Genomic DNA, 58,251 nt, shown 5'->3' with positions numbered 1-58,251 from the left:
TAACTGATCACGTGCAGCAGCCTCATGGCAGTTGCAGATCACACAGAGGCTAAGATGGCAGCTTCCTTGGCTGGAAAGGAGAAGATAGTTTAGTTCCACTTTAACTGAATAAGCTGACGATAGAAGCAGATTGGTTGCCATGCACAACTGCCAGACAAATTACTTGCAAGATTTTACAGAAACAGAAACTAAGAAAAAATGTTTGTTTTTTTCCAAGTCTTTTTTTTTTCTGTTTAGCAAAAAATAAAAACCTAGTGGTAATTAAATACCACCGAAAGAAAGCTCTATCTGTCTCAAAAATGATTAAAATATCTTTTGGATACAGTGTTGCATGACCGAGTAATTTTCATTTAACCACTTGCCGCCCAACCACCGCATATAAACGGCGGCAGGGCGGCACTGGTAGGCAAAAGCACATTTTAAAACGGCTGCCTTCAAAACAGGTAGGGGGCGCGCGCGAGGCGCGCGCCTGCCCTAACTGTCCCGCGGGTGTCAGCAGCGGGTGTCAGCCGACGGGTCACGGACGGTTTTCACTGGCCGTTTTCCCGCAATTGACGGTGATCGCTGACACAGAGCAGGGCTGCATTGTTTACACACAGCCCTGTTCTGTGTCAGTTCTCTGACAGCTTGTGAGAAGCTGCAGAGTTTCTCTCCCTCAATCAGCTCCCCCCTCCCTCCCCCCCCCTCCAGTACACACCCTCGCCCCCTAGTAAAACACTCCCCTTACACAGCAAATTCTAAAAATGTTAACCCCTTCCTCCCCAGTGACATTAGTACAGTTTCAGTGTTTTTTTTTCACTGATCACTGTATTGGTGTCACTGGGGATGTCAGTGACCCCAAGTCAGTTCCCCCCCCCAGTGTCAAAATGTCCGCCGCAGTCCCGCAGTCCTGCCATAAGTCGCTGGTCGCCGCCATATGTCACTGATTGCCGCCATAAGTCGCTGATCGGCGCCATTATTAGTATAAATAAAAATTCCAGTATCTTTCCCGCCATTTGTAAACACTATAACTTTCACGTAAACCAATTAATTTACACGTATTGGGATTTTTTTTAGCAAAGACATGTCGCAGAATGCATTTTGGCAGAAATTTATGACTAAATCTGATTTTTGCATTTTTTTTTACTGGACATGTTTTATAGCAAAAAGTCCAAAATATTGTTTTTTTTTTCCTCAAAATTGTCAGCCTTTTTTTTTATAGCACAAAAAATAAAAACCGCACAAGCGATCAAATACCACCGAAAGAAAGCTCAATTTGTGGGGAAAAAAGGAGGTAAATTTCATTTATGTACCGTATTGCATGACCGCGCAATTGTCTGTTAAACTAGCGCAGCACTGTATAGCAGAAAAATGGCGTAAATTGCAGTATTTATACCATAGTTTGTAGACGCTATAACTTCCACACAAAGCAATCAATATACACTTATTGGGATTTTTTTTACCAAAAACATGTAGCAGAATACATTTTGGCCTAAATTTATAACCAACTTTGAGTTTACTATATATTTTTTATAGCTGAAAGTAAAAAATATTGTTTTTCTTCAAAATTTTTGGCCTTTTTTTGTTTATAGCGTGAAAAATAAAAAGCGCACAGGTGATCAAATTACACCGAAAGAAAGCTCTATTTGTGTGAAAAAAAGGACGTAAATTTTGTTTGGGTGCAGCATTGCATGACCGCGCAATTAGTTGAATTAGTGCAGCACCGAGTAGTAAAAGAGGTCCGGTCATTAAGGGGGGTAAATCCTCAGGAGCTAAAGTGGTTAAACTGCGGCAGTGCTGAAAGCTGAAAATTGGCCTGGGCAGGTAGGGGATGAAATTGTTCACTATTTGAAGTGATTAAAATTAAAAAGAATACAAGTGCCAAAATTTATTTCACTATTCAGGTGACTACACAGAGGTCAGGCACACTCAGCTCTCATTCATTGTATATAACTTTATTGATAAGTAATCTTACATGACAAGACTTGTGTAATGAACTTTGCCTCCACATTAAAACTATTCTTTTCTCTATCTCGCCTCTCCATAAGCTGAGTCTTTTTGCACAATACTTATCAGTTAAAGACCTTCTTGTTTACAAATTAGTTTCTCTGGTGTCCTAAAAAATCCGCCATTTTGGTGAAGATAACCAATAGCCGCAGACAGAGGAGACCGCTTCACCGGAGGAGACAAACTCGATTCGCCCTCTTGTGTCTGCTCTGTGTATCGCAGTTTCTGCCATGCCTAGAGGTTTAACCCCGCCTTATTTTATGACATCATTGAAGTGAAAAGTGAATTTCAAAGGTTATCAGCTAGTGAGGATAACATGATGGATCCATCGGATCACACTGGGGTGTCGTGCAAGGTATACATACTAGTTCTTTTTGTACGGCTGGTATCGGCATTGTGGAACTGCTTGTGATCTGTTCCCAGTGGTTATTCTGAGTGTGATGGCATGATAAGATAGAGATCACTATAGATAACGCAGGCGTCTCTTAATGATGTCTGCTGTTTCCATTAGATAGAGGTCTGGATGCCAGCAAGTTTATCCGTCACATGACCAGTACTGAATGTGCTGTAGATATACACAAAGGGTGTCATCAAATTCTGTTGGGGCACAGCACCAATAGGCTAGGTTTTAGATGTCCGGCTAAACTTGCCACACCTCTGAAAAGTGATCCACATTTTGGATCATAATGCCTCTTTGCCACTCAACTCCATTTTTGTCAAACAAACCCACAACTCAATGCAAGGCACATGGTTATGGGGCAGTCACGGTTCTTCCCAATTCACTTTAATGGGTCTTGTTTGGTGAGCTTGCTGCCCGCCAAGCCCAATATTTTGGATAGGTTTGAAGCATTGCGGCCAGGGCATATGTCTTGTTTGGTGAGCTTGCTGCCCACCAAGCCCAATATTTTGGATAGGTTTGAAGCATTGCGGCTAGTGAATATGAACACCCCTGGCTGCTACCATTGCTGCAGCTCAGCTTCACATTTTTAGCTTCTGCCATCCTGTAGTGTAAATGTGGAAAAAGTGTTGGTGCTTACATCCATTTCATGTAGCTGTCAGAGGCATAATGTCAGTTCCAGGAGGCGTGTCCATACCAGACACTCCTCCCTCAGTGTGCTCCCTCCCTCCTCAGGCACATGGCTGAAGAGGTTTATAGTGGTTGTGAATGGCTGAAGGTTTTTCTATTCATTATTTAAAAAAACCCCTGTGTATTGCTCCCCCCCCCTAATACTCCCCTGAGCCCCCTCTCCATCTAGCGATGTGCGTGGGAGCCTTGGCTCTCCCTGGTCTTTCTCTCCTTATTGGACAGAAGTGTAAACTCTCCAGCACCTTGAGGGAGCCAATGTCAGGAGAAGGCCAGGGGATCAGGTGTATGAATAGCCTATGGATAACGTTCCGGAGATGCAGCCCTCCTCAGATAGTGAGATCAACAAACTGGAAGAAAGCATACAGGTGGCGCAAACACCTACTGCATTATCCAAGGTTTATTAAAAGTATAAAAAGACAAGAAATATACTCACATGCTATGTTTGTGAGTATATTTCTTGTTTTTTTATACTTTTAATAAACCTTGGATAATGCACTAGGTGTTTGCGCCACCTGTATGCTTTCTTCTCTCTCCTCATTAGCTGAGACACAGCAGTGAGAGCCATTGCTGTCAATCACAGCCAGTGAGCCAATGAATAGAGGCCTGGGTCAAAGCTTATGGACTCATAGAGTGGGGCTCGGGAGCGGGCATTCATCAATGCTCCCATAGTAAGTGGCTTGCTCTTGAGGGCACTGGTCAAGGGGGAGGAGCCAGGAGTGCCAGCGGGGGACCCGAGAAGAAAAGGAACAGGGCTGCTCTGTGCAAAACCATTGCACAGAGTACGTAAGTATAACATGTTTGCCTGATTACAACCTTGCTCTTACCCCCCTACACCGGTGCCGGGCACCACGGATCCCCTGGGCCCAGCACTACCCTTGGCCACACCTTATCCTACTGATCTCAATCCATCCTGAACCTAAACACGAGAACTATAGCTGCAGGAAGTTATAACAACGAGATACGCTACTGCATGCTAGACTATCTACAATCAACCAAGCCCCCTGAGAAACTCTCCACCACTCTTGTCCGCCACTCCGCTTACCTTCCTAAAATGCCTCCTTTACTCCTCCTCCTCCTCCTCATACTCCTCTCCTCCGTTCCCAGAAGCTCCTCTCTATATCCCTCTGCTCCTCCCAAACAACTCTACATCTCACCTTCACTGCTTCCATCCCCCTACTACGGCTCTCACCACCTCCTCCTGATACTCCACTCTCCCACTGACCCAAACACCACCACTGGCAGACACACGCGCTCTTGTACATCCCGCTCCCATGCCACCTTTCTCACCCTTCTTCTCCTAACCGCTGGGGACATCTCCACGAACCCTGGTCCTCCATCGCCACGCTCACACACAAGGCACCCACTTCCACGAACTGTCGCAACCCCCACAATCTAATACATGTCCCTTTGCTCCCCAAAACCACCTTCCTGTTTTCATGTGCACTCCTGAACGCCCGATCGGTTTGCAACAAACTCACCGCCATCCACGACCTCTTTGTCTCCCGCTCCCTTCACCTCCTTGTGATCACCGAAACCTGGATCCAAGCCACTGACTCTACCTCCCCTGCGGCTCTCTCCTATGGAGGTCTCATCTGGACCCACTCACCCAGACCCTGCGGTCGAAAAGGTGGTGGGGTTGGTTTGCTCCTACCACTGCAGAGCACCTTCCAAGTCCTCCTAAACCCTCCCTCTCTATCCTTCTCCTCTTTCGAGGCCCACTGCGTCCGGCTATTCTCTCCAATCTCTCTGAGGATTGCAGTAATCTATCGGTCTCCTGGCCCCGTGTCCCGTTTTATCGGCGACTTCTCCGCCTGGCTACCCTTCTTTCTCTCCTCCGAGTTACCCACCATCATCCTCGGAGACTTCAACATCCCTATCAACAACAATAACCCAGCTACTTCCCAGTCCACCACCCACTCCGATGGGAACACCCTGGACCTTGTCTTCTCCCATCTCTGCACTCCCCACAACCTCACTAACACCCCCTTTCCTCTCTCTGATCACAACCTCATTACCTTCTCCGTCTCCTCGTCCTCAAACACCTATCCCTCCAAATGTCATACTATCACCAGCAGAGACCTCCGCAACTTGAACCCTGCCCCTTTCCACTCTGCAGCTGACCAACTTTACGACACTATCCTTCCCTTGTCCTGCCCTGACCTGGCCACTACTGTTTATAACAACTTGCTATCAGCCGTCCTAGACTTGCTAGCACCCCCAACAACACAAAGTATTAGACCCCGACCGCTACAACCCTGGCAGACTGACCATACCAAAAATCTCAAATGACGCAGTGGTGACTATGGCGCAAATCCAGATCCCAACTAGGGTTCATCCGGTATAAATCTGCCTTCCTAGCCTACACTTCCTCCCTTCACACTGCCAAGCAAGCCTACTTTATTACCCTCATTAATACCTTATCCTCCAGTCCTGGCCCGCTCTTCTCTACTTTTAACTCTCTACTTTCTCCGCCCCCATTCCCACCCAGTACCTCACTCACCGCCCACGAGATTGCTAACCACTTCAAAAACAAGATCGACGCAATGCGTAGGGACATCGCCACTACTCAGACTTCCTCCCCACCTAGCATCCCTCACACTAAAACCCCCTCAAACTCAACCCCTCCGACCTCGCCACTGCCCAGACTCCCACCCCACCTAGCATTCCTCACACTAAAACCCCCTCAACACTCCACTCCTTCGACCTCGCCACCACTGAAGAGGTCACTAAGGTCTTCTCGGAAGCCCGCCTCACCACCTGCCCCCTTGACTCTGTCCCCTCACAACTCCTACGATTACCCTCTTCCGCCATCCTATGCTCCCTCACTCACATCTATAATCTTTCCCTCTTTTCTGGCACATTCCCCTCCCCCCTGAAGCACGCATACTTAAAAAACCATCCCTAGATCCCACTGACCTGAACAACTTTAGACCCATCTCCCTGCTGCCTTTTACATCCAAACTCCTTGAGCGCTTGGTCTATAATCGCCTGAGTTCCCACCTCACTGACAACAACCTCCTTGAAACCCTACAGTCTGGCTTCCGCCCCCTACACTCCACCGAAACTGCCCTACTCAAACTCACCAATGACCTGCTAACCACCAAAGCTAATGGCTACTATTCAGTGCTCCTACTCCTCGACCTGTCTGCGGCTTTCGACACGGTTGACCACCCCCTTCTCCTCAAAAAAACTACACTCTCTTGGCGTCGGAGACTCCGCTCTCTCCTGGCTCTCTTCTTATCTATCACAGCGCTCCTTCAGCGTTACCTATAACAATACCACCTCCTCTTCACTCCCCCTCTCTGTCGGGGTCCCTCAAGGCTCTTTCCTCGGGCCCCTTCTCTTCTCCATCTACACCTCCTCCCTTGGCCAATTGATACACTCTCACGGCTTCAACTACCATCTCTACGCCGACGACACGCAAATTTATCTCTCTACTCCTCACCTCACCCCTTCAGTCTCCACCCATATCACAAGCCTACTGAGCGACATATCGGATTGGATGTCACTCCACTTCCTCAAACTAAATCTCTCCAAAACTGAGCTCCTAGTTTTCTCCCCAGCCCGTGCCCCGCCGACTTTTCCATCAAGACCAACAACTCCACCATCAGTCCCTCCCCTCAAGCCAGAGTACTAGGTGTCATCCTAGACTCCAATCTGTCCTTCCAGCCCCAAGTCCAATCGCTGACTAACTCATTTAGACTTCACCTCCGCAACATCTCCAAATTACGTCCGTTCCTAACCCCGGAAACCACTAAGCAACTCATTCACTCCCTTATTATTTCACAGCTTGACTACTGTAACTCCCTCCTCATCGGCTTACCTCACCGCAGGCTATCCCCACTTCAGTCCATCTTGAATGCTGCGGCCAGACTCATCCACCTCACAAACCGCTCCATATCCACCACCCCTCTCTGCCAATCCCTCCACTGGCTTCCGATTACCCAACGGATAAAATTCAAAATGCTAACGTACAAAGCTGTTCATAATACTGCCCCAAACTACATCACCGATCTGGTATCCAAATACCCCCCAAAACGTACTCTCCCCTCCTCAAAAGACCTCCTACTCTCTAGTTCCCTGGTCTCCCCCTCCCATGCCCGTCTCCGGGACTTCTCCAGGGCTTCCCCCATCCTCTGGAACTCCCTACCTCAATCCATCAGACTATCACCTACTCTTCTCACCTTTAGGCGCACCCTGAAAACCTATCTCTTTAGGGAAGCCTACCCCGCCCTCAGCTAATTACTGAACTCCTCCACTCTTCCTACCACTTCATCCCCCTCAGTTGTTTCCTCCTGTACCACTATCCCCTCCCTCCTAGATTGTAAGCTCCAAGGAGCAGGGCCCTTGAACCCCTCGTGTATTGAATCATATTGTTACTGTACTGTATCATGTATTGTCTCCCATTATAATGTAAAGCGCTGAGCAAACTATTGGCGCTATATAAATCCTGTATAATAATAATAATGTTTGTTATTAAAAAAAAAAAACAGAACCTTTAACCACATCCCACCGCCCTATAGAGGAAATATTGTTACAGGGCGGCAGGGGTACGCAAAATCACATTTATATACACAATTTTGTATTTCCGGGTAGGGGGCGCACGCGTCCTACCAGCACCGCCATTCATGGCCGCCAATCACCGGGTCCCGGCCGGTGATTACCAGCCGGCGCCCGGTGATTACCAAGGGTCTCCGATGGGGAGGAGGGCTGCTTTGTTTACTAACAGTCCTTCCTGTTGGTTCGGGAACACTGCTCTTGATGGCTGTGCACAACACTGATCACTGTATTGGTGTCACTGGTAATGTTAGTGACACCAAGTCAGTTCTCCCCAGTGTCAGCCCCCCCGCAGCCCCACTATAAGTCACTGATCGCTGCCATTACTAGTAAAAAAAAAAAATCCAGTATATATACTGCCATTTGTAGACGCTATAACTTTCACGTAAACCAATTAATTTACATGTATTGGGGTTTTTTTAAGCAAAGACATGTAGCAGAATACATTTTGGCCTAAATTTATGACAAAATGTGATTTTTAAAAATGTATTTTAGTGGACATGTTTAATAGCAAAAAGTCAGAAATATTTTTTTTTTCTCAAAATAGTTTTTTATAGCGCAAAAAATAAAAAACTTACAGGCGATAAAATACCAAAGAAAGAAAGCTCTATTTGTGGGGGAAAAAAGGACGTAAATTTAATTTGGGTGCAGCGTTGCATGACTGTGCAATTGTCAGTTAAAGTAACGCAGTGCCGTAACGCAAAAAATGGCCTTGCCAGGAAGGGGGGTTAATCCTCAGGAGGGCAAGTGGATAATATCACTTTAACCTTTTGATGCTAATCATGCGCAAATATGTGTATGTGGCCTCTAGGCGGCTGGCCTTTGACACCGAACAGCTGCAAATTTGTGTACCATTTGTAGCATCTGTGTCGGCATCCCACGGAAAGGTCCCACCCATTCTCTCTTGCAATCGGGAAAGTTCCCAGGGGCCCAAATATATATATATATATATATATATATATATATATATATATATATATATATATATATATATATACAGTCATGGCCGAAATTGTTGGCACCCTTGATATTTCTCCAGGAAATCATGTATTTCTCACGAAACGTATTGCATTAACACATGTTTTGCTATACACATGTTTATTCCCTTTGTGTGTATTGGGACAAAACAAAAAAAGGGAGGAAAGAAAGCAAATTCGACATAATGTCACACAAACCTCCAAAAATGGGCTGGACAAAAGTATTGGCACCCTTTCACAACTGCGGATAAATAAGAATGTTACAAGCATGTGATGCTCCTGTAAACTCACCTGGGGCAAGTAACAGGTGTGGGCAATATAGAAATCACACCTGAAAGCAGATAAAAAGGAGAGACGTTCACTTAACCTTTGCATTGTGTGTCTGTCTGTGCCACACTAAGCATGGACAACAGAAAGAGGAGACGAGAACTGTCTGAGGACCTGAGAACCAAAATTGTGGCAAAATATCAACAATCTCAAGGTTACAAGTCCATCTCCAGAGAACTAGATTTGCCTTTGTCCACAGTGCGCAACATTATCAAGAAGTTTGCAACCCATGGCACTGTAGCTAATCTCCCTGGTCGTGGACGGATGAGGAAAATTGATGAAAGATTGCAACGCAGAATAGTCCGGATGGTGGATAAGCAGCCCCAAACATGTTCCAAAGACATTCAAGCTGTCCTGCAGGCTCAGGGAGCATCAGTGTCAGCGCGAACTATCCGTCGACATTTAAATGAAATGAAACGCTATGGCAGGAGACCCAGGAGGACCCCACTGCTGACACAGAGACATAAAAAAGCAAGACTACAGTTTGCCAAAATGTACTTGAGTAAGCCAAAAGCCTTCTGGGAAAACGTCTTGTGGACAGATGAGACCAAGATAGAGCTTTTCGGTAAAGCACATCATTCTACTGTTTACCGAAAACGGAATGAGGCCTACAAAGAACAAAACACAGTACCTACGGTAAAATATGGTGGAGGTTCAATGATGTTTTGGGGTTGTTTTGCTGCCTCTGGCACTGGGTGCCTTGACTGTGTGCAAGGCATCATGAAATCTGAGGATTACCAAAGGATTTTGGGTCGCACTGTAGGGCCCAGTGTCAGAAAGCTGGGTTTGCGTCCAAGATCCTGGGTCTTCCAGCAGGACAATGACCCCAAACATACGTCAAAAAGCACTCAGAAATGGATGGCAAAGAAGCGCTGGAGAGTTCTGAAGTGGCCAGCAATGAGCCCAGATCTAAATCCCATTGAACACCTGTGGAGAGATCTTAAAATTGCTGTTGGGAAAAGGTGTCCTTCCAATAAGAGAGACCTGGAGCTGTTTGCAAAGGAAGAGTGGTCCAAAATTCCGGGTGAGAGGTGTCAGAAGCTTATTGATGGTTATAGGAAGCGACTGATTTCAGTTATGTTTTCCAAAGGGTGTGCAACCAAATATTAAGTTAAGGGTGCCAATACTTTTGTCCAGCCCATTTTTGGGGTTTTGTGTGACATTATGTCATATTTGCTTTTCTGCCTCTGTTTTATATTTGTTCCAATACATACAAAGGGAATAAACATGTGTATAGCAAAACATGTGTTAATGCAATACCTTTTTTGTGTGAAATACTTGATTTTCAGGAAAAATATCAAGGGTGCCAACAATTTCGGCCATGACTGTATATATATATATATATATATATATATAGTGTGTGTGTGTGTAGGCTTAAAGTGACACTAAAGCTTCCTTGTTTTTTGTTTAGAAAAAAAAAGTTTATACTTACCTGTTCTGTGCAGTGGTTGTGCATAGGGCAGCCCAGGTCCTCTTCTTTCTGGGTCCCTGCCGGTGCTCATGGCTCCTCCCTCTCGAATAGGGCCCCCAGGGAAAGCCATAGACACCACTCACTCTTTCCTCATCGGCTCACTGGCTGTGATTGACTGCTGCTGTCTCTGAGGAGGAAGAGTCCCCAGACAGCAGAGGCTGTCGAGATCATCGCTGGAGGGGGCTCAGGTAAGGATGGAGGAGGGGGGAGGCTTCTGCACGCAAAAGGTGCATAGAATACACAAATGTAAAAAACTTTCAGCCTTTAGACGCTTTAATTCTACTTTAAGTAGAGATTCGATTTTAATTTGTTGATGTCTGTGAGTGCATTTTGTTTGTTTAGTCTCGGTGCTTAGTTCTTGCACTGCACACCACAGTGGTGACACATCTGTTTAGATAGAACTTTCTCATCTATTCATATATATATTTGAGTACAATAATAAAGCTGTCAAAACTTTTTCAATTAATGTATAATTATAATTGTTTTATGGTGTAGACCATGGGTGGGCAATTCATTTTCCCAAGGGGCCACATGAAAAACTGGCCTGCTGTGGACGGCTGAACTTAAAGGATAAATTCACCTTCTTTAAAAAAGAAATAATAAATGCACATGTTTTTGCAGTTAAAAAAAAATGCAGAGCAGTCCACTGAGAACTACGAGCCGTCTGTAGTTTATTCATTCACAGATCTCTGTGAATAAATGACGCAGTGTGAGCAAAGCCCTGTACTACCATGCCGATTTTAAAATGTGACAGCAGCTGCAGGGGAGAAGTTAGACGGATGCTGCATAGTAACATGTTACTCAGGCGGAACTTAGCCTTTACTTCTGCTCAATATTAATTTTGGACCTGGGAAGGTCCATAAGTGTGTAAACATATAGAAAACAAACACCTGGCGCTAAGAATATTTGGTGCAATTACTCATTGCAAGTAGGTATCTTTAACCACTTTCAGTCTGGAGATGTTCACCCCCTTCCTGTCCAGGCCAATTTTCAGCTTTCAGTGCTATCACACTTTGAATGACAATTGCACGGTCATGCAACACTGTACCCATATGAATTTTTTAGCATTTTTTCGAGACAGATAAAACTTTATTTTGGTGGTATTTATTCACCACTGGGATTTTTATTTTTTTTTGCTATATAAATGAAAAAGTCCAAACATTTTGAAAAAAAAGTTTTTCTTATAAAATTTTGCAAATAAATAATATTTCTTCATAAATCTTGGCCAAAATTCAGTATTCAGCTATCTTTTTAGTAAAAAAAAATAGCCCAAATTAGTTTATAACCAAAAATTTTAATTTTTCAAAAAATTGTTTTACATTTTTATTTTTTTATATTATTATTATTATTATGTTTTATTTTTTTACATACCGTCACCCTAGCAGTACAGTGTCAGCATAGTGACACTGACTTTACTACTTGTGGGTAGGGATGAAGATTTTTTTTTTTTTTTTACACTGATTGCTTTTACACCCATTAAGGCTGTAAAAGCAATCATTTCTCCTCTCTGGCTGCATTCTTGCAGCCATTGAGAAATACTGTGAGAGCTGTGATTGGTCACAGCTTGTCACATGGTACAAGGCTGTTGTGAATAGCCTTGTACCATGTGACCTCTGTGATTATTCACAGATTTCACAAGTAGTAAGCAATGATGTCAGGAAGGGACATCTTGTTTACTACTATTCATGTGATCACTGATTGGCCAATCAGGGATAACATGAATCGGGACCTCACAGATCCCGTACAGCTAGCGGTGCCGCACGCTGCCAGGAAGCACGCAAAGGCAGTGAATGCGGTGGCCCTTTATAAACTGCCACCCGCTTTGGCACTGCTCTCACCATTTATGTACATGGGCCCGGATGGAAAGTGGTTAAGATGGACAGTCGGGGGATGGTAAAAACGGGCTGCTGAGTCACAGTTTTACCATCCATCCAAACCACAAAATAAGCGCTGGATGGCTTCATGGCTGCTCTGTTTTTGACTTGGTTGCAGAGTTTGATAAGCAGCACCGCTTGGCAAACTCGCTCTTTGATTTCAGTGGGTCTGCGGTGTAGCCATGTGCAATGCACAGGATTGCAGCGTGGCAGTGCAACATTTGTGGATTAAATCAAGAGGTGAGGAGGCAATATCACACCTCCTCACTGCCTGTCAAACACCCTCTGAAAAGCACTGTGACTGGAAGGCAAGAGCCTGAGATCAGTACAGCGGGGATTTCTGCAGATCCTGACCTAGAGTGAAGAAAAGGTGCAAGGCTCCTCAGGTTTGCAACGTGCAGGCAATAATACAGGAAGAACTTGGCCAGGTAGCAGGGCGGCAAGAGATCAATGGAGTGTCTCCTAGGCAACACTCTGCTACCCGAACCCAGCCAACTCTGTACCGTTCAGCTCCTCTGCCCTCTTATTCCAGGTCTTCCACACGGACATCTGTCAGTGTTCATCTTTGAGCTTGCCAGCTTCCCTCTTGTATTGAACTGTATTGTTGCTGTATTGTCTCCTGTTATATTGTAAAGCGCTGAGCAAACTGTTGGCGCTATATAAATCCTGTATTATAATAATAATAATAATAATCTTCCCTTTGCATGGCTGTGCAGGGAACGGGGGCGGGGGGTGTCAGGAGAAGTCTGATCTCCAATGATCAGACTTGTCCTGACCCCCCCCCCCTTTCCTGCACAGTCATGCAAAGGGAAGATTATTATTGGAGATTATTATTATTATCTAATGGTGAGCACACTAAGTTCCCAGTGTAGCTAGAAAACTGACCACGCTGTGCTCTCCTACCTAGTGTGGTCAGTTTTTAATAGGAAAAATGACTGGCAGGAACAGGGATTTCACACAAAGGAAGCAATACAAAGAGAGCAGGATACTTTTTCAAACAAGCACATGGTACAGTAGGCACATATCGGGAATATGAAATGTTGGGTTTACCTATTCTTTAACTGCTTTATGTTGATTACTTTGTGACAGCTGGAATTTGCCGTTCGGATGACTTGTAGAAAGTGTGTTGATGCAGTGAAGAGTTCTTTACAAAATGTTCAAGGTAAGTTGCAGCAAGCCTATCTTCCTCATAGCTGTGCTGAATGTTGCTGCTAAAAGTAAACCAGTGACAAACCTGGACAATGCAAGCTGAGCATGTGTTGAAAAAATGCTTAAACAGAGGTTACTTTCCATAAAAACCAGGTGTGATTAGTACATCCAGAGAATCATGCTATGATGAAGTTACACACAGAGCCAATGTTTTTGTTTATATCTAGGGATAATGAAAACCATTGTGACCAGACCAAGTTTGAGATTATGCAATGCACCAGTTTGCTCAAAAATAATATATATTTTTTTTTTTAACTTTTGATAGTTTTATTATTTTTTTAATATTCTGACTATATTTTTCACCAATCAGCTTCCAGGAAAGCAAAGAGAAATGATTGCTTCTCTCTCTACAGCAGTGGTTCTCAACCTGTGGGTCGCGACCCTTTTGGGGGTCGAACGACCCTTTCACAGGGGTCCCCTAAGACCATCAGAAAACACATTTCCGATGTGTAAAGAGCAGCTACTGTGTAGAAAGCAGCTGCTGTGTTGAAAGCAGCTACTGTGTTGAAAGCAGCAGTATTGGAGGTAACACGACACTCATGAATTATAATTACTGGGTAAATAATTTTATAGTTGGGGGTCACCACAACATGAGGAACTGTATTAAAGGGTCACAGCATTAGGAAGGTTGAGAACCACTGCTATACAGCAAACAACAGTTTAGATTATGTTTCCTACATTCCGGGAAGCATTGTCACATTTGTTAATTTCCTGATTGGTTGGCTGTTGGGTCAGAGGTCTCCCCCAGCTCTGCAAATTCAGATTCAGCGGGGTTCCTCTCTAGGTCCTGGGTCCTTAGCCTGTCTAGAAGGTTGACTCCCAGAGCTCCCTGGTGGTAATGCCCTGTCTTCCTCCCCTTCCATTTGGAAGGATAGAGTGGTTAGTGCAGCATGGTGTAAAATAAAAATCCCATGCTCGCTCAAATAAAAAAAAATGCTTTCAGCAGTGCTACAAAGTTAAAGAAATCTCTGTCATTTTTTTAGCCATACTTCTTTTCTAAAACACAGGAGTGCATTTAGCTCTGTGGGCTGGCATCACAGAGTCGCTCAAATCTCTAGAAGGATCCTGCCAATAATGTTGGGATCCACCCAGATGCATAATTGGCAGAACTATTTTTTTTCTTTGTTTTGCTAAGTTTTACTCTAAAATTATTGCCTGGAGGGTTCATGTTCCCTTTTATCAAGGTGACATGACATGCTAGCCCTAAGAATGCCTTTGTAAAGGATTAGTAAACAATGAGGGGAGTATATCTGAATACAGAGCAGCTGTGCATGGCAACCAATCAGCTTCTGTCTTTCATTTTCAAAACTTAAAGCTGTTTAAACCCCAAAACAAAAATTGACCAAATTGTATCTTACCAATTCTTAGATGCAGTGGCTACATTGGGTATCATTTTTAGGAGTTTTTTTTTCCTACCTGGTGATCCGAGCAATAAAGCTGGCCAATACACTATTGGTTTTATTTTGTTCAACCAGAGGGCTGAAACAAACAAGGTAGAAGGAGGAACTCCAATGGTTTGTCTAGCATACACAGCTCAGTTTACACTCCGGCAGACTGCCAGTGTGCCTGGATGACTGCACTCCTATGCATGCACAACTGTGACGTCATCCCAGGCAGGCCAATCAAAACGGCCAAAGACTGGCATCCGGAAGAACTCAAAGAGAAGATGCCGGTGAGGAACCTCGCAGGCACTGCACTGTTGAAGCCTAGGTGAATATTTGTCCCTTTAGTTATACTTTAGTCTGTTATTTTTCAACTTCCTTTAAAAGACCAAGCTGTCCAGAGCGTAGTTAGAGGGTTGCCACAAAACATTTAACATTGACAGGGGTGCTTACAATGTTAAAGTGATATTAAAACTTCTTTTTTTCTATTAAAATAATAAATGTCATATTTACCTGCTCTGTTTAATGGTTTTGCACAAAGCAGCTCCGATCCTCCTCTTCTCAGGTCCCCCGCCAGCACTCCTGGTGACTCCTCTTCTGCAAGAGCCCCCATAAAAAGTCACTTCTTGTGAGGGCACTCGTGTGCACTCGTTCCCGAGCCATCCTGTCTGCGTCGTTTGACACAGACAGGATGGCTTGGCCCTCGTGCTCCCTTGCCACAAGATTTGATTGACAGCAGAAGTAGCCATTGGCTCCTGCGGCTATCAATATGCCCAGAGAGGAGGGACAGAGTCGGGCGAGTCTCTGCTCTTTTGCACAGCACTGAATCGGGAATGGGCTCAGGTAAGTATAAGGAAGTAAGGGGCGGGGGTATTCTGTTTCACAGAAGGTTTTTTGCCTTAATGCATAGAATGCATTAAGTTAAAAAATACCTTTTTGGGCTTTAGAACCACTTTAATCTTTTATTCCTTTATGTAAAACCTTTATTATAAAAAATGAACTCCATCTAAATCTAGTATATCTAACACTACCTTCTCCTCAGATTGACAATCCTGCTGCACTAGGGTGGCTCCATTGCTTCACCATCCAGAATGGAGCCACCATAAGGCAGGGGTGTTACTGGCCGGATCACCAATTGAAAATAAATGGGTTAAAAAAAAAACCTTAAAAAAAGAAAATTGATGCAGCCACTACAACTAAGGATTACTAAGCTGCAATATATTACATTTTTGGTTTAACATTGCTTTTACTGAGCATGCTGAAGATGGAAGCTGATTGCTTGCCATGTACGGCTGCTTCAGATTCTGGCTGCTCCAGTTTTGATAAATTCCCCCGTTCAGTGTTTAATTAGTGAATCTTCTAATTTACATTTATCTAGATTATACAAAAGCTGGACTTTATTATTATTATTATACAGGATTTATATAGCGCCAACAGTTTGCTCAGCGCTTTACAATATAACAGGAGACAACACAGCACAATACAGTTCAATACAAGAGGGATAGGAGGGCCCTGCTCCTTGGAGCTTTACAATCTAGGAGGGAGGGGCTAGTGGTACAAAAGGTAGTAACTGTGGGGGATGGACTGGTTGGAAGAGTAGAAGATTCCATTATTAGCTGAGGGCAGGATAGGCTTCCCTGAAGAGAGAGGTTTTGAGAGATCGCCTAAAAGTGAGCAGAGTAGGCGATAGTCTGATAAATTGGGGTAGAGAGTTCCAGAGGATGGGGGAAGCTCTGGTGAAGTCCTGTAGATGAGCATGGGAGGAGGAGACAAGGGAGCTAGAGAGTAGGAGGTCTTGCGAGGAGCGGAGAGTACGGTTTGGGTGATATTTAGAGACAAGATCGGTGATGTTATCTTATTGTTTCGACTTCTTTTAATTTTCATCTATTTATATACCCAGGTGTACAGAACGTCATTGTCAACTTGGATTCTGAATCTGTCCTAGTGGATACATTATTACCAGCACTGGAAGTGCAGAACCTGATTGAGAGCTCAGGAAGGAGGGCAGTGCTGAAAGGAATGGGCAGTGTTAAATCACGTACAGTACCACTGTTTATTTTTCTCATGTTTGAAAAGGATACAAAGTTCATTTTACATGCACAGACCATTTGCACACATGGTACTCACATTATGAATGTAAACAATCACAATTAACAAGGAAGGGTTTGGTTTTTTTTTTTGTTTTTTTTTTTTTTTTTTTTTGCAAAATGTGTGTGTATCTGCTATCATTCCTCTTTAATTACGTAACCACTTGAATACTTGCCTGTATATACCCCTTGATTACTAGGCCATTTTTAAATTTTCATTGCTGTGATTGTTCGATAACAATGACTCCGTCATAAAGATAAATGCAATCAGTGAGCGCTTCAAATGATAGCAGCTATAGCACGCAAGGCAACCAAAAATATATGTGTAAGAAGTGCAGCGCTAAAAAGTGTATGCTCCAATAAAATTTGTTATACTCAGTATGCACGAAACGCATTGCTGCACGCCATGACGTCTATTTTGCACATCGGTCAGTAATTGTTTTTACTTTTTACTGCTTTTATTTACATTTGAGTTATTTTACCACGTGAATTAATAAACGCCAATTTTTTAAACTACTACACTATGGGCTACTTTTTGCTGGCTCCTTGGTGAGCCTTACATCCGTTCCAGAGCCTAAGCATCAGGAGTCTGTGACACATGGTACCACCCTAAAGATGACGCACGCCCTGATGTAGGCTGCCCAGTACCCTGTCCTTTTCCTAGAGGGAGACAACGGTTTGGCTGCTCTACACCCAGAGGAAGGAGAGTCCGCTAAGACGGCCCAGCTCGTCCATCCCATCCCATGAGGGGGACCTCTGGTTTATGTATCACATGCGTATTGAAAATACGCATCTGGTGAGTGTGCATTTTCACTATTTGTCACCAGACCACAGGATCGGGAAGTCACTAGCAACTCCTGTATAGATCACTCATCACGAACTGTCATTATTTTATTTATTTCCATTACTTTTAATATTTTCTTAATGTGGTACTTTTATTATCCATATGATTTGGAGAACATACTGAGCATAACATATTTTATTGGAGTATATACTTTTTAGCGCTGCATTTCTTATACATAATGACTCAGTCATGCAACACTTTACCCAAGTTAATTTAATATGTTTTTTTTTATTTTGAGACAGAGCCATAATAACCACTTTTTAATTTTAACTATAATAAGGAAAAACCGCCAAAACCTTTGAGGAAAAAACTCGTACCAAATTCCTTGAGGCCCTAATATGCCTAATGTTTTGTTTTGTGGCTTTAGGTTCACCTTGTTGCACTTTTGTAATGCACATACTTTGATGCACTTTTATCCTATTGTGACAAGTGGAACCGAAAAGGTGTATGTATATTTTTTTGTGGTGCAGCACATCACAATGCAGTGCATTGCCATATGTTGCATGCACTGCAGCATTTAAAAAAATAAATAAATAAATGAAGGAATATATGTGACTTTTAAGGTGATAGAAATACCCTCAGGAAAAATACTCAGATGCACACATATATAAAAGTTATCAAAATGTTATTACATTATGTAAGATCTAAAAGCACAAATAAGTGAACCCTCCCTTTAAAACCATATGATGATCATGACAGTCCTTCTAGTACAGTGAACCCTAATACACCTTCCTTAAGAGTAAACTTGTATGACAAAAAAAAATTACACAGTTAAACTCAGTAGATTTTTGGGAAGGTGATCCAATGGTAAATTCCAACACGTTTTGCCAGGTAGGCTTCTTCAGGTTTTCAAAAGAAGGGGAAACACCATACTGATTGTCCTAATATCTAGACCAACCCCGAGGAGGAGAAAAAGGAGCACATACAAGCGAGGTGAAAACAAGAAACAGCCGAGCAAGGGCATATGCAGAGATAAAGGAGCAGCCCAACGTATAGGGAGAGAAGTGTGAGGTAAACAATCCTCAATTGCCCATCTCAAATAGACGATAGAAGGTAGAAAGTTCAACAAATATATAGCACGAAAGATGGTTGAAATATAAAGTTGCCCTCCTATGGATCTACCATACAGGTTGAGTAATTGGGTTGTTAGCAGTTTGAACCATAAACATGCATCTCCATATGTCCTTGCTTCCAGCAACTCCCAGGGAGCAAGTGTAACCTTTGGTTACATATCGAGATGCGTGTTTTTGGTCCCAACTGCTGACAGCCCAACCACTCATCCTTGCATCCTTTGTGTTTTTAGATCATACATGATGTACTACAGTTTTGATTGTGTGTGTGTGTGTGTGTGTGTGTGTGTGTGTGTGTGTGTGTGTGTGTGTGTGTGTGTGTGTGTGTGTGTGTGTGTGTGTGTGTGTGTGTTTTTCCTGAGGGTATTTTTATATTTTTAACACTTTAAAAATTCCATATATTCCTTTTTTTTACTTTTTTTTTTTTTTTTTATATTCATCCTTCATTGCACAAAACGTGCATTTTCACACATTGCAGTAACGTTGTTTGCAGTGTATAGATACAGAGTATAGAGTGCAGCAGTGCAGGTGTGAGGATTATGTAATGCACAGAACAGCTTGCAGAATTCATTGGTCAGGAGTACATTTCACTTTAAAGTCATTGTAAAGGCATAAAGTTTTTGACCTTAATGTAGTCTTTGCATTAAGGTAAAAAAAAACTTCTATGTATAGCTTTCCCCGCCAGCCCTCCCTTATACTAACCCGATGTCGATCCAGAGCAGTGACTGTCACTCTCCTCACGGACAGAGAAGCAACAGCAGGAGCCATTGACACCTGTTGTTGTCAGTCAAATCCTGTGATGAGGGAGTGGGGGTAGGTGCCAAGCCTCACTGTCTGTATCTATGGACACAGGCAGCGCGGCTCAGGATTGCTCTTGCAAGCATGCCGCCATAGGAAGCAGCTTCCTATGGTGGCACACCAAATGGAGAAGGAACCCAGTGCGCAGGTGGGGAACCCTAGAAGAGGAGTAACAGTGTTGCTCTGTGCAAAACCAGCAAGTATAACATGTTTATTATTTAAAAGAAAAGAAAAAAAAATGCCCCTTACAATCACTTTAGATGTTGATGGTCAATAGTGTGTGCCCCCCTAAATGTTGGTAATAAGTAGTGTTAGTGGTGGTCAGTTGTCTTTCTTCCCTATAACATTGGTGGTCAATGTGACCCTTCAAGGTCCAGTGGAAGCAGTGTAATGTAGGATCACAGGAGTTTCCTGGTGCAGGAAGAAAGAAGAGGTTCATGGCAGAAGAGGAAGGGGCGAGCCCTTCAATGTAAACAGTAGTACTGTTTCCTCTGTGATCGTGGTGATTGGGCATCACAGCAATCACAAGGCACAGGGCCACAGTTACATCTCAATATCAGATATTTAATGGGCATAGTCAACCGTCTGTTCCTTATTTCTGGCGTGAAGCTTAAAAACAGCACTTCAAAAATCGACATCTACCTTCTTGACAACTTTTTACAATGGTTGGCAAGGAGGTGGTTAGGGTTATTATTATACAGGATTTATATGGCGCCAACAGTTTGCTCAGCGCTTTACAATATAACGGGAGACAGTACAGCAACAATACAGTTCAATACAAGAGGGTTAGGAGGGCCCTGCTCCTTTGAGCTTACAATCTAAGTTAGGATAGCAATACATGGGAAACTTGTAGGTATAAAAAAGGGTTTTGTTAAATACAATAAAAAGACATTTTTAGGCTCGTAGTGAGCAGTAGTTCTTAGAATACCACTTGAGGGTAAAACGGAGGTTGTTCTCTAATTACCAAGAAGTCCTTAAAATTGGTCTCCTATTTTCAAAAACTGCTTGCTCAGTGCTAGGATTGCATAGGCAGTTGTACTTGACACGTGTGTGACATACACCCAGATTGTATTTCCTGGCATTTGTTGTTTTCATGGGAGATGTAGGGCAGTGCTTCTTAGTACCCAACCCTCCATATGTCTTCGCAAAAGCTTACTTACAACCCCAGGTGGTCTTTAGTGTGATTTGTGATGACATCAGATGTCTGCAGTATTTGCCAAATGTCACGTAGTCAGCTAGAGACCCAATAGAAAAAATTTCCAGTGGATAGGTAATTTATTTATTATAGGAAAGCACTTTCAGCAAAACATAATCAGTTCTTTTAAGCACATCTTAGATTTTAACCTCTGTTTGGAATTCCACTGTAACCATTTGGATATCAAACATGTAGGACAAGTCATCTATGATTAAACTTTGACGCTGGGAAAAACATGTCAGGTGGGGATGAGTTTTGAACATTCACTTTAATAAAGCAGATGTTTATAGGATAAGTCCACCTTTCATAACATGTACATGTTTATTCAGGATGCAAGATGTTACTAAATCAGCAGCCCCCTCGAGCATTCGTTGTGACAGTGGGTGGGGGATCTACTTCCCGCACCTGGTGTCACAATTTAAAAAGAGCATAGGCATGCAAGGTTCTGTGAATTAAAGAACTGAAACTACCATCAAATATTGCAGCTGACGACTTATAGTTGTCGATGAACTACGAGGGAGCTGGTGAACGCTCTAATAGTGCATTGATTCTTCCTGCAATTCAGTAACTGCCAGCAGCTACACTGATAGTCTGCATTAGCCTGCCAATGCACCCACGATCTGTTAATCATGGGTGCAATGCTTTACAGGTTCCTAACAAAAACAAATAATAAATGCACAATTTTTTTACCTGCAAAAAGATGTGCATTTATTATTTTGGTGAACTTAGGCTTTTAATGCTGAATTCTGAAAAACCAAGAACAGGAGACAAGTGGAAGAGATGTGCAGGGCATTGCAGAGCATCCGTTATCCCCAGATTCTGGCTTTATGGAGTGCAGCATGTTGATTTTTTTTTTTTCCCCGTTTTTTTAGGTGAGGTGGAGAAAGTGGAGCAGATGCATTCCTTAATAGATCACAACAGTAAAATTGTGTTGTGTAGTTCACGATGGCCTGAGATGATAGTAAAAATATAATCAGTTTTGCCTAAAACGTTCTTATAATGCGTACAGTGGAGTATTCCTATCTAATTATAATCTCAAAATATTCTTTTTGTGCAACTTAAAGTCCAAACTAACTTTTTTTTTTTTTTTTTTTTTTTTTTTTTGGATAGAGGGAATAGTGCCATTAGGGATTCTTTTTAATTTCATTTTGAAGGCCAATCAAGAAATAAGGGTGCTGTTTTCTTTGACAAAGGAAGGCAAAGACTGCATAAAAAATTTCAGGTTTTGTAACCCGTCCTCAGCCCTTGCCGCCCTTCTGAAAAGTAATCCGCACTCTGTGCAGAACAGAATTGTTGCTGCTCAGACCCATTCACCTGAAATTCACTATCCTTTCTTACACTATTGAAAACAAAATATTAACTTCTGGCTGGAGCTGGGATTTATGCTTCTTTGTGTTCAGTGAATGAAGGTAATTTAAAATTCCCTCTTTGTGTGTCTTGTAGAACGTTTATGTGAATTATTTAGTATTTTTTTTATTCAGTCTGCAAAGGAAGATTGAGCTGTGCTGAAGTTATAAAATATTATAATTGCTTTCTTTGCAGAGAATCTAGGGGCAGCTGTGGCAATGATGTCGGGAGAAGGATCTGTACAAGGAGTGGTTCGTTTCCTCCAAGTATCTGAGGACACCTGTGTTATCGATGGGACAGTGGATGGCCTGAGTCCTGGCCTCCATGGACTTCATATTCATGAATTTGGGGATAATTCTGCTGGCTGTGAAAGGTATTTGGGGGAAAGGGGGTGGGTGATCATTAAGACCCAGGAACTTTTTGTCAAAAATGTATTTAAAGCCTCAGGCTGCATTCACACTAGGGCATTTCAAATCGCGGGTGGAATCGCCGCAATTCTGCCCGCAATTTGAAAACGCGTTGTGAGAATGTGAAAACGTATTCTTATGTTCAGGTGCTATTCATTTCAATAGCACCTAAAAATGCACACTGTTTTTGCTGCGATCATGGGGCATGGACATTTTGAGCAGGTTCCCACGAATTTTCTTCTGGCTCATAGCCTTTCCACTTGATGAGGTATTGCGTTTGACCACCCCTTCTTCTGCAGTCAATAATCGCCTCTACCTCTAATTCCTCTTCCCCATCAATGTCCATGGCCTCTGTGGGTCTAGACCTACGATCTGAAAAAGGATCTGGAACTGCGGGTTTCAACAGAGACACGTGGAAAACAGGGTGCATTTTAAAAGATTCGGGAACTGCTAGCTTGTATGCAACTTCATTGATCTTATGTTCTACTTGGAAAGGGCCCACGAATTTGGGTGCCAATTTCCTTGACGGGCATGCCAGTTTCAGATTGGTCGTCGCCAACCAAATGATCCCTGGGGTGTATGTCCAATTCCCCTCTTCTTCTTTTTTTGTCAAAAAATGTCTTGCTATCTCCCTGGGCTCTAGCCATTGTTTCAAGTAATTAATTTATTATTGGTCATGAAGAAATTTACGGTCTCTTGGGCCGCTGGGACTGAGTTCTCCGGGACCAGATCTGGCAGGAAAGTAGGGTGGAACCCATAGTTGGCGAAGAACGGGGATTGATTGGTGGCAGAATGGTTCGCATTATTATAGGCAAATTCTGCTATTGGCAGAAGTGTCAGCCAGTCATCGTGCAGAAATGAAGTGTAAGATGTAAGATATTGTTTGAGCGTTTGATTGGTCCGCTCAGTCTGTCCGTTAGTTTGTGGGTGATGCACCGAAGAAAAAGACAGCTTGATTTCCAAACCCTCGCATAAAGCCTTCCAGAATTTGGACGTAAACTGAACTCCCTGATCCAAAACAATATTCTTTGGCACTCCGTGAAGTCTTACTATCTCCTTAATGAAGACCTGTGCCGTTTCGGAAGCGGATGGTGTCTTTTCTAGTGGGAGGAAGTGGGCCATCTTAGAGAGACGGTCCACTACTACAAAAATCACGGTGTGATCCTGCGATGGTGGCAGTTCCATAAAATCTATGGAGATCATGCTCCAGGGCCAGTCAGGTATTGGCAAGGGTTGCAGCAGGCCCCAAGCCCTGTCTCTGGTGGGTTTATTCCGATTGCAAATAGTGCAAGTTCTAACGTACGTTTCACAATCTTTGGCCATACTTGGCCACCAAAACGTGCGTCGTGCCAATTCTAGGGTCTTGTGTATTCCAAAGTGACCCGCCAATGGATGATCATGACAATAGCCCAAAACCAGGGTCTGAGCTTCCTTGGGTACCAGGATCTGTTCCCCTCTCCACAAGAGACCTTCCCTGCTCTGTATTGAGATTCCAGGTAGATCAGGAACCCTGGTGGACGCAGCCTGTAGTTTGGACAAAAGCTCAGACTGGAGCAGTAAGAAACTATCTGCTGACAAGATGGTATCTGGTTTGGGTGTCTCTTTAGGGTCTTCAAACATCCGGGAGAGAGCATCCAGTTTCGTGTTTCTAGACCCAGGTTGATAGGTTATATGTAGATTGAACCTAGAAAAGAATAATGCCCATCTGGCCTGGCGTGGTCTGAGGTGTTTAGCTGTCTTCAGATATTCTAAATTTTTATGGTCGGTGTAGACCAAAATGGGGTGTAGGGCTCCCTCTTATAGATACCGCCACTCCTCTAATGCTGCCTTTAATTGCTAACAATTCCCGATCCCCGATATCATAATTCCTTTCCGAGGGGGAGAGCTTCCTTGAAAAGCAAGCTAGCGGGTGCATAAGTTCCTTTGCACCTACCCTTTGCGACAATATTGCTCCTACAGCAACTTCTGATGCATCCACCTCTAATGTATATGGTAATGATACTTCAGGGTGGCTCAAGATGGGAGCTGCTGTGAACAGTTTCTTCCAGGCCTCAAAGGCGGCCTGTGCTGCTGGGGTCCACTGAAAACGTACCCCCATCTTTGTGAGTTGGGAGATGGGGGATACCAGGCCTGAGAATTTTTTTTTTATAAATTTCCTATAAATATTGGCAAAACCAATAAATCTCTGAACCCCCTTCTTATCCGTGGGGGCCGGTCATTCTAAAATTGCAGTGATTTTCTGGGGGTCTATAGCGATCCCAGTGGTGGAAATGATTAGACCCAAAAACAAGATACTACGCTGCTCGAAACTGCATTTTTCGGCTTTGGCATAGAGCCCGTGCTGGCGAAGTCGCTCCAGCACGCTCCTGACATGTCCCCGATGCGCCTCCAGAGACGAGGAAAAGATCAGAATATCGTCTAGATAAACAATTACAAAAAATCTCTAAAAATATCATTCACGAAATGCTGAAACATGGCTGGTGCATTACATAACCCAAATGGCATAACTAAGCATTCGAAGTGCCCGAATCGAATGCGAAAAGCGGTTTTCCACTCGTCCCCTTCGCGTATACGGACCAGGTTATAAGCGCCCGAGATCGAGTTTTGAAAAAATAGATGCTGTCTTTAGCCTTTGGAATAACTCAGCGACCAAGGGAAGGGGGTAGCGATTCTTGACTGTGATCCTATTTAAGTCCCTATAATCGACACATGGCCTCAGGGACTGGTCCTTTTTTTTTCAACAAAAAAAATTCCTACCACAGCTGGTGATGTGTAAGGGCGGATAAATCCCTTCCGAAGGCTCTCATCAGTATATTCTTTCAATGCCCCTAGCTCTTGTTCTGACAGAGGGAAGATTCGGCCAAATGGTATTTCAGATCCCGGGAGAAGGTCAATAGGACAGTCGTAAGCCCGATGCGGGGGAAGAATATCTGCTCCCCGTGGGCTAAAAACGTCAAGAAACTGATGATAGGCCGAAGGCACAATTTGGGCTAATTCGGTATCGGTACTCACACATAACAAGGTTGGTGTATCTAGTGGTAACCTGGGTAAGCAATGCTCCTGACAATAAGGTGAGCAAAACTGAATCGACCCGGCTTTCCAGTCAATTTGGGGGTTGTGAGCTCATAGCCAGGGAAGCCACAAAATAACTGGAAATAGGGGGGACGCAATGGCGTCCAAACGGAGAAGTTCTTGATGACCTGCCACTGTGGTGTGTATAGGAGGGGTCTCCCTATCTACCGTCCCCGATTTTATTCGAGACCCATCGGCCAAAAAAATGTTCAGGCCTTGCTCCTTGGTGAGCAATGGAATTTGCTGCTGAACTGCAAAGCTAAGGTCAATAAAACAGCTACACGCCCCGGAGTCAATATTAGCTGTCACTTGTACAATTCTTCCGGGGAGCTGAAAAGACACAGGCACAGCTAAGTGAGTGGAGTTGCCTGTGCACGCAGGAGATATAGCAGAAATAAAGGAAGAGCACTTAGGGAACTTCTCTGGACAGGAGCACACAATGTGACCCGCTGCTCCGCAGTAGAGGCATAGATTGTTCGACCGGCGTCTCTGGCGTTCTTCTGTTGAAAGGGAAGGCTGTATCAGACCGAGCTGCATGGGCTCAGTCCCATCTGACAGTTCCGGACTCCGATTGCCGACAGTGGTACCCTTGGCAGCATCCAGGTGGGTCTTGACCCCTGGCTGGACCTCTCCTGTCTCCGTTCCCGCAACCTGCGGTCAGTCTGGATGGCCCAGTCTATTAGGTCTTCCAAGGAGTCAGGTACTCCTACTCTTGCCAATTCATCTTTAAGCGGGTCAGACAACCCTAACCGAAATTGATGACGCAAGGCTGCGTCATTCCACTGTCTCCGCTCCAACGCCTAAATTCCGCTGCATAATCCTCCGCAGCCCAGCGTCCCTGCTGTAAGGTATAGAGGGCTGCCTCAGCCAAGGCAGCTCGATGCGGGTCATCATAGAGTTGCGCCATTGCTTTGAAAAAGGCAGCAATGGAGTTCAGGTGTGGGTGGCGAGTTTCCATCAAATGGTGAGCCCATCCCTGGGGTTCACCCTGCAACAAGGATATAATGAACCCTACCTTCACAGATTCAGACGAAAAAGTCCTGGGTTGTAGATCAAAATATAGCTGGCAGGAGTTCTGGAAGGCCCTGAACTTTCCTCGATCCCCATTGAAACGTTTGGGTCTTGGCACTCGCGGTTCTGGCGGGGGGATGGAGAACGCTGCTCCAGCGGAAGGTTCTGTGGAACCCCTGGCAGAAGGCGCACTAACCGGGTCTGATGCTATGGGAGCAGGTGCGGCTAGGCTCTGAACACGTCCCTCCAAATGCTTATATCCTTCCTTTAGCGTTTTATTGGCTTGTGTGAGCGCCGCCAGGTGTTGACACATATCTTCTCAGGGAGAGGGTCCTCCTCCAGACTCTGTCATGGCCGTATTGTTCTGTTATGGACCAGCCGGCGGTAGCCTCTAGCGCTCCACAGACCGGGATTCCCTAAGGCGCGGAATCTAAGCCCCGACCTGCTTGTTCACCAGGGCCCCTGATGGTGGGGATGGACTTGAAGCAGGCCGAAACCAGGTCGCGGCCCCTGGGTGCAAACAGCTGTGGTAGAAGCACTTGCCGGTGGTATATAGCAGGTGAGAGCCTGATGTGAGGAGGCGGAATGAGCGAAGTCAGACAGGCCAGGTCGGTAACGGTGGAGGCAGGATGGTACAAGCGGCAGGCAGAAGAATAAACAGGTCACAGACCGGGTTCGGTAACGGGAGATCAAACGTGCAGGATTTGGCAGGAAAATGGTCAGACAAGCCAAGGATCCGAGCAGGAGACAGTCAGCGAATCAGGGTCAGGCAGGGTCGGCAACAAGGCAACCTCTCAGGAAAAACAGGATACAGGTAAAGACCATACGGCAACTTGAGCATAGCCATAGCCTGTTTAAATAGGGCGCCCTGTGCCCTCATTGGTGCCAGGCACGCGTCCGCGATCACGAGTGCGCATGCGCGACCGCCATTGCCGTCGCAGGCGCCCAGGTCCTAATGCCCGCATGTTAGTGCGCCACGGTAAAGCCTGGGGTCCCTGACACAGCGATTCCGCCCGCTATTTGAAATTCCCTAGTGTTAATGGAGCCTGACTTTTTTTTTTTTTTTCCAGACCAGCAGATGTAAGGTTATGCTTTGGGGGCTAAGAATATGCATGCATCATACATACTAGGGGGGTACAACTGGGGGAATCAATGGTGGAGAAGGATCTGGGAGTTCTGGTAGATCACAAGCTTAATAATGGCATGCAGTGCCAAGCTGCAGTTTCTAAAGCAAGCAAAATCCTCTCTTGTATTAAAAGAGTTATAGAGAGAGGTATAGAGAGATAGAGAGAGAGATCATGCTACCCCTGTACAAATCATTAGTAAAGCCTCATCTGGAATATGCAGTTCAATTTTGGGCACCAATTCACAAAAAGAACATTGGGGAACTGGAGAAAGTACAGAGAAGGGCAACCAAACTGATAAGAGGCATGGAAGAGCTCAGCTATGAGGAAAGATTAAAGGAACTGAATGTATTCTCTCTTGAGAAGTTGAGATTAAGGGGGCATATGGTCAACATGTGTAAATACATCAGTGGTTCATATAGTGAACTTGGTGTAGAGTCGTTCACCCTGAGGTCATCACAGAGGACAAGGGGGCACTCTTTAAGTCTGGAGGAAAATAAATTTAATCTCCGAATACAGAAAGACTTCACAGTACGAGCTGTGAAAATGTGGAATAGACTCCCTCAAGAGTTGGTTCTGGCCGCCAGCTCAGTGGATTACTTTAAAAAAGGTCTGAATTCTTTCTTGGATACACAGAATATAACTGGGTACTAACATTTATAGGTAAAGGTGATCCAGGGAATATCCGATAGCCTCTCTGGGGATCAGGAAGGAATGCTTTCCTCTGCAGGAGCAAATTGGATCATGCTTTGCTGTTGTGGGTTTTTTTTTTTTTCCTTCCTCTGGATCAACTGTGGGTATAGGATTATAACTTTTTTTTTTTTTTTTGGTTGAACTGGATGGACTTTTGTCTTTTTTCAGCCAGACTAACTATGTAGCACCAGGGACAGTACCTACAATGAATGAAAAATGTCCTTTGTGCTGGTGGCTGCTGTGTTGCTTGAAATCGTCAATCTTTTGTCCTTCGCAGTTGGAATCTTCCAGTTCTGCAGGGGTCAATACAAGTGGCTAGACCCATCACAGGATCTTTTGGTGCTATCGGTTCCCACACTGAAAAGCACATTATGAATGGAGGAGGCAGACCATTCATTTATCCACCTGTCCTCATAACACTTTCCACCAGTAATACAGACTGCCATAAAATGGAATGAAGGCAACGCTAATGCATCTCTCCCGGAAAGTTGCACATTTGAAATTTATGTCAGAAGTACACGTGCAAGTAAATGCAAATAAGCATCAGTGTTTACAAGAGCACGGCCACGTACAGTTGTTGTACACAGGCACAATTTGAATTTTTTTCAGGTATTTACCAAAACAGATTCAAGCTATAGTCAAGCTAATGGATATGGGCTGAAAGTGCACACTCTGAGGTTTAATTTGAGAGTATGTACATCCAAATTGGAGGAAGGGTTTAGGAATGGCAGCTCTTAAGAGTAGCCACCCCCCCTTTTTCAAGGGACCAAAAGTAATTGGACAATTGAATAAAAAGCTGTTTCGTGGCCAGGTGTGGGCTACTCCTTTGTTATTTGTCCATCAATTAAGCAGGTAAAAGATGCCTGTGTCCAAGTGTGTGTGTGTGTGTGTGTGTGTGTGTGTGTGTGTGTGTGTGCGCGCGCGCCCGCTCCACCCTTTGCAGCTATAACAGCTTCTACTCTTCTGGGAAGGCTGTCCACAAGGTTTAGGCGTGTGTCTATGGGAATGTTTGACCATTCTTCCAGAAGCGCATTTGTGAGGTCAGGCACTGATGTTGGACGATGTAATGCCTATGAAATGTGTTGGCCTTGGACCCTTTTGTTTCTTGGGTAATTTTTACAATAAAGCATTGTTGCCCCAATGCCAGGAGCATGAGAGGTGACTGGTGTCATTTCTCTAAGCTAAAGGAACAGAGTCACCATAAGAGTCACAAGATATTCTGCTTAGAGCAAGATAAAAACTTGTTTGTGGGATTGAACGTGTTTACGACATCTAGTAATCTCACATTCGAAGATAAGAACTTGTTTAAAGATGTCTACTTGCTTGAGAAGTTAAAAGTTTAGGGTAGATGAGAAAAAGTTTAGGGTAGGTAAGAAGCTGATCTGAAGCAAAACTGTGACTTTTCAGATAACTATGTGGACTCAATATGGTGGCTGAGCGTGACTGTTATCCTCACAGAACGTTTGTGCTAGCTCCTCCTAGAGTGGGTATGGCGCCCGCCCACTTATAGAAAGCTGCCAGAAAAATGGTTTAAAAGCCGGGAGTTTAAACAGGTTCGATTAGGAAGCCCTCCTAGTTGCCAGAGGATGCTCTGATGCTGGGACTCTTGCCAAGGCTATATGGGCTCATCAATTGGTTGCGTTTCTCCCCGTGACCCCCTGGGCAGTATGGTTCCGATGTGATTTGTTCCTTCCCGCCTTCACATAGCTTTGGTAATGTCTTAATTCTATGCTGTGATGCTGTCAAATAATATGTCTATTTCATACTGTAATGCTCACATTATTATTGGTATGTGTTAATGCAGATTGTGATAACTATAAGATATATCCTCCTGTGTGTCGTGTGATAATAAAAGTGGAGGTTTTGACCGTGCAAGAATATTGCAGTTGGATTCTGTTATTTCTTGAAGTGCTGAGTGAATGCTATCATGTGCCAGGGCAGGTATTCATTTGGTAGAGGGTCTTTCAAATCCGTAGAATATGTAATGGTGTAAATACTGATTAAAAGTACCTGTGTGTGAATACCTGTCGAGTGTGTGTGTGTGTGTGTGTGTGTGTGTGTGTATATGTATATGTATGTATGTATGTATGTATGTATATATATATATATATATATATATATGACTTGCTTTTAGTTATTGCACCCATGTAGCAGAATACATTTTGGCCTAAATTTATAACTGACTTTGAGTTTACTATATGTTTTTTATAGCTGAAAGTAAAAAATTTTGTTTTTCTTCAAAATTTTTGGTGTTTTTTTGTTTATAGCGTGATAAATAAAAACGCACAGGTGATCAAATACCACCGAAAGAAAGTTCTATTTGTGTGAAAAAAGACGTAAATTTCGTTTGGGTGCAGCATTGTATGACCGCGGAATTATCAGTTGAATTAGTGCAGCGCCGAGTAGTAAAAAGAGGCCTGGTCATTAAGGGGGGTAAACTCTCAGGAGTGCAAGTGGTTAAAATGTGCTCTTTTTAATTTTTTTGAGCAGTGTATATAAAACTGTGTATGTGTAACATTGCTTTTATTTTTCTATAGCTGTGGTGGACATTATAATCCTCGTGGCAATAATCATGGAGCTCCTGGAGAGGCAGACAGTGTAAGTGGTTCTTTAATTTAATTTTTTTATTTTTTTTTTACTTTTAGGGGCCCAATAAATTAGGTATGCTATTGCATAAACCACAAATCAATTTACATTGAGTGGTTTTAAAAGATTTTTAATGTTATGTTTAACAATAAGGTGCAAATTCGATGTATTTTTAAACTGTTTTTTTTTAGACCTCTAGCCAACCAGTTCAAAGAAATCCAGCAGAAATGTATGTTTTTGTGCGTTTTTTTTATAGAACATATGATTCTGAAAATATATCCTTTTAGAAAATCAGGTTGTATTCATATTACTTTATATAAACTGCAAGAGGTATTTAAAAGAAGCTTAGTGCTGATAAAACATGGAGGTGCTCACTTCTTCCCTTCCCTGAAAATGCTACTAATCATGTAGTAATTTCTCTTTCAATGGCCTAGAACAATTATGCAGATCAGGAAATCCAACTTTGTTTGCTGCAGAATCCAGACAACCAGGCAACTAGTATTTTTAAAACGAATGCCAGTCTATATATTTTTTTTTATTACAGGTTTATGTTAAATGGAAAATGTAAAAATGTTTTCAGTGAACATATTTTGAATATTTTTGTAGTATAGATCATCCACTGGTGGCAGAATAGATTAGTAGCAGCAATGAATCTTTCTAACTGCTCAGCAAACATAAGATTCCAGACCTGTAGGGAGTATATTGTTGCATCAGCCAACCTGTTGACTTGCACTGTGAGATGAAGCAGTAAAGCATAGCCATTGTTTTACCCTGTAAAGAAGGAAGCCGAGCCTACCTATGTAATAAGCAAGTATAGCCCAAATGTACAGTACAGTAAAAAAATACAAAGTATACTGAAACTTTTTTTTTATTTAACCCACATTGAAATATTATTTTCAAGGTGATCTATGTTATATATGCCAGCAAAAGCATGTCTGCTTTAGAAAGGCTAGGGTTGGGGATATTCCAAACAATTCTAAAGAAGTGTCCTTGGGAGTATGTGCAGGAGAGGCATGTGGGACAGGTCACTGAGAGATTGATGTATATCCAGTGCAGACTCCTCAGTGAGGGGTTAATGTGCATACACTGCTGACAAGTCACTGAGGGTTTAAAGTGGTATTAAAGCCTACCACCCTTTTTAAAATCACCCCTGCAGTGTTATGCCATAATGTGCTATCATGCAGTTCACACTAGCACATTATGACATACTTCCCTTTTAAAATGAATCCTTCTGGTGCTGTGCTGTCACAATTGCCAACACTCCCATCTTTGTCTGGCATAACTTAACTCACACAAAGTGAGGGTTGACATTTACATTAACAAACTTTGCTGTGTATGAAAATGACTAGAGAGTGTTGTGTTGTGTGGGCCATCGCACTGTTGGCATTGATACTGGCAAGTGTAGCGTGTGTGGTCAGGGCAGGCTACAGAGGAAAGACCAAAGAGTGTTCTACAATACACGTACATTCTTGCGCTACAGATTCTGACAAACAAAGCAGCCTCTCCTCCCCTTCCCACACAGTTACTGAAACTTCCACATGATACCATAAAATAAGATATCTAAAATAAAATAAAAACAAAATCCCAAAACAACTTTCTTTATCATCTATTGAGGCACAGCCACCTACAGAAGGATTCGACACTGCCAAAAAAAAATTAAAACGTTTATACAAGTACAGGATCACCCCTCGTACCACTACATATACCAGATTTTTGCTAGTGTCTTTTTAAGTTGTACTGTACTGGACTAACCTACTTCTTTTTCTTTTATATTTTCTTCAATAAGACTCTTCTCTACACCGCTGCTAGAGCTGATCTCTATGATTAGACACTCTGGAATGGCTGTCTGGAATGGCTGTCTGCAGTCTATCTTTTGAAGTGCTGTCCAGACCCCATTCTGGTAACAAGTTTGTCATGAAGCGTTTTGAAAATTCAGAACTGCTGGCATTGCCTCAACGCTTATCTTGTCTGAAAACATACTTTGTGAGAAGGCCTATTGGGCCTGAGCATCAGGATGTACTGCAAATTTTGTAGGTGGTGAAGTACCTTTTACATTTCCCACCATTTTTTTGTTGATATCATATCCTGGGGGGAGTGTTGCGTGTATTCCCTTTCCCACCATACAATGAATGACATACCCACTGCTACTCCTGCTTGCAGAAGAGTCACCTGGCACTCCAAATTCTCAGTTTTTTCCTGCTACCCATCTACAGTCATCTGACCGTTACCAGCCACCAACAACATGTATGTTTCTAGACATAGAGGGGACAGTTCTACTGCAAGGGGTGATCCCAGCTCACACTTCCCTAATTGCTCCTGGGGATGGCTGTTCTCTGCCTTCTGAAGGTGTTCATGCTTACAACCCAGAATCCTTTTAATTGATGCTCATAGAGTCTTATTTGCTATTAAAGATCTGCCAGTTCCGCTGAGTGTGGCCAAGTGTCCTGCCTTAGCGGCCAGGGTTTTTACTGCAATCACACAGGACTTTGTTGCCCAATTCACACAATTTCTGACTTTCTCTGACCGAAGAGGTTTTAAGCGAGCTCCCACAGCTTCCCGTGCAGATTCTATGGCTGATCTGCCTGTAGCCCTAGAGGCTTCTGATCCATCATTTGCAGGAACAATTAACAGTTCTGACTTGCTTCAGTCTGTGTCTAATGAGATTTTTCTTGAGGAGTTGCAGTCTTCTGCTATTATTCCAGAATTAAGAGACTCTTGTTTTGGCTCTTGTCAATGCGTTGCTTACCACTCTGAAACTGGAGGAGCAGCCTGCTGTCTCCAGTCTTGGGTCTTTCTGAGCCCCTGAAACTGTAAAGACCTTTCCATTGCACCTGCTCCTTGATGGCCCAAGTGTTAGCCTTAGTGCATTTTTATGGCATCCATGTTGTGGAATACTGGGGTGACCTGAGAGAAAAAAAAAATAGATGACACATGATCTGTTGGACAATGCCCCTCTGATTGTCCAGATATTTCAGCTATTCAGCTGGATTCTGGATCTTCAGAAGTGGACACTGGAGTCTGCTCATCATCTTCAGGTATCTTAATCCGGGATGTTTCTTCTACAGAAAATCTTCATTCTTTCTGATCTCATATTCTTAACCGACTTTCAGACAACTCCTGAAGTGAAGGACATCTTTGGGTAAGCTTCTTTGAGGCAATCCCTTTGCTCAGGACTCTCCCCAGATTGTCTAAGCACTACAATCTGTTATTATAAGACAAGTTAAACAAGGTTCTGAGCAGATCAATTTGTCTGCCACTGGAAATCAGGTAGTCCTTGGTCATGTGGAACAGTCTTTCAGCTCTGGAGTAGCAGAAGTCCTCCTTTTCCACTTTCTTGATGATGCTATCATTGGACATCAGCCTGGGGAAGAGACATAGGCTAGTGCAGGGGCCCTCATTGTCATAGAACTCTTGTCTCTCAGTCTACATCCTGCAGTTTTATGATATATGCTTGTTTTTACATTGCTGGCCCATCTCCTTGGCATTTTACCTGATCTCAATCCAGTTGAAGGAAGAGGAGATCTTGCTGTAACAAGAAAAGTAGTTTTAATCCTGACCTCAGCAGAGCTTCATGTTCTGTTTCTGTTTGGTATGCTCATCTCAGGTGCAGACAGCTGACTCTTCTCTAACTGTTAAGGCTTCTCTAACTGTTTACATCTGGATATGGGGCAGCGGTCGTTACACCTGGGTGCAATTCAGGACCTAGGTTACAGGTCGAGGATGTTGGATGTGATCTCCCTGATATCTTTGTTAAGCTGCATGTTGAACAGATTTGTCATTAGATGCAGGAATATTCTAGTAGTTGCAGTGGATGCTGTGGTAACGCAACAGGATTTATATGCCCATATCTAGGCTTTACCTCCTCCTACAAGTGCTCCTCACCTCTTTTGAAGACTTGTAATGGAGGACTTTTGGTGATCTTTCTTTCATTGGATTGACTCAGGCAAATGTACTTCTATGACTATTTCTTTGCGGGCTCTAACAGATCGGATTTGGGGAGTCAGTAGTGTCTCTAAATCTGTGATTCTTACGATGCTCAAGAACAAAGGCTATTTCAACAAGGTTTAATGGGGGCTTGACCCTATGGCTGTCGTCCCCTTCTTGTAGATATGAACTAAGCAACTCAAGTTTAAATTCTTCCTTGCTATCTTTGGTTAAGAATGTTAACCTACTATCAGTTGCTCAAGTTCTTATATTGAAAGTTCCCATGTAACTTACAGAATTTGTCCCTTGTGACTCTCTGGGATCAAACGTGGGTCCTCTACATTTTCAGGAACTACCATTGGACTTCCTAGAGGCGATTCTAATTGACTTTCAAGATGTTCTTTCCTGGTAGTTTTTACCACTGCGAGGTGTCTGAACTGACAGTCTTTCCATGTGTGGAACCCCATTTCTTTTTGGACCTGTAATAGGATCAGGTGAGATGTGCCTTGTACCTTCTTCCAAGCTAGGTCAGTTTCAGATATATTCTGATATTCTCTCTTCAGTTCTTCTGTCCTGCTCTAGGTTCTCCAAGCTGTTCTTTCTTGTTTGACTGTGGTTGAGCCTATGAATCTCTCTCAGCCACTGACTCCTTTTTTTGTCATCCCAGATAGACCCTGTAGAGTGAATCAAATACGCCACCATTGTGGACAGTTCAGGTAGACCAGCTTCCAAACATATGGTCATAATCATCAATGTTTTCTTCTTTCCCTGTCAAGACATACTTCACTTGCCTTGTGAGTGTTTCTTGATCTTCCAGCATCAAACATTGGTTTCCCAGTGCTAGACCACCACCTGGCCTTCTGATTTCATGTTTTTTGTCAAGTGGGGGTTGTTGCCTCATCTGGTACTAGCTTTGGGCATATGGTTCTTTAGGTGGCTCTTAAGCTTTTTTGTTGTTTGCATTGAATATATTAGCAATTGTTTATTGTGTTGCCCATCCCTCCGGCCGCTTTTGGACATACCAAAGACAAAAGATTTCTGTGTACCTTTAGTGAAAGAGAAAGAAAAAATAGGATTTTTATACTCATGAAATCCTTTTCTTGGGGTCCATTGAGGGACACAGGTCACACCACTTTGTGTTTTTGATTTTTCTCTTGTTGCTACTCTCTTGTGTTTTTGATTATGCTCTTGATACTACTTTGATACAAAATTGAGGCATGCTGGTAGTGGAAGGGGTTATACTAGGCTGTACTACTTTTTATTGTTTGCTATTGTCCAATCCTTGAGTAGGCAGCAAGCAGTAGAACTGATATAGAAAAGATTTCCTGTGTCCCTCAATTGACTCCAAAAAAAGGAAAAATGCTATACTTCCCCTTAACATGAAATGGTCAAGTCTTTCAAAGCATGTAATCTAACATTGGTGTTAAAATGCATACACCTTGCATTGAAATACCTGTATTTATCTTAAAAACATGAGTGCTTGAACAGGGAGATGCCTTCATTTTACCACTCTTGTATGCATGGTTTGTGGGACAGTTTTAAAGCACGCTTGCCATGAAGAAAAAAAAAATCAGCCCTTTCTATTCGTGAGTCTATTCTTGCAAGTTCTTCAGACATCTGGCCAGTACTGCAGTTAGCTTGGATTAGTGTGTTTTTTTTTTTTTTTTTGCTTTTTTGTTTTTTTTTATTGTGCACATCAAACTCCATTTATTACTTTTTATTTACCCATCAAGACTGTTAACATAGATTTAGGTTGACATTTTAACATAGGTCCAATTTTGGTAGTATGTGTCCTAAGTAAAAGCATGACAGATGAATTGGTTAACGATGTATATAATTATTTAGCAGTAGGTTTCTTTTGGACTGATGAACTGTAAGGGCTCATGCACATGGACCGCACTCTGCTTTCAAAATGTATATAAATGTTCAAGGTATAACAATAAAGTTGTTCTATACACAAAACATTGGTTGTTGTCCTTTTTGTTTCACACTAGGATGCATTACCCTAGCTTGCATGTAATTGACAGTACAAGAGTTTTTTGAAGTTAGACTATAGAAAGAAGTAAATGTTTGTGTGAATTGACGTAGAAATGCATTTTGATGCATGTATATAAATTCACAAAATATGTAGCATTTAACATTATATTGTGTGACGTAGAAAAAAAATTATGAGACATTAACAAAAATGGCTGTGTGCATGAGCCCTGTAAAGACTAATATGTTAATGCCGAACTCTATTCAGCTTGAAGTAAAAGAAATCCCTTACTCCACAGTCCTGCAGGAGTCATCACTCCAGTTTGTTTGATCCTAAATCAGAATGTGGGTGTACCCTGTATGGCATTATGTACAATTCAGGACTAGCAAAGGCTGCTGGTTCTGCATTGTACAGGATGCATTAACTAGATTAAATGGGCAGCATGAATGGAGAAGAGGAATAACTTCGAGGGATTGGATGTTAACACCTGAACTGGTTGGAAGGAAGCCTGCTGGACTGTGGAGTAATGATCTCTACTGGAGCTTCCTAGACTAAACAAGTATTATAACTTGTATATATGTGAAGTAAGGGGAGAGTCGTCTGGTTGCAGCTACCAGTTCATTATTAATGTTGAAATTTTCTTTTTAGCATATTGGAGATTTGGGAAATATCTTAGCTAGTGATGATGGGAGAGCAATGTTTAGAATTGAAAACAAACGGGTGAAGGTAAGGATCTTGGATGTTTATCCATATAATCATTTTGTATACAGTATTCAAAGACTTGTTTATACCAACCCCTTACTCAGCTGTACTTCGACAGTCAGTCTTTGTGGTATGCTAGTCCTGTGAGTCTTTTATATCATCATAGAGTTCAGTTTATATTAGTTTTAATAAATATCAAACATAAAAATATTCAAATAGTGGCACTCTCAATATCTCCTATTGATAGACAAACCAAAATTTGTTTCTTAACTTCTTCACGCCGGCCGCACACAAATGTGCGATCTCCCAACGTCTGGGCCTAGACACCTAGCGGCCGCACCTTTGCGTGCAATTAACAAAAACATATGTGCTGAGAGCGCGTGCTGCCAGCACTTATGTCAACTACAGCTATGTCTAATTATTTATTAAACAGGTGTCCAGCAGACAATTGATTATAAAAGGGCGTTACTTAACAAAGAAACCCTTACCATTTCATGCTGTCTGCAATGGCACCACATGGAAGAGAAATGTCACAAGGCCCAAGAAAGAAAATAATTTATTTACACAAGAAAGGTAAAGGCTACAAGAAGATCAGCAAAGCTTTACTTATCAGTCAGAATACTGTAGCAAAGGTGATACAAACATTTAACAAAGATGGTAGTTTGTTAAATGTTTGAACTCAAGGCTGTCACTTGCTTTTGGAATTCTACTTCCACCCCCTTCCAATAAAAATATCAAGCTTAATTCAGTTATTCACACTTGTTGCATTTAAAATGCATTTCATACTTTTTTTTTTCATTATTATTATGTGCAAACTGTATTAAACAGAGTATCATTTTGGAGTTTAGCTTTAACGGAGATCAGATTTATCCCTTACATTGTCTTATTTAGATAAAGTAGTTTGTACTTGAGAACTAGAAATCGTTTGCATAAATGTCAGCTTTGCCTTTATTTCATAGGTTTGGGATGTTATTGGACGTTCTTTATTAGTAGATGAAGGTGAAGATGATCTTGGACGTGGAAATCATCCTTTTTCTAAAATTACAGGCAATTCAGGCAAAGGGTAATATATTTATTATTATTATTATACAGGATTTATATAGCGCCAACAGTTTGCTCAGCGCTTTACAATATAACGGGAGACAATACAGCAACAATACAGTTCAATACAAGAGAGTTAGGAGGGCCCTGCTCCTTGGAGCTTACAATCTAAGATTTGAAAAGAGAACAAGAAATAAGACCCTAACAGTATCAAAATCAAGTTCTTAAAGTGAAATTTTAATATTGAGAGGTGTGCTTAGAAAAAGCTTCTTTTATTTATCTGGTTTAACTAATTTTTTAAATACTGCTTAAGAAGCGTTATCTGGGGTTGGACTTTTGTTTACTTACCGAAACGTCCATCTAAAACTACATATCCATCTAAAACCCATCTGTCCACATGATGACAATCCTAATATAGAGGACTAGGCGATTCAACAAAGTGGCAGACCATATTTGCTACTTAATCACTTGAGCAGCTCAGTGTACATTCCAAAGAAGACCATGAGCAGGCAGATATGTTTCTTTTATTGCAGAAGAGAGATTGCATGTCTCTTCTGCAACAAAGAGCCTGCCTGTTCACAGATGCTGAAAGTGAAAGTTCTGCTTTAAGGTGTGGTCTTCCAGGAAGCCTCATTACAATATGTAGGGTTCAGTCAATAATCCAATATGGAACAATTTACACCTCTGTGAACTTCTTAAATTGGAGGGGTTTGAGCATTAGCAAACTCACGGTACCATTGTGCTACACTCCTTGTATTTATAACATCCTAAACATGTATCACAATTTACACAAGTAGTTTAACCTTCCTAGACACTTTTTCCAATATCTCCAATTCCGTCATGTACTGACTTTACAGTCACGTAGGTATAACTTCAGTTTTGAAGAATTAACTGAATCTTTTGGAGGCATAAACTGTGTGTCCACAAAGAAAGGACTTTATATCTTCATTGACACGTGTGCAAGCTAAAAATGTTATGCCATCTAAAAATGTATAAGAGATGCACTCACTGGCCACTTTTATTAGGTACACCTTGCTAGTAATGCATTGGATCCCCTCTTACCTTCATAATTGCCTTAATTCTTCGTGGCATAGATTCAACAAGGTGCTGGAAACATTCCTTAGAGATTTTGGTCTATATTGACATGAGTTACTGTTGCCTTTCTGTCATTTCAAACCATTCTCCTCTGACCCCTGACATCAACAAAGCATTTTCGTCCACACAACTGCTGCTTACTGCATATTATTATTTTTTTTTTTTTTCAGACCATTCTCTGTAAACCATAGAGATGGTTATCTGTGAAAAATCCCAGTAGATCAGCAGTTTTTTAAATACTCAGACCAGCCCGTCTGGCACCAGCAACCATGTCACATTCAAAGTCACTATCCCCATTCTGATGCTCAGTTCGAACTTCAGCAAGTCGTCTTCACCACGTCTACATGCCTAAATGCACTGAGTTTTTGCTATGTGATTGGCTGATTAGCAATTTGTGTTGCAAACAATTGAACAGTTGTACCTAATAAAGTGGCTGGTGAATGTAGATAGAGGTCCATTTTCCTAAAAACGATGCAATGTACATTTTCTTGTACATTTACATATTCCCTACACAGAAGCTTACTCAGTTTTTTTGCATAGAGCAGTGGTCACTAAATGGTGGACCGCGGTCCGGAACCAGACCAAGGGACAGTCCCATCCAGACCACAGCCACGCCACCGCTGGGTGCCCTCCCTCAGGGCCGTCGGGCTTAGGATGACCGGGCTGCACAGCAGAAGGTAAGCGGCGCCCACGGTCTGGACGTGGCTAATACAGACCGCGGCCGCCTCTCACCTCCCGCTGCGTGGCTATGCCTAAAGTAGGGCCGACAGGAGGAGCGGAAGTGACAGCTCCAGTGACAAGCAGGAAGCGCCGTTGGCACAGGGACACCTCTTTGGTTGGCCACTGCACTAAAGGGACAACAGCGGCCTTTCTTAATTGCCCGCCAGCACACTGTGACAGGTCTGTAACGGTGGTGGATGGGCTGTCTCTACTGGACGGGCTGTCTCTTTGTTGGAAGGGCTGTCTCTTTGTTGGATGCGCTGTCTCTTTGTTGGATGGGTTGTCTCTTTGCTTGACGGACTGTCTCTGTGCTGGATGGTGATGTCTCTTTGCCCAGTTGAGTCCAGCAAAGAGACATCCCAATCCAGCAAAGAGACAGCCCAGTACAAGAAGAGACATCCCCATCCAGCAGAGAGACATCCCTGTCCAGCAAAGAGACATCCCATCTTTGCTATATATTTGCTGTGTTGTTAGGGGCGCTGTAAAAGGGAGCAGTGATGTGAATGGAAATGAGGACACTGTGGGACTTCTTTAAAGAGGGGACTGTGATGTAGAGGGGACTACAGTGTTATATCGCTAACGAGGTTCGGACCTCTGCTGGAAGGAAATTTTGCTGACTGCACCTCCATAAATTTTAATTCAAGACCCTAGCATAGAGTGTAGCACACCACATTATTTTGCTTTTTGTAAAAGGTTTTTTGATTTTACATTTTTTAGTGATCTAATAGAAAAAAAAAAAATAGAAATGTATGGCAAGTTAGTTTTTATCTAGTCAGATCTGTGACTGGCCTGTTTTAGTTCCAACAGAACTATAAAAGCTCTTTGCCACCAGACTCTACACCAGAGGTGCCCAACCTTTTGAAGAACAAGGGTCACTTAAGTGACTTGGTAACTGATTGCGGGAAACAATGAGCAGTGGACACGGACATGACAGGTCCGTGTCCACTGCATATGCAGATCGGACACAGCCTAGTCAGGCCCTCTGATCTGATCCACCCAGACATAAGGGGACAGATCCTCTTCTGTTTTTTTTTTTTTTTTTTTTAGCAGATCAAATTGGAGGTAAGTGGGTGTAATTGGACACAAGTCCGTTTACAGTTTCTGCTCCATAGAGGTGAATGGAAGGTCCGGACAGGTGGACCCGATCGGACCAGTCGTATGAAAGGGGCCTAAGACTGCTTTCACACTGATGTGCTGCGGTTTACCTGCACTGTGGATGCAGTGCACTTGTGGCTTTCCTGCAGGTTAGCTGCACATTGCCGTAGACTTCCATTATATCCTGCAGGTGTGGTGCACTTTCTGAAAGCTTATCAAAACTCCTTTTATTCAGGAGTTTTGGTGCACTTTCACAAAGCGCACCAAACACGCAGGTAGTAACAGATGTTTATGGCTCAGTGCAGGTAACAAGGGGATCGATTTGAAAGCAGCCCAGTAACCACTGCAAAACGGAAATGCCCATTAATACACTGTGATTTTAGTAATAAACTGACCTTTAATAACAGTCTTTCATTTAGGAATCACTCTTTCTTCAGGTATCGCTGGCTGTTGCTGTCCCAGGTGGAGTGCATGTGGTATCATTTTGCCTGTGACAGGATCCGGCGCTATACAGGAAGCATTGGCTTATGCAGCTCTGCTTCCTCTACCACAACACTGATGCTCTATGATGGCGGGTTGACAACCCACGCCCTGGGCTTTCCGACCCGCTATCCCAGAGCAGGAGGTCACGGGCCACATCAGAGGGCTCCACGGGCCACATATGGCTCATGGGCCACTGGTTGGGCACCTGCTCTAGTTCGTTCTATAAGCCTATACTTGGAATCTCAGTTTTGGGTATACTGACTTTTGAAATGACTAATAGAGGCTTGTCTAGTGGGCAGTTTAGGATGAGAACAAATTTCCCTGATTGTCAAACTGTTAATGTAGAAAAGTTGACCTAATTCACTTTTCCTTTTAATCTCTATCCATAACCCTATTTAAGCCTGTGAGGATTTTTTGTAAACTAGGGAAGCCAAAACTATATTCATTCTTCCTAACTAAAGTTTCATTTTTACTAGCTTGGCCTGTGGAATTATTGCCCGATCTGCAGGTCTTTTTGAGAATACAAAGAAAATTTGTTCATGTGATGGAGTTACTATCTGGGAAGAAAGAGACCATCCAATTGCTGGACCAGGACGAAGAAAACAAGACACTCATGCTAATCTGTGAGAAAAAAATCTGCCTAAATTGTTAGCTTGCATTACATCATCCACAATAAATTTACATCTAGAAATTGATAGTTGAGATGTAAAATTTTTCAATTACATTTGTCTTTTTTGAGATCTGTGTGACATTTCTTGCAATGTGCTAGAGAATGCTGCAATATGTATAGTTTTATTATTTTAGGTACTTCTATAGCTCTGTCAATTTACGCAGCGCTTTACATATATATTGCACATTCACATCAGTCCCTAACCCTCAGGGGGTGTACAATCTAAGGTTCCTAACTTACATTCATACACATATTAGGGCCAATTTAGACAGGATCCAGTTAACCTACAAGCATGTCTTTGGAGTCTGGGAGGAAACCGGAGTACCCAGAGGAAACACACGTTGGCACAGGGAGAACATGCAAACTCCAGGCAGCTGGTGCCATGGTTGGGATTCGAATCAATGACCCTAGTACTGCTAGAAAAAAGTGCTAACCATTTAGCCGCTGTGCTGCCCCAAATTATGTCTGTGTGCAACGCACCAGCATCAGCTACAAATATCCAGAGAAAGTACGCAGAGAGATGTTTAGCTGCTATACGTTTAGCTGCTATGGGCAGCACAGTGGCTAAATAGTTAGCACTTCCGCCTGGCAGTACTAGGGTCCTTGGTTCGAATCCCAGCCACGGCACCTCCTGCTTGGAGTTTGCATGTTCTCCCTGTGCTTGTGTGGGTTTCCTCCGACACTCCAAAGACATGCTGGTAGGTGAATTGGATCCTGTCTAAATTGTCCCTAGTATGTATGAATGTAAGCTAGGGACCTTAGATTGTACACACCTTGAGGGTTAGGGACTGATGTGAATGTATAATATGTACGTAAAGTGCTGCGTAAATTGACGGCGCTATAGAAGTACCTTAAATAAATAAAAATAAATATATGTTTCTGCTGCACAGTTTCCATTGTATCCTGGCTTTAAAGGTGGCCATGCATGGAGCACAATTTGTCTAGTAATTAATAAATCAGCTGAAATTCAAGCCATGGGTGGCCCTGTTGACATCCTCCCACCCAGCATACTTCAATGTGAAAATTGAAGGATCTGGCCAAACAAATGTCAGCTAAACAGCAACTGGATCTATCATATGCAACCACTGTTCAGGTATTCTAACCGCTACAGGTTTCGGTTGTCGGTAAACAATAGCAACAGGGGAGATTTTGCTATCTATGCTGCTTAGCAGGGCTAAATGACAGAAATCTTACAGTGTATGGCCAGCTTAAAGTATAACAAAAGGCAAAAGTTTTTTTTTTAGTTTTGAACAGAGTGGAGATGGATTAGAACCCCTGTCAGTTTTATTTCCCTGCCTATGCTCTGTTATGAGATTCACCCTCTCAATTTGCCACCATTATCATTGAAAGTAAAAGTAAAGAAAATTCCAAATATTGTGTTGTCCCCAGAAAAGTAATGGAGGGGAAATCTTCCAATGGGAACACTAGTTTTGGTAACTTGGGGGGGGGGGTCCAAAGGGATTCCCTTAATTTGCAGGGATTTCCTCTCACTTTCTGTTTGGCTATGGGACAGGAATTGAAGGGAAATCTTCAAAATGGGACATAGATGGCAAAAAAGGGAGGGGTTATAACCCTCCCTTGTTCTATTCAAAATGGGAAAAAAAGTTTTGCCTATAGTTCTGCTTTATAGCTGAACTCCAGCCTTCTGTCACTTTAAAATAGTTTGTTTGGACGAACTGGTCCAAACAAACCGTTTACTTCATTAACAGATTTGTCTGCTGTGAGCGCTGTATTAATAATCTATGTAGCATCATCTACATACAGTATAGTATACAGTGCTGTGTTCTTCGTGTCCTGCTCCTGGAAAAAAATTGTGTCAGGCTGATCACTGCTCAGCCATTCACAGGACTCCTTGTAATTTTATCAATGAGTAAAAGGCCTTCTCTGGTTGGCTAAGGTAGAGATTGTTAAGTAATCCACCCACCTCTCCACCTCAGCCAATAAGAGGAAGGTTTGTACTTATTCATAAAATACAGAGTTTCCTGTTAATGGCTGAGCAGGACAGGCAGTTTTCGTCTCGCTGCCAAAACACAGTGCTGTGTACTGTATGTAGCTAATGCTACATACAGTTTAATCAGCGCTAACAGCGGGTGCATCTGTTAGCGAAGGTAAATGCCTTGGTCCAAACTAACTATTTTAAAGTGACAGAAAGCTAGAGTTAGGCTTTAATTCAACAAGCTGGTTGATTCTGACACGTGCATATGAATGAATACATTTCCTTTTAAGAATGATCTAGGTTTTACTCATAGGGGTCTATTTAGAAATGATTTTTTTGTGTGATTCGCACAGCGAATGTTTGAACCACATTAATCTGTCTGTATTTTAAGCAATTGGCTATCATTATGCTGTGTGCTGATTGTGAATCTTGAATTCACTGCAGACTGAGCTTCTCATAGTGTGCATTACAGGCTGCAGAAAATCAGACAGAGCCTGTCTCATTTCCTCGCTGGAGGACATTCAGCATCATTTAGCTATTTCTCCCCCAACCTGACTGACCGTTCGCCACCTCTTTCACTTACTGGATTTTAGTTCTTTCGGTCACGGGGGTTCAGCATCATGTAGGCACCTAGGGCAGTATGCATGAAATACAGCCTGTTTAGGAACACTCACATTTTCAGACTGACACCCATCCATCAGGGTATTTTGATATTTGCCTCCAAGAGCCAGCCAACTGCTTGCATCAAGCCAGAGGGCTCTTAAGAGAGGCGTACTAAGGCAGATCCTGTAATATTTTTAGGAAGTGGTGTTATTTTCAGCACCCTGCCGGTCCCTCACACCAGTCATGACTTTAAATGTGATGGGTGGATTTTGATTGTAACTAGAATGTCTCTATTATGCTGGGCGCTGATAGGTGGGTCCTCTTACAAAATGACAGGTGCATAGGGCGATTTCTCTTGGATAGCTGAATGATGTAAAATACAGTCTGATGAATGTTCACTCTGTGAAAAGCCTTTAAAAATAACCCCCCTACTATTCTTAATATAATTGTTAATTTATTTCTTCCTCAGGGTGTTTGCACAAGTGCCTAAAGCCTCATACATATGATGAGAATATCAGACGAATGATCGTCCATTTGTCTTTTTTTCATGCTAGTCTTATATTGAAAATAAATGGATTATCAAAGTTACAAAAATTTTCGTAAGACAGAATACAATGTCCTGCGCTTATGTAATTATTGTAATGTATTCTTTTGTTTCTGAGAATGCGCATTCTTGGTCATTTTTCACGCACTTGGTCACAATTTTTTACGGACGAATACTGTACTAATTAAATAAATAAGTTTGTTATTGTACTTTGTAATTTCGTGCTTGTCCCTTCAGATAATTTTGCTTGAATGTTATGATCAGCTCTCAAAAGCTGTGTACGAACGATCAGGATGATCACTCCAAAAGCAGTATTTTTCGTCTGATTTTCTCATTGTGAGTACTAGGCATGAGTAAATTATGCAGTACTTATTTACCAAATGAATAGCCAAATTTAATGGCAGACAATGCACTAGAGCAGTGATGTTTCTCCATTGTTACATCAGCATAATCTATTAACATGAATAGGTTAAACAATGTTTTAGTATTGTCTGTTTATTAAGAAAACAAGAATGTACAGTATATTACAATGCACATTATATGTACTATATGACATCAAAATGTCATGTACCATGGTTTGCGAAAAATAAAAACACATGAGTGTAACATATCAAAATGTGTTTGTTTTTCCCCTCTGTACATCATTGATGTATCATCTCAACTGTTTTAAAAAAACAATTCTAAACAGTGAAAGAGCTATAGTAACAAATATAGAAAGGATTACTACACAGTACCAAAGCTAGGGGGGTGGGTATCATCCCTACCAAACATGGGTACATGTAAAGAGGAAGAAGCATGGTTAGAATAGATTGGAGTTCTGACTTTACTCTGACTTTCCAGATCAGTACTCAAAGTTCTGATGCCAGTGAGTCAGCATTGTAGCCACAAAACCTAGCATTTTCACAAGGTCATCAGCAATGGAAGCCCTCTTGTTTTTCTCTGGAAAGGATACTTTAAAGTAAACCTTTTCAGAGGGAACTTATTGCCTGGCTGTCATGCACCAGCTTCAATACTTTGTCACTAATACATTGGGGTGGATTTACTAAAACTTGTTCAGTTAGGATTGCACAAACAAATAAACCTGGAATCTGATTGGTTTCTATGCAGAGCTGCACCATATTTTGCACTCTCCAGTTTTTGCAAATCAACCTCATTGTACTGGGATGCAGGCAGAAGACAGAAGCACGCTGTATTATAATTCTAAAAGGGGCCAACACCTCCTGGCTCTCATCCTGTCTAATGTATGTGCACATTAGATTCTTCTAACTGAATGATCAGATTTTTTTGTGTATGTGCATATATGTTTTCCCACAATTGCCTTCTGCTGCAGTCTTGTGGGAAGCATTAAAAGCACTGGTCTCTTCACAAAATGCACCATGTGCACTCAGAAGCAGCCAAGTGCTGAATTAAACAAAAAGGTGTTAAAAAGTGACCTCTATCAATATCTTAGTCTGATGCATTTTTTCATTTTGTGAAAACTATGTTAAAATTACTTTGAAAGATAAGTTCATCCCACTGAACAAGTTATACCTGTATTTAACACATTCCACTTAGGAGGAGCATCTCGCCCAGTAGTCAATCTGCTGTGGGCTAGGTTGACGCTGCTCCTTCGAAGTGGATATCATATGGTGTCCTGTCAGAAGGCACTGCTCACTGGGCCACACAGCATCGCAATCTATCACTAGCTGTGTCCACAGGACACAGCCGATGACAGATCACTACTCCAACCCGCTGCCAGTGTTATGTGATCGCTGTGACCAATCACAGCAGATCACATGAAAATTCTATACAATGAATGGCTTCCTTTCACCCCATTCGATTGTATACAAATGGGTTGTTAGCTGTGATTGGTCACACGGTACAGACAGGGCCAATCACAACCCATCTGTACCATGTGATGATCTTTGGCCAGTCACAGCTAATCACAACAAAATACTGAATGTTTCATTCAGTAAAAATGATTGCTAAGATAAATTAAATACATTGGTATAAGCAATCATAATGTGTATATATCCCTGATCACTGCCACACCAGTTATATTATAATACTGCACTGGACTGGTGGTGACCATATGTTAAAAAAAAAAAAAAAAAAAGATTTTTTTTTTTTTATTTAATTTTTTCAAAAAATTGTGGCAAAAAATTTACAACTTCAGAAAACTCGCCATGCCTCTTACTAAATACCTTGGACTGTCTATTTTCCAAAAATGGATCATTTGGGTGTATTTGTACTATCTTGGTATTTTCGGGCCTTAATAAATGAGATTGGCCATCAATACATCAGGATTGATCAATTGTCCGATATACACTATATTGCCAAAAGTATTGGGATGCCTGCCTTTACACATATATGAACTTTGATGGCATCTCAGTCTTAGTCCGTAGGATTCAATATTGAGTTGGCCCACCCTTTGCAGCCATAACAGCTTCAACTCTTCTGAGAAGGCTGTCCACAAGGTTTAGGAGTGTGTCTATGGGAAAGTTTGACCATTCTTCCAGAAGTGCATTTGTGAGGTCAGGCACTGATGTCAGACGAGAAGGCCTGGTTCGCAGTCTCCACTCGAATTCATCCCAAAGGTATTCTATTGGGTTGAGGTCAGGACTCTCCAAGCCAATCCAGCTCCTCCACCTGAAACTCACTCGTCCATGTCTTTATGGACCTTGCTTTGTGCACTGGTGCACAGTCAAGTTGGAACAGGAAGGCGCCATCCCCAAACTGTTCCTACACAGTTGGGAGCATGAAATTGTCCAAAATGTCTAGGTTTGCTGATGCCTTAAGAGTTCCCCTCACTGGAACTAAGGGACCAAACCCAACCCTTGAAAAACAACCACACACCATAATCCCCCCTCCACCAAACTTTACACTTGGCACAATGCAGTCAAGCAAGTACCAGTCCCCTGGCAGCCCCAAACCCAGACATGTCCATAGGATTGCCAGACAGGAAAGCATGATTCGTCACTCCAGAGAACATGTCTCCACTAATCTAGAGTCTAGTGGTGGCGTGCTTTACACTGCTGCATCCGACACTTTGCATTGCACTTGGTGATGTAAGGCTTGGATGCAGCTGCTCGGCCATGGAAACCCATTCCATGAAGTCCTCCACACACTTTTGTGCTAATCTGAAGGCCACACGAAGTTTGGAGGTATTTAGCTATTGACTCTGCAGACAATTGGCGACTTCTGCGCACCATGTGCTTCAGCATGTGTTGACCCTGCTCTGTCATTTTATGAATCGTATCCCCTTGATAAAGTCATGTGACTAGAGACGAAACGTGTTATGGAGGAGTGTGCGGATGACATCACGACGTCATTCATCGGGACAGCGGCCTGTAGTGCTCTACAGCAGGCAATAGTATTCATTGAGTGGACCCGTGCTCTGCCTTGCAATTTATTATGGATGGTGTCTGTTTTGAGCTTGTACAGGACTCTGCTGCTGATTTGATACTGCCATCTTGTGTTTAATCAGTACATCACTGGATCTTCATCATACCTGATGCAAAATAAACCTCCAGAACGTGAGTGTATTTCATATGTCTTAATTGATGAATAAAAGTTTATAAGGATAAAGCACTATGTCGAGTTCTTTTTAATGAGGAAAATGGCTGATACAAAGACGCTCATCTAGAGGGAGCTTAATTTGGAGTCTTCATTCAGCAAGCTGATCTTCTGAGTCCATATGGGACCAAAAGTGCAGTTAGACCGTAACATTGTATAATTTGAGGTCACACTGCGTGAGGTGAGCAGATCTATGGCGGTGGATGTCTTTTCACGGTAATTGATGACAGTTGCACATGTTTTCTTTATCCAAAGGAGGGTTCACTGAATGAACACTTTTTATTGATTGAACTTGATTTTTGATTTACTTTCATTTGATTCATACTTAAAAAATATTTTTACATTTTTTTATATCTTTTTATTTTTTTTTTAATATATATATACCTTTTCATACATTTCTATTTCAGTATTTTTTCTACTATGATTTTTCTTCTAATAATTATTGATATATTTTTGCACTTTGTTTATTGGTAATGGTATGTACCATTGGTTTATGTAGCGCAGCATTTTTTTCATTAAATTTTTTGATTCTTTAGCAGATATACTGCTACAGGGCGGCACAAGTGTGCAAAATCACGTATATATATACGTAATTTTGCATTTCCGGGTAGGGGGCACGCACGCACACCACCATTCACAGCTTCGGCTGTCAATCACCAGGTCCCGGCCGGTGATTGCTTGCCGGCGTCTGGTGATTGCCAAGGATCTCCGACAGGGAGGAGAACTCTATGTAAACAATACAGTTCTCCTCCCTGTCAGCTTGTGCACACTGTGAGCTTGTGCACACTGCTTTGGATGGCTGTGCACAGCACAGCCATCCAAAGCATTGTGATTAATGAAGCACACACACAGTTAACCCTTTGATCACCCCTCATGTTAACCCCTTCCTGCCTGGAGCCATTAGCACAGTGTCAGTGCTTATTTTTTAGCGCTGATTACTGTATTGGTGTCACACTTATAAAAAACTCTCCTAGATGATTATAAATTGAAACTTAAAGCCCTATTGAGCACAGCCTATCACAAAAAGGTAATTGATCTAGGAGAATTATAATTCTTGTACAGAGAGTTATTTACCCATATTTTTACCATCTACCGAAGAATCATAAGAGCCCCCCCCTGGAAGACCCATCATTGCAGCAGTGGAAAGCTTTAACCAGTAGACTTTCTCAATATGTAGATTTTTTTCTGCAACCCATAGTCCAGGCTCTCCCTTCATATGTTCAGGATTAACTGCACCTGCTTGACACCTTGTCCGATTACCAGTGGGAGGATTCTTATCATTGATTCTCTCGATGTTAGTTCTTTGTACACCTCTATCCCCTATGAAGTTGGCCTCACTGCGGCACATTATTTAGCTTTAGAATCTGATCTTCACCACAGGCAGGTGCAGTTGATCCTGGACAGTACACGTTTTTGTTTGGAACATAATTGATTCAAGTTCCAGGGGGAATACTATCTTCAAGTGCATGGCACTGCCATGGGTGTATCCTTTGCGCCATGTTACACCAACCCCATGGGTTGGTGGGAGGAGTCATGCATATGGAGAGGTAACCCCTATGCTGCTCACAGTGTCCCTTATGTGAGGTACATCTACGATTTCATTGTCATCTAGGATGGCCCTTACTCCTCCATCACCTCCTTTGTCAGTTATTGTAAAAGTAATCAGTTGGGCCTATCTTTTACCCATGTGTGGAGTTCTGAATCCTTGGTGTTTCTCAATCTTGAACTGTCCCATAGGGAAGGATGTATAACATCTAAGACTGGTAATTCGTATTTACATTTTGATAGTTCTCAACATTCAAAATGGATTCAGAATATCCCTATAGGACAGTTTTGTAGGCTTAGAAAAACTGTATTTTGATGCTTACTATGCTGAACAGGGTCAGATCTTGATCCACAGATATTTGGATAAGGGTTATGATCCAGAATTGGTTTATAGAGCTTACCAGGATTGTTCCTTGGTTACTAAAAAAAAGATAGTTGCTGTCAACCGCTCTTGACTCGCTAGCGCCTTTAACCACAGGAAACATCAGACCCCGACCGCTCCAGCCCTGGCAGACTGATCATACCAAAACTCTCAAATGATGCAGTCGTGTGCTGGAGCGACTATGGCGCAAAACCAGATCCCAACTAGCATTCACCCGCTATAAATCTGCCTTCCACACCTACACCTCCTCCCTCCACGCTGCCAAACAAGCCTACTTCCTGACCCTCATCAATACCCTCTCCTCCAATCCTCGCTGGCTCTTCTCTACCTTCAACTCTCTACTCTCTCCACAACCACCTCCACCCAGCACCTCACTCACCGCCCTCGAGATTGCCAATCACTTCAAAAACAAGATTGACACAATTCGCAGGGACATCGCCGCTGCTCAAACTTCCTCCTCACCTATCTCCTCTCATACAGCAACCCCCCCTCATCACCCCTCTCCCTCGGCCTCACCACTGTTCAGACCTCCACCCCACCTAACATCCCTCACACTGAAGCCCCCTCAGCACTCCACTCCTTCGACCTTACTACCACTGAGGAGGTCACCAAGGTCTTCTCTGAAGCCCGCCTCACCACCTGCCCTCCCTCGACCCTGCCCCCTCACAACTCCTACGACCTCCTTCCTCCTCCATCCTATGCTCCCTCACCCAATCTTTAATCTCTCCATCTCTTCTGGTGCATTCCCCTCCTCTCTGAAGCACGCGCACATCACTCCCATACTTAAAAAGCCCTCCCTGGACCCTACTGACCCGAACAACCTTAGACCCATCTCCCTGCTGCTATTCACATCCAAACTCCTTGAGCGCTTAGTCTACAATCGCCTAAGCTCCCACCTCAACGACAACAACCTCCTCAACCCCCTACAGTCTGGCTTCCGTCCCCTACACTCCACCGAAACTGCCTTACTCAAACTCTCCAACGACCTGCTAACCGCCAAAGCTAATGGCCACTATTCAGTGCTCCTACTCCTCGACCTCTCCGCGGCTTTCGACAGTCGACCACCCCCTCCTCCTCAAAAAACTACACTCCCTTGCCCTCAGAGACTCCGCTCTCTCCTGGCTCTCGTCCTACCTATCACAACGCTCATTCAGCGTTGCCTATAACGCTACCACCTCCCCCTCACTCCCCCTCTCTGTTGGGGTCCCTTAAGGCTCTGTCCTCGGGCCCCTTCTCTTCTCCATCTACACCTCCTTCCTTGGCCAACTGATACTCTCTCGGCTTCAACTACTACCTCTATGCCGACGACACGCATATCTATCTCTCGACCCCTCACATCACCCCCTCAGTCTCCGCCCGAATCACAAGCCTATTGAACGACATATCAGATTGTATGTCGCTCCACTTCCTTAAACTGAACCTCTCCAAAACCGAGCTCCTAGTTTTCCCCCCAGCCCGCGCACCCCCCCCCCCCTACTGACCTCTCAATCACGTCCAACAATGCCACCATCAGGCCCACCCCGCAAGCCAGAGTACTTGGTGTCATTCTTGACTCCAATCTATCCTTCGAGCCACAAGTCCAATCGCTAACAAACTCATGCAGTCTCCACCTCCGCAACATCACCAAAATACGCCCATTCCTAACCCCAGAAACCACTAAGCAGCTCATCCACTCCCTCTTCATATCAAGACTCGATTACTACAACTCCCTCCTCACTGGCCTGCCCCACCACAGGCTATCCCCACTTCAGTCGATCCTGAATATGGCAGCCAGACTCATCCACCTTACCAACCGCTCCGTTTCCGCCACCCCCCTCTGCCAATCCCTCCACTGGCTTCCGATTGCCCAACGGATAAAATTCAAAATGCTAACACTGACGTACAAAGCTGTCCATAATACTGCCCCAAACTACATCACCGACCTAATATCCAAATACCACCCAAAATGCACTCTCCGCTCCTCACAAGACCTCCTTCTCTCTAGTTCCCTGGTCTCCTCCCCCCATGCCCGCCTCCAGGACTTCTCTAGGGCATCACCCATCCTCTGGAACTGCCTACCCCAATCCATCAGACTATCACCTACTCTCCTCTCTTTTAGGTGCAACCTGAAAACCCACCTCTTCAGGGAAGCCTACCCCGCCCCTGCTAATTGCTGATCTCCTCCACTCTTCCTACCACTCCATCCCCCACAGCTTTTCCTCCTGTACCACTATCCCCTCCCTCCTAGATTGTAAGCTCCAAGGAGCTGGGCCCTCGAACCCCTCGTGTATCGCATTGTATTATTATTGTACTGTCTCATGTATTGTCTCCCATTGTAATGTACAGCACTGAGCGAACTGTTGCCGCTTTATAAATACTGTATAATAATAATAGTCACACATCTGTCGGTATATCTGAAGTTGAGTTTATTACCCGAATATCATCACAAGCACAAACAAATGGAGAGGATTATTAAGCGACATTGGGGTATCTTGCTACAAGACCCCAAACTAGGTCCCACCCTGGCTGATAAAACTAGAGTTATCTACAGGAGAGCATGTAATGTCAAAAACATAGTTGCCCCCAGTAGGATAAAACACCAAGCATCTCCCCCTTTGGGTTCACTTACCATGTTCTGCCAATTGTTTGCCATGTATCCATGTAATAAAATGAGCATAAAACACAGAAGTGAGCGCTATAAATAAGCAGTTGCGACACCAAACAACCTCCCAAAATCAATATATAAAACGTAGGCGCAGTGCTAATATATAAAGGTATAAATATTGTGCAAAATGATAAATTAATATCCAGCAATATGAATCATTATTAATCTATAGATACATAAAGTGAAAATAGTGCTAAATTAAAGTGACCAACAAATTGGTAATATATAAAGTGACAAAGCATTCAATAAAGTGAATATTGGTGTATAAAGTGCCAAAAAAGTCCACATATAATGGTAGACGTGAAGTCCCAAATACAAGATCTTGGGTTAGAAGTGATCCCCTTTTAATCTTCTGGTGATATATCAAATAATAGAATTGCGCACCAGATGCGCAATAACATCACGCATTTGAGAACACAATTTCTCAGAAGGTCAGCTGGGTCCTCTTATAGGGCGTCCACAACCTGGCATGGATTCCTCCCTGGACTAACCATGGATAGCAGCAACTTCTTTCTCCTCCTCAAGTGACTCTGTGGGTGGTTAGACTCATCAAGAGCCCAAGAAAAGGATGCCACATAGCGTGATACTGCTTTCAGAGGGTTTATTATCCAATCACAGGTAACAACAAAGTAAACAACCAGAAACAACTGACCATGTGTGTAGGTAAGATGGCCGCCGGACCTGCAAGGAGCCTCGGCGGCGTGATGTCACGGAGTTGTAGCACTTGAAGCATTTCGTGCTCTAGCACATACTCATAGGGGGTATGCTAACAAGGCCTGACGTCTTCTATGTCCTATATATAGTGTAAAGTGGCGCAAGTGGTTATCGCGCCCGCCATTTTCTTGGCTATTCCGCACATGCGCGGTATGTTCGGTGCCATTTTCCCGGCTACCTGGTACATGCACAGTACATCAGGGCCATATTGTTGTGGTCCGTTGGCGCATATCAATCTGACAATCAATGAGACAGGATGTGTGCGCATGACAGCTCCATTTTCTAGCTGATTTTTAGAAGATAACCACAGTGATCACCATGAAATGGGAAAACAGAGCATATACAGCCTCCGAAACCAGAAATAACTGCAATATGATATATTGCACAGACAGGTATAGATAGAAAAGGATATCAAAGTCCCTTATTACATATATAACATCCCGTGAATTAAACATACCTGCGCATGCGCAGTTAAGGCAATCCCAATTATGCATATTAGTCAGATCTCTATGTCAAGATTGCAAATTATATGCATAAATTATATGTATCAAAGTGTATGGTTATGAATATACCCACAGAGTAAAATTACTCAAAGTGTATAAAAGGTGATCATTGTGAAAATCAGACACAAGTGAATGTCAATATGCCACCAAACGACATGTTAAATTGTTCTCTTAATAGTCCATATAGCCAATCAAAATATAGTCAGCACAGATATATAACAAAATTAATACAATATATATAAAATTGGGGTTATGTGCGGTATAAACCATTATAGCCCACAAATGTGACATTAATAAACCTATCAAAGTAATTTTATTAAGTAAACTAAAATCTAAATGTATATCAAAAAGCGCATATGACTCCTATACAGTATGACATATAAAATATAATAAAAAAATGAATAAAATTAGATAAAATATAATCTCAAAATATAATAGCTAAAAATGTACATATAATATACCATGTTCCAAAGTAGTAGAGCTTGCGATGACAAAAATATAGTAAAAAGGAGGCTAAAAACTTTTTAGATTAGATTTAGACAATATATTGGCCAATTATTTGGTAAGATATAAAATATGATGGTATGCTGAGTAAATAAATACCAAACATGACATGCTTTAAAACTGCGCATGCCCCGTGCAATGGCGACAAACTGCATACATTTTTAATATCCATAGGCAACACTTTAAAAGCCTTTAAAAGCTACCATTTTAGATTTACTGAGGAGGTCTAGTGTTAGAATTACTGCCCTTGATCTGACGTTCGCGGTGATACCTCACATGCATGCTGCAACCGCTGTTTACATGCTGGCATAGGGAGGGGGTGCTTTTTTTAATTTTAAGTTATTTTGATTTTTTCAATTATTTTATTTTTATTGTCCCTTTCATTTTTTTTATCACTTTTAATGCTATCATAGGGAATGCAAATATTCCCTATAACTTCAATGGGCATTGTCATATATTCTTTTTTGAGAAATCTGGGTTCTATCAGACTCTAGATATCTCCTCTGCCCTCACATTATCTAATCAAACCATGATCGATGTGATCAGATGCTTTCCCAATTTACAAATGGCGCTGTTTATATCCTGTGAAACTGAAGTGATGAAATGCTCGTAGCTTCCAATTTCTTAGGCTCTAATCTCCAATCAGCTCTATGGTCAGCTAGCAGAAGCACTGCCTGTATTCTGAGGTTGCCCCGAAGGCACGGGACTGCCTGAGAAGGCCATGGAAGGCAGTGGGGGAGGGGGGCATTGTATTTTGCTGCTTGTAAAAGCAATCCTGCAGCTAATTAGCCACTAGGATTGCTTTTACATGAAAGCCGATCGCCAGCTGAAAAAAACAATACCAAGATGATGCCTGCAGCTGTAGGCATCATCCTGGTATAACCATTCAAAGTCCAGTGATGTACCAGTACCTCAGTTTACGAATTTAATTAATCCTGCAGGACATTTCATATAGCAAAAAATTAGTAAACCGAAACACTGTTTCTCATAGGAATGCACTGAAAACCAATTAATCCGTTCGGAAGGTCAGAAAAACAGTAAACGCTACTAAAATACCGCATTATTTATTTTATTAACTCATGCAGTATTTAATAGTGACAACTATGTGTTAATATTGCAATATAAAAATGATTTTAATTGCAGGTAATTCACTCAGCTGTCAGGTGCCAGTTTTTAAATGTAATTACCGTTTTTTTTTCCCCTTCACCATACAGTAGTTCAGAAATTCAGCACTTACTTTCCCCCTCCAGGAAATTCAGCACTTACTTTCCCCCTCCAGCTGCAAGAGATAAATTTTCTTTTAGTTTATCTCCCCAAGTTAAAAGATACAATGTGTCCTTTCAGTTTCTTAAAATATACAAAGTATCCTTTAGCTCTGGGAAACTGACAGCTAAAGTTGTGAGCTATACTGAAGAAAAAAAAAAGATGGCAATTGCATTTAAAAATCAGCACTAACATACACTTAGTATTGTGAAAAAAATTTGTAATACATTTGTAAACCGAGGCATTATTTTCAATGGATTTTCATTCGTAACTGAAAATTACGTTAACAGAGGCATTCGTAAACCGAGGTATTACTGTATATGCTATGTTCTTTTTTTTTTTTTTTTCTTTTTGTATGCAGCCTGTGGACTGAATGAAAAAAAGAGAAGATATCTCTAACAGAAAAAGTGTGTGGTATGCCCTCCATTGGAATATACCACCCTGCATCCACCCACTTCTAATGGTGGGCACACATTAGGTCACACTTTGCCACATGCGCCAGTTCCAAGATTGTACAAATGTCTAAATAGTGGCTTGCTTGAATAAAAATTGTCTAGGTATAAGTGGTACCCCATATGGAAAAAGGATGACACCAAGTCCCAAACTATCTTGCCACTGCTCCCCATGTAGTCTGGGCATCCAGGGGGCTCCACGTGACTATCTTTTCCCTTGTAAATGCGAAAAATACTTGTGCTTGCCACCGCACCAGCTTGTACTACACTTATGGGACTCGCCACGTCACCAAACCATACTGCAGTGCTGGTATTATTATTAATATACAGGATTAATATAGCGCCAACAGTTTGCACAGCACTTTACAATATAATAGGAGACAATACAGCAACAATACAGTTCAATACGAGAGGGTTAGGAGGGCCTAATCCTGGGAGCTTACAATCTAAGAGGTTTGTGAAAGACCAGGATGTACTAGACTGCTGGTGTCGCCAGTTCACCAAAAGGTAGTGTGGCACTAGTACTGGCACTCTGCTGCATCTGAGTCATCAAAATTTACCGACAAGTGCTAAAAGAGATCAGGCCTGATTCTGCCAACACTGCGGTTTTGTGTGCAATGTATCAAGTGACAGTGACCTACTGACACTGCATTTGCTGGGGGAGAAGGGGGGGGGGTAAGCGTAGGGGCTAAACGCAGGTGCTGGCAGGGGCCGGGGTGATCCCGCTAACGCTGCGTTTTTGGGGACGCTATACTAATGTGAACGCTAGTATGGTGCTAATCTGATCAAAGTTATTG

The 58,251-nt window shown here is 42.7% G+C and overlaps 1 protein-coding gene across 1 annotated transcript; it reads left to right on the top strand.

Annotated features, from left to right (window-relative positions):
• The first annotated feature begins 2,232 nt into the window (after window positions 1-2,232).
• CCS (copper chaperone for superoxide dismutase) lies at window positions 2,233-42,834 on the top strand. The gene is made up of 8 exons (XM_089656550.1): window positions 2,233-2,341; window positions 13,369-13,441; window positions 16,771-16,908; window positions 22,407-22,584; window positions 31,056-31,116; window positions 37,652-37,729; window positions 38,665-38,768; window positions 42,616-42,834. Exons 1-8 carry the CDS (start codon window positions 2,303-2,305, stop codon window positions 42,764-42,766), a joined length of 822 nt encoding a protein of 273 aa, XP_089512676.1. The 5' UTR covers window positions 2,233-2,302; the 3' UTR covers window positions 42,767-42,834.
• Window positions 42,835-58,251: the final 15,417 nt, after the last annotated feature.

The sequence above is a fragment of the Staurois parvus genome, unplaced genomic scaffold (assembly GCF_062004578.1).
Source record: "Staurois parvus isolate SC_StPar_1 unplaced genomic scaffold, SC_StPar_1.0 ptg000916l, whole genome shotgun sequence".
NCBI lineage: Eukaryota > Metazoa > Chordata > Amphibia > Anura > Ranidae > Staurois > Staurois parvus.
This window is presented reverse-complemented; position numbering and strand designations above follow the sequence as displayed.

Bases quoted from the DNA above. Each gene is read 5' to 3' on its own strand.
- CCS (XM_089656550.1), top strand. From the start codon at position 2,303: ATGATGGATCCATCGGATCACACTGGGGTGTCGTGCAAG. The intron at 16,909-22,406 runs GTACAGTACCAC...CTTTCTTTGCAG, and splicing joins AATGGGCAGTGTTAAATCAC to AGAATCTAGGGGCAGCTGTG. The intron at 38,769-42,615 runs GTAATATATTTA...CATTTTTACTAG, and splicing joins ACAGGCAATTCAGGCAAAGG to CTTGGCCTGTGGAATTATTG.